Source organism: Centroberyx gerrardi, unplaced genomic scaffold (genome assembly GCF_048128805.1).
Source record: "Centroberyx gerrardi isolate f3 unplaced genomic scaffold, fCenGer3.hap1.cur.20231027 Scaffold_70, whole genome shotgun sequence".
NCBI lineage: Eukaryota > Metazoa > Chordata > Actinopteri > Beryciformes > Berycidae > Centroberyx > Centroberyx gerrardi.
Window position 1 is genome coordinate 1 of NW_027605205.1, and position 52,500 is coordinate 52,500.

General features: G+C 42.9%; 2 protein-coding genes across 2 annotated transcripts in view; both read right to left on the bottom strand.

Moving 5' to 3' along the window:
• Positions 1–5,370: 5,370 nt before the first annotated feature.
• Positions 5,371–43,991, bottom strand: abcb6b (ATP binding cassette subfamily B member 6 (LAN blood group) b). The gene is made up of 19 exons (XM_078282313.1): positions 43,976–43,991; positions 39,711–39,768; positions 39,213–39,352; positions 32,584–32,676; positions 32,096–32,172; positions 31,772–31,887; positions 31,152–31,273; positions 30,821–30,930; positions 30,661–30,726; positions 29,743–29,868; positions 28,827–28,903; positions 27,455–27,518; positions 26,306–26,391; positions 26,064–26,121; positions 22,777–22,881; positions 13,679–13,853; positions 13,399–13,511; positions 12,617–12,711; positions 5,371–5,443 (listed from the first exon to the last, which is right to left on the bottom strand). Exons 1-19 carry the CDS (start codon positions 43,989–43,991, stop codon positions 5,371–5,373), a joined length of 1,770 nt encoding a protein of 589 aa, XP_078138439.1.
• An 8,263-nt stretch (positions 43,992–52,254) lies between these two features.
• Positions 52,255–52,500, bottom strand: part of LOC139915452 (kalirin) — a 102,681-nt gene continuing 102,435 nt past the window's right edge. Inside the window, 1 exon segment of the mRNA XM_078282312.1 lies at positions 52,255–52,500. This exon segment is cut by the window's right edge and continues 312 nt beyond it. Coding sequence (XP_078138438.1) covers positions 52,255–52,500 — 246 coding nt within the window.

A 52,500-nucleotide genomic window follows, 5' to 3' on the forward strand; every position in this document is an offset into this window, starting at 1 on the left:
GAGAGAGAGGTGAGTCTGTAATGGAGAAGACAGAGTAACAGAGAGAGAGAGAGAGGGAGAGAGAGAGGTGACTGTAATGGAGAAGAAAGAGTAACAGAAAGAGAGAGAGAGACAGAGGAGGGGAGAGAGAGAGAGAGAGAGAGAGAGGTGAGTCTGTAATGAGAAGACAGAGTAACAGAGAGAGAGTACTAGAAAGAGCAAGAGAGACAGGATCGAATGGAGAGAGAAAGAGAGAGAAGAAGAGGTCAATCCAGAAGAAGAGACAGGCAGAGAGACTAGCAGAACAGAGAGAACAGATATATATAGAGAGAGAGAGACAGGTAGACAGAGGAAGATGGATGGAGGAAAGGGGGGAAGAAAGTGGAGAGAGAGTTAGAGAGAGAGAGAATGAGAGAAAGGAAAAAGAAAGTAGAAAATGGGAAAAAGTTAAGAAGCGATGCAAAGTCCTACAGAGGCTTCAGTTTCCTGTCCAACCTGCAGCAGCTGAGTCTCATGATGAGGAACATGGAGAAGTCTGTTAGTTAATAAAGTGTAAATCTGTAGAACTGTGTGTTAGTTAATAAAGTGTAAATCTGTAGAACTGTGTTAGTTAATAAAGTGTAAATCTGTAGAACTGTGTTAGTTAATAAAGTGTAAATCTGTAGAACTGTGTTAGTTAATAAAGTGTAAATCTGTAGAACTGTGTGTTAGTTAATAAAGTGTAAATCTGTATGAAGCAGCTAGAAGCAGAGAGCAGCTGAGTCAGCTTGTTGTGGTGTGGCTGTAGATCCATTCAGTAACGTTCTCAGTAAAAGTGAATAGTGTGATAAGGTGGATTTGGTTACTGTGACACAGTAAACTGTCTTGTCTTTAGCCCTAGTCTCTACTCCAAAACACTCTGAGTTGTAGCTTGAGAAGAGTCAGCTCAGTTAACCTGAACAAACTGTTAGCTAGCTAACTAGCCGGCAAACACACCGATGTTAATGTGAACATGCTAACACTAGCTGCTGCTAGATACGTTAGCTAGTGTGCTAATCAGATGTGTTAACAACAAGACAGTGATGTTAGCTGACCCGAGGCCTGTACTATGAAGCAAGTTCAACATACCCAGGATATCTTTTGGTTATCTGGCTTCACTAAGACTAACGACCGCAGTCACGCTAAGCGGTCACATGACGCTGGTTATCAACTCGGTGAGTCAACCCAGGATTTACCTATCAGCTATGAGCGCGTTCACATGAAAGAGGCGGGGTTTGTAACAAATAGCCAATCACATGCAACATGGACAGATCCAGATCAGAGAATTCGGATAAGATAAGATGAAACTATTGATCCCTGTGGGGAAATTAGATAGTTGTGCAGCAAAAGTAATATGATTCAGTTGGGAAAAGGACATAGAATATAAGCGCAAAACTATAAAAATAAGTAATAGCCTAAAAATAGGCGAAAATAATAAAATAGGCTAATCAAACAATAAAAGCCATAAACAATAGACCTAATTATAGGATGATATAAGCCCTAATATTTCCTGCTGACATTTTCAACACATGGGTATCGGAAAGAAATGGATAGCTACTAACATTGGGTTCTTCTCTCAAGAAGAACAAATTCTTATAATGAATAACTGTCAGCATTACAAAACATAACCGTGTTTAAGGCTGTAAAAAGATTTTCTATTCATAAAGTCGGCCTCATGTTCTTCGGGGCTGCGGTAATGGAAAATGAATAGCCTACATTGAACCAAACACTGTCGGGAATCCAATTAAATAAAGTCAGCGCAATTAATATATGCAACAGTAACTTTAATCCATTAATAATATGGTCAGTTAAGTAGCCTACCTGCTATATCTCCGATATAATTAGTTATCATGGAAAACAACGTGATTCTACTGGTCTGTAAACACGTCGCCCTGAACAGAACGTCTTACTGTCTGTTCATTCAAAAATAGCCGAACAGGTTTCAGTTTTTTATTGTGATTTTTATTTGTATATTTGTCCATATCGGGATCCTGTAGGAATGGTGACTCCCTGTTTCCAGAGAGCTGATTGGTCAGGAGGCCTTTCATACGTTTTGATCCGATACCCCGAACTGAAGCTGATCCGGAGCAGGTTAGCCGTGCAGCATCAGTTACCATGGTGATCTACCCCGGTTAGAAGTGAACCACCTTCGTGAGACTGAAAAGCCAGGGTGAAACCTGAAGTTACCTCGCTAACCCCAAATCCTGATCGTAGTACAGGCCTCAGATACTCTGGTTATCAGTGTTCTGTGTTGCCTTGCTCCACTGACAGGGAATTGAACCTCTAACCTCTAAAGAGAAGGAGCATAAAGGATCAGGAAGCCTGGGGACAGGAAGCCTCTCTGTCTGTGTATCATGATACAGGCCGTGATACAGGTGTGTGTGTGTGTGTGTGCGTGTGTGTGTGTGAGTGTGTGTGTGTGTGTGTGTGTGTGTGTGTGTGTATTCTGACACCGGAGGTTAAAAGAGCCTGTCTTGTGTTTACATCACAGTGTCATTCAAGAGATGAATGGTGTTTGGGGTTTCCCCCACATGCCTGCAGGGGCAAACACACTGAAAAGGACACTTCATATGAATACAAGACATGCTGAATGTAGAAATGTAGACTAATATGTTTGTCTATATGTAGAAGTCTGTTGTCCCGCCTGTTTTTGGAGTTCGCCCTTTAGCATGTCTACGAACCAGTAATCCTTTAAAATAACCTTACATTTTCATTAATTTACATTAATTCACCCCTTAATTCATGCAAAATACCCTTTAAATTAATTAAGGGAGTTATTAATGGAGGAAATCCCATTGAAAACTCCTTAAATACCCCTTAATTACTCTCTAATTTAATGTAAAATTCAGGGAAACAGGAACTTTCCCTTAATAACTCATTAATAACCTGTAAACCTGCACAAAAGACATGAAAAATCCCTTAATTTCTAGAGTCTCTGTGAATCAACCCATGAATAAATCCCTTATAAACCCATGATACTAACCTTACTTTTTTAAAGCTGTTATTTTTAATGGATTATTAATGTTTATGTGATGAGAAATTAAGGACATGTCAGGGATAAACTGAAGGGGTTTGGTTTCATAGTGGACAACGAGACACAGCGATGGACAGAAAGACGACGTGACGCCTCGATTCAGTTATCATTATGGGATGGGGGTCACATCTGAGAATAGAAGGTCTGCAGTGTGAACACAGCACCAACATGACCAAGACTCACTCCTGCACATCTATCTGACTTAGTGAATAAAGTGATTCTCAGTCTGGAAACTCGTTAGTGTTTCCCTTTAGAATTAAAATATTTGGAAATGTTTGTTCAGTCTGAGGACGACTCAACAGGACAAAAAGGATGAAGGATATCGCTCCCTGCCTCCTCCTGTGCCTGCCACCGCCTGTATGTGTGTGTGTGTGTGTGTGTGTGTGTGTGTGTGTGTGTGTGTGTGTGTGTGTGTGATCTTTCACCTCAGCGTGGGAGATGTTGTCATTGTGGTTTTAAAAGCCCCTCACCATGTGTGAGAGAGAGGAAGTCTTAATACCACAGCTCCGATATCAAAGGATCGTACGCATCAGCAGTTAAGTGGCAGCTCCACTGTGTGTGTGTGCGTGTGTGTGTGTGTGTGTGTGTGTGTGTCAGACAATTAGCGAGGGAGTGGTCCGTCAGCCTCAGGGTCTGAGGGCTGAACAGGGGTTTCACACACACACACACACACACACACCCTGAGGTTTCGATGTAGAGATAACAAAACTGCACCACTTAGGACACACACACACTCATTCAGGTGTCACACACACACACACACACACACACATACCAGACACTGTGGTCAGTGGATGAAAACGTTTGTTTCCTGCCCAGATGAAATCCTACCTCTCTCTCTCTCTCTGTCTCTTTCTTTCTCTCTCTCTCTCTCTCTCTCTTTCTCTCTCTCTCTCTCTCTCCTGTTTCCAGGGCAAAAACAACACATATGTCTCTATATCTCCCTGTCTGTCAATTCAATTCAATTCAATGCAGGTAAAGCATCAGGCAACATCGAATCCCTCGTACACTGTTGATGTAAAGACGGACTGCGGTTCGCAAAAAAAAAAAATTAAGTGAAGGAAAAAGCCTCATTGTAGGCAACGCTGGTGCAGAAGACACTTGGTAATAAAATGGAGGGACGTAACCTGCTGGTTAAAGCTGGAGGAGTCAGGCTGGCAGTATCACTCTCTGTAGCAGTGATTCTCAACCTTTTTCATATCATGGACCCCTAATTTAGTCCACATCAGAGCCACGGACCCCCACTTCATGAGATTTTGTCTCTCAGACCCAAATCTGAGAATATTTTTATTGTCGGATCTGATTTTGTCCTGAACTCCATGACTGTCTGTGTTGCAGGTAGAGAGACAACAGAGAAACTATGATCAGAACAGTCATTCTTCTATTTTCTCTAACTGTGTTAACTTCTTGTAAATTAAATAATGATGAAGTTTAACAATTCATCAATTTGCTGGGGACCTCCTGGACCCTCCTCAAGGACCCCTGGTGGTCCCCAGACCCCACGTTGAGAACCACCACTCTATAGACTGCTATTGAAATTGAAATTGAAATTGAGCAGTTAGAACAAAAGTCTGCTAACTATCCAGCTGACGTTAGCCAGCACAGGTTAGCTGTGCCAGAGTGCTGCTAGCTAGTTATCATACTAGCTTAAATTGAAAATAATTTTTCGCCAACGTGGCATTTTCAGTATGGGACTCAATGTGGCGTTTAGCCCACAGGAGAGAGGTCATCTGTTAGTCAGAGACGCCCTCTAGAGGTCATCTGTTAGTCAGAGACGCCCTCTAGAGGTCATCTGTTAGTCAGAGACGCCCTCTAGAGGTCATCCGTTAGTCAGAGACGCCCTCTAGAGGTCATCCGTTAGTCTGAGACGCCCTCTAGAGGTCATCCGTTAGTCAGAGACGCCCTCTAGAGGTCATCCGTTAGCCAGAGACGCCCTCTAGAGGTCATCCGTTAGCCAGAGACGCCCTCTAGAGGTCATCCGTTAGTCAGAGACGCCCTCTAGAGGTCATCTGTTAGTCAGAGACGCCCTCTAGAGGTCATCTGACCAAGAGACATCACTAAGCATTACCTGGCTGACTGACTGACATTCATTCAGCTCATGAACCTCCAGCAGACCTTGATGAGCAGAATGGAATCAGTTTCATGCTGCGTATGATGAGCTAACATTGTGAAAAGATGATTGATTTTTGATACAATTTAATAAATGAAGGATGAATCAGTCCAGTTTTAGAGAAGAAGACTTAATATAAAGTTTGTTGCTCTCATTTTACTGGTAACTCCGCCCATCTGTCCCATCTCTCTCTCTCTCTCTCTCTCTCTCTCTCTCGCTCTCTCCTTCCTTACCTTCCTCTCTCTGCTATCTGTCCGTTGTGAACCACCAGGATCTGGTCTGCTCCGACGACGGTGGACAACCTGCAGCATCACAACATAACAACAAGACAGAGATGTTAGCTGACCAGATACTGCTACACTAAATCAATCAGATGATCAGTGATGAAATGATCAGTTCAGTCAGAAACAGACAGAAATTAACCGTCTGTTCAATTCTGTTGAGACGACAGAAACACAGTCAGCTGTTCACAGAGCTGAGGACCTCCAAGATGGCCGCCAGAGGGGCGTTACGTCACCTAGAAGCCCGTACATACAAAGACAACAGCATGCATGGACTGCGCACACACACACACACACACACACACACACACATTGTCCCCTTGATCTTCAAATGAACAATAGAGTTTATTGATCCCCAATCACTCAAACACACGCATGTGTGTGTGTAAGGCGTCTGACCACATTACTAGATGACATTCCAACACGCACACACACACACACGCACACACACACACACACACACACACACACACACACACACACACACATCAAAGCGTCAGTGAGGGCAGCGGAGGATCAAAGTGGTTCGACCTCCCAACGTCTTTACAACGCTGTGGAACGACAGAACGAGGGGAGGAGAGAGAGAGAGATATAGAGATAGTGTGGCCACAGCAGAGGTGAGGAAGAGAGGGATGAAGGTGGAGGAGGGAGAGAGAGAGGGGGAGAGATGGGAGGAAGTCAGAATGGGCTGTAGGATGTTAAATATGTTCAGCTGTCTCATAAAACCAAAATATACAGTCATTCCTCAGTAATCACAAACAGACACACACACACACACACACACACACACACACACACAAGTAATCACATTCTGTCACTCCTGTCACACGCACACATGCTCGCCAACACATGCTCTCTCTCGCTCACACACACTCACACACACACTAATAGATAAAAACACACAACACACAATTCAGTTACTACTACCTAAACACACTGGACACACACCTACACATAGACATGCTGTCTCTCTCTCACACACACACACACACACACAGCTGAGTAGGTAGCCCTGGGTTGAGAACTCTGTTTGAACTCGTCTGAATATTATTAAAGTTAAATATTTATCACTGATGAGTCGGGCCTCTGATTAAAGCCTCGCTCAGCGATCTGAGGCGGATCAGATCAGGACCCAGCGGCGGTCGGAAGAGGATTTATCACACGGTTTTGTTGAATACTCAATTCTGATTGGCCAGTCTGTTATACTTGGAGAGCAGACTGCTGTTTCACATTTAAATTAACTCCCATTGATTTTCCTTCCTGGAAAACTCAGTATCTTGACCTCATGCTGCACCAGGAGGCGTAGATGTAAGTTTCTAACCAATCAAACCATCAGATTGTTCGACAGTCAAATGAAATTGCCTTTCTCTCCCTGACCCATATTCCATTGGTTTAGACTTTTGAATGATCCTTCACTGCGTTATGTCCCGCCCCCAACATCCTGTTTCAACAGGAAATACATCAAATCCAGGAAGTAAAGATGCCGTTTCATGGGGTCTTTAATTGTATCACACAGTCAAAATGTTTGTCGATTTCTGATCATATTTCTTAATTTAACCATTTTCTCCCGTGATGAAACCTGGGAGTCTGGATCGACCCGGTCCGCCCCTCCGTTTGAGATTCGGATGTAAACATTGTTGCCTCGTCAACATTAAAAATGAAGACTTTAAGAATGTTTTTGACGGTAATAAATTAATTCAACATAGTCACTGGGGTCTAACAGCATACTCTCTGTCTGTACTAGTGGCATTATGAACGGAAACAAACCCACGCTGCAAAAAATGCCAAACTGTCCGGTGATGTTCTCTTGTCTAAATAAATTTCACTTGATTCATGCCAATATCTTCTTTTAAGAAATCATCATAAAACAATGAAGAAAATCTGGAAACAAGAAACTTTCTCCAAGACAATTTCACTTTTACCAAGAAATTGTCCTGAAACAAGTTACATTCTCCTGGAAAACAAAAGTCAAACTTGTTGAAACCGGTAAAATTGATGAGTCTGGAGACAAGAGAAGATAACTGAACAAGTCTGTCATCCTGCTTATATTGAAACCTCTGCTGTTCGTCTTTAACCAGTTTAGTCCTTCAGAGATTAAGAATCTCATTTTCAAAGGAGACCCGACCGAGACAGCAGCATCGAGACAAACTGAGAAGATGTAAACAAACAACGTACAACAATGTGCAAAAACAAAATCACGTAAAAGCAAAGAGCGGAGTCAAGTTTCTCCACTTGAACACTCAAAAGGCCGAAGTCCAGCAGCGGAGCAGATCAGGGCCGATCCGCCTCAGACTCCCTGAGCGCGGCTTTAAGTCTTGATAGTGAGCGGCAGTGAAGCCACTACTTCTCCTTTAACGTCAGCAACGCTATCTTTGGACGTCCGCCTTCAATATTTGATAGAAAACCCGGGTCACAGGTAGAAATATCCAGCTCTGGAGACTGAAAACTTCCAAGAATCTTTTTTTTTTTTTCGCTTTCATTCAGGGTTTAAACAGAGGAAACACAGCGAGTCTGTTTACATGCGGACTGTGTTCAGGCTGGCAGGTCAGGTCCTGCTCAGGATAAACTGTTTATATACCGAGCGTCTTGGTATCAGCGGAAGGTAAACACACCTCAACTCAGTTTAACGGCTGTTTCATTGGCAGGACACAGTTTACCACCTCACATGAATCTAATGGACAGAAATAACTAAGTGAGGTGTTTACATGCCAGAGAGATATCAGGACATCCAGCTACCGTGGAAACAAACACTGTCAATCCAATAACCATGACCTGTCCCTTGTTAAGGACATCGGTGTCTGTGTGTGTGTGTGTGTGTGTGTTTTCCTTTTGTTCAAGGGCAGACGGATCAATTCCTGATCTTGAGCCCAGACTCCATATGGTGCTGCTATTGAAAGATTAAGAGACTTATTGAAGGACTGCAGGTCAATACAAGGTTTTATCTGGGAAACAGACTGAGAGAACAACACAAGAAAGACAACAGACAGACAGAGAATACCTAAATAAAATATCTACTAGAGGAATTATCAGACATCTGTATCCTTATAAATACATCTTGCCCCAGTCCAGTTCATTTAATCAGAGGAAGTCCAACATATAGAGACGATTAACAGTCCTTCGAAGACATTAGTCCATCACAACATGGGGTTACAGTAAAAAAAACTAAAAAAATCATGTCAGATTTGGTTCCTGTGGACACGGTCTTAATTTTAGGTTTTTGACTTTTGACAAATTCGAGAACTCCTGTCCCACAGAACTAGAACAGATAGAACGGCCATTCTCATTCAAATCAACGTTCCTGGACGGTCGGAGCGGCGGCCATCTTGCTGTGACCCGTTGGACTAGCTTCTGTATAAAGAGACTCACAGCAAGTCACTGAGCTGAGAGGTTTTACAGCAAGAACCAAAGCAGCTTCTCTGTCTCCTTGCTGCCATGGATTGCTAACATGCTAATGTTGACTAGAAGAGCTAGAGAGAGAAGTACAGTCTGTGATGAAGCTACGTTAGCCTCGTCGCTAACGTTAGCTTCCAGTTGAGTTCTGACAGTTTGCTAACAGACTCATCTGCTCAGTTCTCACAGTGGGACAGACTTTACACCTTAATGTCCAGACTTGTGTTGTCGCCATAGCAACTAACACTTAAAATTACATAATCGCCATTTTATGCTGAACTAGACAAATTACCATGACAAACAGTGGAAGGAGCGATCTATCCAGTCAGGTTCTGTGTGGCCCGGTCCAGGCTGACATGTTGGATGTCATACTGATGCGAAAGCAACAAAAGAACAATGTTAAAGGGTAACTTCGGTATTTTTCAACCTGGACCCTATTTTCCCATCTTTTTGTGTCTAAGTGACTAAAGGGGACAACAGTTTTTGAAGTTGGTCCAGTATTGAGCGAGATCGCTTCAGCCGGCAGCCGCGAAACGAGCTGCAGTGTAATCCGACGGGGCAAATCTCACCGTCAATGTACGTCCACTAAAAGTTCTTGTTTTACTGACAGGCTCAGATTGTTATTATAAGTGTCTGACAACATTATGGAAAGGACCCTACAGAGAAATGAAACGTTTTTCTTTACCTTTCGCTTGATCCGGTCTGTGTGTAACCAAGTCTCGCTCAAGTCTCGCGAGAGTTGAGTTGTTGCAGGAAGTTACACACAGACCGGATCAAGCGAAAGGTAAAGAAAAACAGACAGACACTTATAATAACAATCTGAGCCTGTCAGTGGCAGAAACAAGAACTTTTAGTGGACGTACATTGACGGTGAGATTTGCCCCGTCGGATTACATCGCAGCTCGTTTCACGGCTGCCGGCTGAAGCGATCTCGCTCAATACTGGACCAACTTCAAAAATTGTTGTCCCCTTTAGTCACTTAGACACAAACAGATGGGAAAATAGCGTCCAGGTTGAAAAATACCGAAGTTACCCTTTAAGTCTTGGTTATACTTTCGCCCGGGTTCTTTCGCGGATGGCGCGCACACTTCAACAGGCACAAAGGCATTTATAGGCTACTTGCCGCATTCTCTGTTGCAGTATTCTCCACAAAGACAGGGGGCGGTAGAGAGAAAATACCCTGACACTCGACACTCGTGCAGCTCAAGTTATAAAATCTGGGAGGTGTGTGACCAAGCGAAGCGACCTCGCACGGGTCTGTCGCCAGGTTTGCGACTGCGTCATTTGAACCTCGTGACCTAGCGACTGTGTCAGGTATAAACTAAGCTTTATGATGCCAGTGAAGCTTCAGGAATTTAAATTCAATTGAGAGAGAGAGAGAGCGAGAGAGAGAGAGAGGTGAATCATTGTGTTCAAGGACGACTGATCAATACTTGGTCTTATCTACCATGCCACAGCATTGATAGATGGAGAGACAAAGAGAGAGAGAGAGAGAGAAAAGACCAGACTGATAAACCTGGATGACCCTGCTCTAACACTGTCAGGGTTACGGGTTCGATTCCCTCTGGGACGGTCCGCACTGAACACATAATACAGACGTTCAGATAAACGGACAAAATCTGAACATACTAGCTGGTGTTCTAGTTGATATGATCTAGTAACGTTCCTCATGGAAGCGAAAATATGATTAGTAACTTTCCTCATAAAATATGATCTTGTAATCTCACCAATGGAGTAGAAAATTACGGAGTAATATTCCCCATAAAACAAAAAATATTACGGTAAATATAACGTTATTCATGGGACAGAAAATGCGATCTAGTGACGTTCCCTATGAAGCACATTCAGTGAAGATAGAGAACATAGTGATGGAAACAGGCTGCGTCTTCTCATGTATTTTAATGGGATCATCATCTAAATCTGCATTAGAGCTTCCACCAGATGACAGGTGGACCGACAGTCTCTTCACATAATCAGACATCTGTTTCTTTATTTTCTCCTCTTTTGTCGATCTGTCCGTCTCGCCTTCATCTCATATTCTCCAATCAGCTTTCCCTTCGTTAATCTCTCCATCCCTCTCTTTGTGTCGGCTGTAATCTCATCCTGCTTTTCCTGCCTCTCTTTTTTCTCCTCTCTCATCTCCTTCACTCACATTTGGAGATTTGTTTTTTCAGTTCCTGTATAACATCACTGTTGTAATCCTGTAGTGACAGACAGTAGCCAGCACTAGTTCAGCAGTTCAAGTGTGGAGATCTACACCACCATCAAAGTTGCTTTTTTTTTCCGATGTGTAAATGTATATGTGTATTTGTACTACTTGTACCATTTTCCTCTGTTTAAAGGTCCCATATCACATAAAGCAGGACTCCCTCTCCTCTGTGATGATAAAGGAGTTGGATGTGTATCTAAACATGGTGAAAGTATCAAAACTAAATCCACACAATCCATATTAGAAAAGCGAGCCTCTAAACGAGCCGTTTGGACTTCCGTAACTTTGTGGCGTCACAAAGGTTCGCTCATTATCATTTCTGTAAGAAATAATAGACTAACAAAGTGTTTTTTTCAAAGCGGTCGAGCGGTCGTCATCGTTTATTACCGGAGAGTTTTCCCTACCTGTAGCCGCCGGGCCGCGGCGTCTCACGTTTCACTCTCGAAACGGTTAGCCGATCGGAACGGAGGGTCGTTAATATTAATGAGCCTTAAAGACACGGCGACAGAAACAGCCTGTTCTTGGTAAGGCTCAGAGAGATGCTGGAAAATGAACGTGGAGAAATGGATTGAGAGTGTTTTTGGTTCATGACACCACACACACAGCTTTGAATGGACAGAAAGACACTAAATAAAACTCACAGTGGAGAATATGGACCTTTAACTTTTGCTTTTATGTGAAGCACATTGAGTTTCCCTGTGTAGGAAATATACTATATAAATAAACTAAAAAACTAAACTCAGTTCTTGCCTCCATCACACACAATGTGTCGCACACAGCTGATCAGATTTTGACAAAACTTCTGGGAAATTATTGCATCATTGCTCTGTTGCGGCAATTTCAAAATGACACTGATCGGCCTAAGGGGGGCGCTGTAATGTTTGTTTACTTGTCTGTACGTCTGTCACTCCTGATCTAGAAGGCCGAAACTTCATCAGTTAAAGAGTATTTTCTATGGAGCTGGAGTGTGCGACACTTTTTCTTCTGTTTTCTCCTGTTTTACCAGCAGTGATCAGCACCTCTCTACAAAAAGATTTTTTGGTGTGCGATACCTCTGTACTATACTTGTCTGTACGTAACGCACAATATCTCAGACACCGCTGATTTGATTTTCATGAAACGTAAAGGAATGATGCGTCTCGTTGCTCCGTTCTGCCATTTTAAAAAATACACTGATGACCAAAGAGCTCCAACATTTTTTTGCTTGTTGGACTGGAGTGATGCATCTCACCACTGAGTTCTCACATTTTCAAAATGACACTGGTCAGCCTCTGATCTCACACCACTGCTCTGAGTTTGACAGAACTTGGGGGGAAAGATGCATCTCACTGCTGCATCCAGCATCAAACTGACTCTGATTGGCCCAAGAGGAAACTACAGCTCAAAACAAGGAGACATGTTTGTTCCTGATTGGTCCAGAGGAGAAGACATGTTTACTGTCGCCTTGTTTCTGTGTGTATGAGAGTAAAAAGGTCATTTATCACCTGTGTGCTACCACTGTAGTCTTCCTGTTGGTGCGGGCTGTAGTCAGTACATCTTTATTACTATATATATATATATATATATATATATATATACTGTAGTAGTAACATTACCTGTGTGCGACCACTATAGTGGTCCTGTTGCTACAGACTTTGGCCAGTGAAGCCTGGATGTTCCTCTCAGTCTGGGTGTCCAGGGAGGAGGTGGCCTGGTGGGGGAACACAGCCAGGTGGTTACTGCTGCTGAGTGACACTTCCTGTGTAATAATGCTGAAGCCTCCTGTGGTCGACTAACTGCCTATCGTGATTTTCCATCGACCACAAAGTATTCTGTCTTGTGCAACTAAACAAAGCAATGAATGGAGCTGATATTCTCCTCTCTCTCTATGCAGCGGAAGCTTTTAGACGATTTGCACGTTTTGTTATGTTAGCTGTAGAAACTTCCAGAACAGACTTTGTCTGGATGCAGAACTCCAACATGAAGCAGCTGATCCTCCAGCAGCAGCAGACCGTCTCAGCAGGTTTTCAGCTGTTCAGATTCAGTCTGGATCCACTAAAGTCTGAGTTCAGCCTCATGAGGATCTGAACACATGTTGTCTCTGGAGCTGTGAAGCTGCAGCTAGCTAGCTAGCTACCGGAGCTTGTTCCCTCTGCAGGAGATGGAACATTCCAGCTAGCTAAAAGCATGCTGGGTAGTGTAGTTCAGTAACTAATTTTGTCGTTCATGTAAATAATACTGAATGGATTTTTCTGAAGTTACACCAAGTGAGATGTTTTGATGCTTCCTGCAACATATCTCAAAATCACAGCCACATGCTTTTCAGATTGCTAACGGGGAAAGTCAACCCAAGGGTTTATGGGAATGACGTCAGTGACATCACCCGGAGCGCCCTGACCTCGTCCAGCAGGATGATGCGAGGGTCTTTCAGGATCGTTCGGGCGATCGCCACTCTCTGCTTCTCCCCCCCGCTCAGCTTCAGCCCTCGCTCCCCCACCTCCGTCTCATAACCTGGGAGACAGAACAGCATCATCATCATCATCATCATCATCATCAGGTCTGGGGATTCAAACTGGTGACTTTCCTGACCCGCTTCTCTAACCACTAACCAATGCATCATCATCATCATCATCATCATCATCATCATCATCATCATCATCATCATCATCCTCACACACCCTGAGGCAGCTCCAGTATCTTGGTGTGTATGTCGGCAGCCATGGCGGCCGTCTCCACCTCCTGGTTGCTAGCGGCGACGCAGCCGTAGCGGATGTTGTTGCCGACGGTGTCGTTGAAGAGAACCGTGTCCTGAGGAACCACTCCGATATACGACCTGAGAGACGACTGACGCACCTGAGAGAGAGAGAGAGAGAGAGAGAGAGAGAGAGAGAGGGAGAGAGAGACAGAGAGAGAGAGAGGGAGAGAGAGAGAGAGGGAGAGAGAGAGAGAGAGAGACAGAGAGTTTGTATTGCTTGACTGACGTGAACAGCTGATTTCGGCTGCGATCCCCCAGTTAATTTCCTTCAGTCTGAACAAGAGAGGAAAAGTCGACTTTGTTGTATTTCTGTATTTGGTTCTTTCAGGTTCAAACTGACCAATCACAAGCCAACCAGGACTTGTAAACAAAGGTCACATGACTCAGAAGCAGCTTGTTGATTGGACACAGTCTGAACCATCCTGCAGGTTAGAGACTAGACTTCCTGTAACTTTATCTAACACGATGGACTCGTCTGTCTCTTCTTCTGTGGTGTTCACACCAGTTTAGAACACATGAAGGAACAGCTGAATATGAGCCTCAGTCCAGACTTCAGGACTGAGACTCTCGCTGCTGTTATTTGGTGCCACCAGAGGTCAAAGGTCATTGTTCTTAGCTGGACAAACCAACTGAACTGAAGGAGAAGGAGGAGCAGAACATGAACCTGCTGGGTCTGAGGTTCAGGGCGGCTGCAGGTCTCAGAAAGCCAAACTTAAGACTTGTTAAGTACTTTCTGATGCCTCCTGGAATTCAATTTAAAACCAATTAAAAGACCAAAATAAAATAAAAGGGCCAGAGGCTTCTTCCCAAGGAAGAACAGTTTTATAAAACAACCCTCATCTCCTCTCTCTTGCTCCTCTGTTCCTCACCTATCTCCTCTCTCCCTCTTTGCTCTCATCCTTCCATCTCATTCCCCTTGTCCTACCGCTGTCTGACTCTACCTACTATAGGTTTTAAATGTCCCATCTGGTGTAAACAGGACTCCCTCTCCTCTGTGATGATAAAGGAGTTGGATGTGTATCTAAACATGGTGAAAGTATCAAAACTAAATCCACACAATCCATATTAGAAAAGCGAGCCTCTAAACGAGCCGTTTGGACTTCCGTAACTTTGTGGCGTCACAAAGGTTCGCTCATTATCATTTCTGTAAGAAATAACAGACTAACAAAGTGTTTTTTTCAAAGCGGTCGAGCGGTCGTCGTCGTTTATTACCGGAGAGTTTTCCCTACCTGTAGCCGCCGGGCCGCGGCGTCTCACGTTTCACTCTCGAAACGGTTAGCCGATCGGAACGGAGGGGTCGTTAATATTAATGAGCCTTAAAGACACGGAGACAGAAACGGCCTGTTCTTGGTAAGGCTCAGAGAGATGCTGGAAAATGAACGTGGAGAAATGGATTGAGAGTGTTTTTGGTTCATGACACCACACACACAGCTCTGAATGGACAGAAAGACACAAAATAAAACTCTGGACAGAGAGAATATGGAGCTGCTGATGTGAGTCTATTCTGACAAACTTTGGCTCTCCAGACTGAGGAAGCAGAATATAAATCGCCTTTAGTTAACTTTACTCAACCATAGCTTACTAGTTCTTGTCCAGCTTCACCTCTCCTCCTCCTCCTCCTCCTTCTTGTCTCCTGCCTTTCTCTTCCTTGAGAAATACCTCAGTAAACTCATCTGAAAGACGAAGCGGGGAAATGTCTGTTTTATCTGATTTAGTCCCGGTGAGGAAGAGGGATTTGACGTGTTTGGCGGACGCTGCAGAGTGCGGACCTGCAGGACGGGGTTGTGGTCACTGCATGATTTGAGCCTCGCATGACATTCGGTCTTCTGGAATCACACTCAGATTCCTGGGCAGAAGTCATGAACCAGAAACTTCCTCTCCAGAGAGGACTGATGAGAACTTCTCGTTTTTTATTTGTTTTTTAGTTGAATGGAGGACCAGTCACAGTTAGACTGTCAACACTCCTGTAGAGTTATAGACTGGATTAAAACACACACAATTATACAGTGAACATACTTAAAGATTTACATGCACACAAGATTATACAGCCAACACACACACACACACACACACACATACACATACACAGATGCTTGTACACATACACAAGATGCACAATAAAAAATAACATAAACACTTTTAATTTGACACATGCACTTCCATCCATGCATGCACATACATACACACACTCTTCAACAACACACACACACATGCAAACTTAGCATTGAACACACACACACTCGTCAAAACGGTTTATATACACACATACTCATACTGATGTAAACTTGGCAGTGAATGAACACACACATACACACACTCATCTCCACATGTTCATACACAGTCATACACTTACAAACTTGCCACTGAACACACACACACACACACACACACAGCATCCTCATTCCTGTGGTCTGAAGGAAATGACTTTTAATGATGGTTTCCAGAGTGTGTGATGTCTCTGTGTTCCTACCAGCTCCGCTCACATCACACACTCTGACTGTCCAATACCAAGACAGAAAAATACAATCCATCAAACATGCTGTCTAAAGTGTGCATGCAATTCAAAACCAATACCATCAATAATAAAAGATGCCAGATGCAAATTAAAAACAGAGTTACAGAGAGAATAACAAAGACAAATGGGAACAAGACTAGGTCAAAACCAGTATATGGCTGGACCGTGTCCGTCTCCTCTCTCCGCCGCGCCCACGGCCCGCATCGATCCTCCCGATCCAAGCCCCGGTCGCTCTGGTACCCATCGGTGCCGAAAACGCCGTTCGCCGGACACCCGGTGACGCATCGGCATCGGGACCCCCGCCGAAATCTCGGCCGGATCACCGGGAACAAATCTGCGCCCAGCTATCGGCACCGGCCGGCACCGTGACCCCGGGAAACTCCGGGAAGCGTCGGCCCTCGGCACACCGAAACCTCCATGCTTGTCTGTGTCTCTCTCTCCGCCGACAGAACAGAGGGCTGTCAGGTGGACTGAGCTCGCGCATATGCATCGAAATAAACGCCGATATGATATAATTGTATAGATTCTACTTTAGCTTCAGTTAGCTTCAGTTAGCTTCAGCTTACATGCATGATATTGGTCAGCCTGCTTACTGTGTGGGAGAAACGGGTTCCCGATCTCAGCGGAGAAACAAGATGGCGGAGAAAACGAAACTTACATTTCTGGCTCTGTGATCCTATGATGTGCCGCGTGCCACGGCCGACCAATGGTGTAACTTCATCACTCACTCAGTCAGTCAGTCAGTCAGTCACTCAGTCAGTCACTCAGTCAGTCAGTCAGTCAGTCAGTCACTCAGTCAGTCAGTCACTCAGTCAGTCACTCAGTCAGTCAGTCAGTCAGTCAGTCACTCAGTCAGTCACTCAGTCACTCAGTCAGTCAGTCAGTCAGTCACTCAGTCAGTCACTCAGTCAGTCAGTCAGTCAGTCAGTCACTCAGTCAGTCACTCAGTCACTCAGTCAGTCAGTCAGTCAGTCAGTCAGTCAGTCACTCAGTCAGTCAGTCAGTCACTCAGTCACTCAGTCAGTCACTCAGTCACTCAGTCACTCAGTCAGTCACTCAGTCACTCAGTCACTCAGTCAGTCAGTGAGTGAGTGAGTGACAGACATTCGCGTTTATAGGGCTGGCCCCGCTGGTGCGGTCCAGCCAATAAATGAGTAAAAGTAGATATATTTCTGTTAGTCTGAGAGAGAGAGAGAGACAGGCAGAGAGATAGAGAGAGACAGGCAGAGAGAGAGAGAGGTAGACAGAGAGAGAGGTAGACAGACAGGGAGAGAGAGAGAGAGACAGATGGGCAGAGAGAGAGACAGGCAGAGAGAAATCAGTTTAATGTGAACTTGTCTGTGACCCGGGGCAGCATGCATTATATAGTATAGGATGAATTAAGCCATGCAACATTTATGTAAATGTATGGTGTGTGTGTGTTAGTGTGTGTGTGTGTGTGTGTGTGAGAGAGAGAGAGAGAGAGAGAGAGAGAGAGAGAGAGAGAGAGAGGGGTTGTGTGAGAGAAACAGACAGAAGTAGAAAGAGAAACTTGTTCACCTGAAAGGATCTAACCAGGTCTAACCAGGTCTAACCAGGTCTAACCAGGTCTAACCAGGTCTAACCGGGTCTAACCAGGTCTAACCAGGTCTAACCAGGTCGATTCATAACCAGCATCGTCTCTACTGAAGCACCTTCACAGTGTTTTTCTGATCCACAGGCAGAGTGTTGTGTCTGCTCTGGTCCCGGTACGGCTCTGCTGCAGGACCAGGACCAGGACCGTGCCGCTCTGGTCCCAGTACAGAACCAGGACCATGCTGCTCTGGTCCCGGTACGGCTCTGCTGCAGGACCAGGACCATGCTGCCAGAACCAGGACCATGCTGCTCCCACACTGGACCAGAGACATACAGTACATGCACAAGGCCAACAATCGCACATCTGCCTCTGATGTCACTTTTTCAGGCTTTTTTATCGTGTTTACTTTAACGGACAGCTAATGATTAATATTTACTGAAACAGTCGACAACAGAGAGAGAGAGACTGAGTTATAGCTGTTAGAGAGAGAGATTGGCAGAGATAGATAGATAGATAGATAGATAGATAGATAGATAGATAGATAGATAGATAGATGGATGATAGATCAAAGGCAAATCATCATTGGCAAAGAACAGCTATTCTTCTAATCTCTCTACAAAAATAAATTCAGTTTTTATCTCTCTTGGATCAGTATACTTCACATTTCTTCCGGTCTCACAAGTCTAAATCTTTTCCATGACAGTTTTCCTCTGCAGCCACAACAACCAGTTTCATTTCCTGCAGAGCTCTCTGGCCGGTAATCACTCGCTTTCCATTAATTTGATCTTTATTGTTTATTCCACTTGAGACAAACACAACAGCATCTGTTTCTGATGGAGACGGACTGAGAGATCCAACACCAAATGTTAGAAAGAGAGAGAGAGAGAAAGACAGATGGAGAGAGAAAAGAGAGAAAGAGGGGGGACAAAAACAGACCTTTGACTTTTGATGTTTTTTAATGAAACATCTGAACCAGGACCAGCAGAGGAAAATAAGTTTAAAGCCAAATCCCCTCGCACACGAGAGAGAGAGAGAGAGAGAGAGAGAGAGAGAGAGAGAGAGAGAGAGCAAGAAAGAGAAAGAAACTACGGTTACAAAATTAAATCTCTTAGAATTTAAGATATTTAATGTAAGATATTTCTTAACATAGTGTGTCCAAAACATCAGAACTTCCTCCCTTGTGGATTCACACTTTAACTTACTATCTGTAACTTGTTTTAATTCTGTTGCGAACTCCTTTTGGAACCAAACTCTTCAATTAAAAATCTGCTTAAAAATGACAAAATAAATAAGAATAACCTGACTAACTTCTGAAGCAGCAGGCTGTTACTCAGTGAGTGGACTCAGCTTCACATGTGGAGAACAGAGCGGCAGGCGGCGGGTCACAGAAGAAACACGGACCCCAAATTCTTTAACAACACTTCTGTTAAAAAACAGAATGAACGCTCAACAATCGTTTCCCGGTAAATAAATGTTAAAAAAGCATCAGTCATCATCCATGACTAGCATGAAGCTGTTTAGGCGTGTTAGCATAACGCAGATTGTAGTTTTAGTTCTACAAACTGACAGAGCTGCTCTGGAGGCAGAAATAATCTGATTGGTTGAGTTAAACCTCAGTGGGCGGAGCCAAAGAACCACAGTTTTTCTGTCTGAGTAACATCAGACTGAACAGTGTTGCCAACTTGGCGACTTTGTCACTAGATTTAGTGACTTTTCAGACCCCCTGGCGACTTTATTTCTCAAAAGCGACTAGCGACAAATCTGGCGACTTTCTCTGACCAATGGGAACAGTGTAAATGTGTTGAATCCCAAAGCATTTGGAAATAAATTGGTGCGGCTGATGCTTTGCTCTACTTGCTTGTCTAATCCAGAGAGGTCTGATGATCACAGTGCTTCCAACGCACAGCGCAGCCCCCCTCCCTCCGCTGAGAGTGGGGACTGTAGGGTATTGATATGCAAATTATCGTATGACGTCATCTGGAGACTTCTAGCGACTTTCTGAACAGCCAATAGCTACTTTCCTTGGAAAAGAGTTGGCAACACTGAGACTGAAGCTCAGTGAAAAAGAGGTAAGAGAGGAGGAAGCTAATATTATGAAGCCTAGCGCTCTGCTGCTAACTGAAACAATACAATCTATCATACTAAGTTATCTAGGTTAGCTAGTTAGCTAGCTGACCTTCAAGTTCAAACTAGCCATAATAGCCTATAGCTAGCTAGGTAAGCTAGTTAGCTAGCTGCTGACCTTCAACATCATGATGTCATGAGAGTGAATGAATGGAAAAACCAAAGTTCCTTCTTTGCCGTTCAAGTTTTCCAGTTAGCTAGCTTGCGCTCTGAAAAGCTGTGGTTGATTGGCTCCGCCCACTGAGGTTTAACTCAACCAATCAGATTGTTTCTGCCTCCAAAGCAGAAATATTTGTAGAAATAAAACTACAATCTACTTTTGATATTAGCTATAATTTCACCAACTACAAAAAATCTATCTTAATGATTCATTTAATCTTGTATTAATCTTAAAAGCTTATTTTTCTTTAAACTAATAGAAAAGATCTGGCAGCTGGGTGAGATCATTTCACTCGATTCCAACTCAACTGTTTTTTGAGAGTTTTCTTGACTCACGGGACACGACCCTGCACCGCTGAGTGAGGTTTCCTTATTTGAACACATGCTAAAGATTTTTGCAGCTAGTAAAACCGCATCGGACACAAACTAATCATCTCAGCCTGGTGACTAATTCTCTGTGGATTAAAGGACTTGTTAAGAAAACAGTGTTTCACTGTGTAAAACATGATGCCGACAGTCATCATAACGTCTCAGATGACGGTGACACATTACAAAAGTATTTTAAAGAGTTCAGCATAAAGAGCAGGTGGATTTTAATGGAGTGACAACAGGCAGGATGTGGAACAGATGGGCTCCAGGTTTCCTCTCTGGGAGGAAAGTGAGAGTTTCTGACCCGAATTCCTCTTTCTATTCATCACCAACACTCACCTCTACTAAAGTGACTGAACACCCATTATAAGGATTTATGTGATAAAACCAGTCTTTACTCTCTCCTCTTATAACAGAAGAAATGTGCTTTATCTCTTTCTGACCTGCATTCCTGCTCTGATTCACAAACACTCCACTCTGCTCAGATATGAAGGAGCGATTAAAGGGAATTACCACCAATTTTAACACTTTATTAGATCAAACTAGTCCTCCTTTTGACCTGCATTCTTCTTCTCCATCACAAATAACACACAGCTCTTGTCAGGCATAATAGTAGCTATTAAAGGGTGTTGCCACCTAATTTAAAGCTCCATATTCTCCACTTTCCAGAGTTTTATTTTGTGTCTTTCTGTCCATTCAAAGCTGTCTCTCCGAGCCTTACCAAGAACAGGCCGTTTCTGTCTCCGTGTCTTTAAGGCTCATTAATATTCACGACCCTCCGTTCCGATCGGCTAACCGTTTCGAGAGCGAAACGTGAGACGCCGCGGCCCGGCGGCTACAGGTAGGGAAAACTCTCCGGTAATAAACGATGACGACCGCTCGACCGCTTTGAAAAAAACACTTTGTTAGTCTATTATTTCTTACAGAAATGATAATGAGCGAACCTTTGTGACGCCGCAAAGTTACGGAAGTCCAAACGGCTCGTTTAGAGGCTCGCTTTTCTAATATGGATTGTGTGGATTTAGTTTTGATACTTTCACCATGTTTAGATACACATCCAACTCCTTTATCATCACAGAGGAGAGGGAGTCCTGCTTTACACCAGATGGACCTTTAAAACTCTGTTTTCCCAGCAGGAAACGGTTCCATGAAGGAGACACGACTATAAACAGGCAGCAGAGTCTCAGTGACAGGCAGGGTGTCGTGGTCGCTGCTGGACGGCCGATGAGTTTCACTTCAGTGACGGAGACCGGAGTTCAATTCCCAGCTTGTACCAAGGAAATTTCTACAGTGAGTCGAATTTTAATCTAGCCTATTGTTATGTAACTGTTTACATTTATCCCAGCACAGGATTGTTTAATAATAATAATAATAATAATAATGATTGTGAAATAAGGTTAATGTCATCGGCTCAGTGTGTCCGCTTGGTGTTTTGTCAGGACAGAACCTGTCAGCACCGTCAGGTTCAGTTTCTCCATGCAGCTGGAGATGCAAACTCCTGGTTCACATCTCCAGCTATCCCAACATGCAGTGCGCAGTGACCAACTGCTTCTCATAGACAATGAATGGAGGTGAATTGGTCGCTTGGTGAATCGCTTCCCTGTCAGAGAGCAGAGTGACGGAGCGATTAAAGGGAAACGCCACCCAATGTAACACAACGAGTCCTTCCTCAGGCTCGATAAAGCCTAGACTAAAAATAAACAGTCTGATTCTAATTAAAGACAGGAACGTGTGTGTGTGTGTGTGTGTGTGTGCGTGAATGTGTGTGTGTGTGTGTGTGTGAGTGTGTGTGAGTGTGTGTGTTAATTAAACTGTTATCCTGCAGTGTAATTATAAACCAGAGTCTTCATAATCATCACCAGCCTCTTCATCTGAACAACAACAGGCCTGTTTGTCATAAAACAGGTGTGTGTGTGTGTGTGTGTGTGTGTGTGTGTGTGAGTGTGTGTGTACACCTCGTAAGCAGCTCATGTTGTTTGGTTTTTATAGACTTTTGGTAAATCACAAACACAAAAGAATTACTTGGACAACAACTGCAATAAATGGGCTATCTATGTCCACACAGACACACACACACACACACACACACACACATACACACACATACACACACGCACACACACATCTGGCGTCTGGACTCGTGGCTGCATTATTCACGAACCTTTTACTATGATTTATTCACAGTGTTGACTGGAGCACACACACTCAGCTGTGTGTGTGTGTGTATGTGTGTATGTGTGTGTGTGTGTGTGTGTGTGTGTGTGTGTGTGTGTGTGTATGTGTGTGTGTGTGTGTGCACCTTGCGGATGTCCTGTCCGTCGATGCGGATGCAGCCGCTCTGTGGGTCGTAGAACCTGAACAGCAGACGCAGGATGGAGCTTTTCCCCGAACCAGACGGACCCACCTGCACACACACACACACACACACACACACACACACACACACACACTGCGGTTACACTCTCAGAAGAAAAGAGTCCTTCCCCTCTCCTCTTTACCTTTTTCTCTGACAGTGAACTTAAAGGATCATTCATTTTCAGCCTGGCTTTATGTTCATTGTGTTCAAAATTTCGTCACTTGCTTCACTGTTGGATGTGTTTTAGTCACTTTTTGGATTCAACTGTTGGAGATAACAGCTGGCCCTGTGAGTGTGTGTGTGTGTGTGTGTGTGTGTGTGTGTGTGTGTGTGTGTGTGTGTGTGTGAGTGTGTGTGTGTGTGTGTTGGACAGCAGCGCCCCCTGTAAGGCCAGTGACAGACTCTACATCAGCAACACATGCAGCAACGCAACAGGCAACGCAAGAGACATTTCTTGTGTTCTTGCATAGCAAAATGTGAAGTCCAAAAATTGTAACACGACACGAGGAAAACAAAACAAGACCCAGGCTGAAAATAACCTGAATTATCCTTTAATGTCCTGCAGCTCCGTCCTCACTGTGTGTTCCTGCTGGGAATCAAACCGTCGGCCTCCGGTTCTCTGTGTTCTGTGTTCTGTGTTTTCTGTTTTCTGTGCTGCAGGTCTGAACAGTCTGAACATAGTGAACAGAGTGAACAGACTGAACAGTCTGAACATAGTGAACAGAGTGAACAGACTGAACAGACTGAACATAGTGAACAGACTGAACAGAGTGAACAGACTGAACAGACTGAACAGACTGAACATAGTGAACAGAGTGAACAGACTGAACAGACTGAACATAGTGAACAGAGTGAACAGACTCAACAGTCTGAACATAGTGAACAGAGTGAACAGACTGAACAGACTGAACATAGTGAACAGTCTGAACATAGTGAACAGAGTGAACAGACTGAACAGACTGAACATAGTGAACAGAGTGAACAGACTGAACAGTCTGAACATAGTGAACAGAGTGAACAGACTGAACAGACTGAACATAGTGAACAGACTGAACATAGTGAACAGAGTGAACAGACTGAACAGACTGAAAATAGTGAACAGACTGAACATAGTGAACAGACTGAACATAGTGAACAGACTGAACAGTCTGAATAGACTGAACAGAGTGAACAGTCTGAAGATAGTGAACAGACTGAATAGACTGAACATAGTGAACATAGTGAACAGACTGAATAGACTGAACATAGTGAACAGTCTGAACATAGTGAACAGACTGAACAGAGTGAACAGTCTGAAGATAGTGAACAGAGTGAACAGACTGAACAGACTGAACATAGTGAACAGAGTGAACAGACTGAACAGTCTGAACATAGTGAACAGAGTGAACAGACTGAACAGACTGAACATAGTGAACAGAGTGAACAGACTGAACAGTCTGAACATAGTGAACAGAGTGAACAGACTGAACAGACTGAACATAGTGAACAGAGTGAACAGACTGAACAGACTGAAAATAGTGAACAGACTGAACATAGTGAACAGACTGAACATAGTGAACAGACTGAACAGTCTGAATAGACTGAACAGAGTGAACAGTCTGAAGATAGTGAACAGACTGAATAGACTGAACATAGTAAACAGACTGAATAGACTGAACATAGTGAACAGTCTGAACATAGTGAACAGACTGAATAGACTGAACATAGTGAACAGACTGAATAGACTGAACATAGTGAACAGACTGAACATAGTGAACAGACTGAATAGACTGAACATAGTGAACAGACTGAATAGACTGAACATAGTGAACAGAGTGAACAGTCTGAAGATAGTGAACAGACTGAATAGACTGAACATAGTGAACAGTCTGAACATAGTGAACAGAGTGAACAGAGTGAACAGTCTGAAGATAGTGAACAGACTGAATAGACTGAACATAGTGAACAGTCTGAACAGAGTGAACAGAGTGAACAGTCTGAAGATAGTGAACAGACTGAATAGACTGAACATAGTGAACAGTCTGAACATAGTGAACAGACTGAACAGAGTGAACAGTCTGAAGATAGTGAACAGACTGAATAGACTGAACATAGTGAAGTCTGAAGATAGTGAACAGACTGAATAGACTGAACAGAGTGAACAGACTGAACAGAGTGAACAGTCTGAATAGACTGAACAGAGTGAACAGTCTGAATAGACTGAACATAGTGAACATAGTGAACAGACTGAATAGACTGAACATAGTGAACAGACTGAATAGACTGAACATAGTGAACATAGTGAACAGACTGAATAGACTGAACATAGTGAACAGTCTGAACATAGTGAACAGACTGAACAGAGTGAACAGTCTGAACATAGTGAACAGACTGAATAGACCGAACATAGTGAACATAGTGAACAGACTGAATAGACTGAACATAATGAACAGTCTGAACATAGCGAACAGACTGAACAGAGTGAACAGTCTGAACATAGTGAACAGACTGAATAGACTGAACATAGTGAACAGACTGAACAGAGTGAACAGACTGAACATAGTGAACAGACTGAACATAGTGAACAGACTGAACAGAGTGAACAGACTGAACATAGTGAACAGACTGAACATAGTGAACAGATTGAACAGACTGAACAGAGTGAACAGAGTGAACATAGTGAACAGACTGAACAGAGTGAACAGTCTGAACATAGTGAACAGACTGAACAGAGTGAACAGTCTGAACAGAGTGAACAGACTGAACAGAGTGAACAGTCTGAACAGAGTGAACAGACTGAACAGAGTGAACAGACTGAACAGAGTGAACAGTCTGAACATAGTGAACAGTCTGAACATAGTGAACACTCTGAACATATTGAACAGAGTGAACAGACTGAAGTCTGAACATAGTGAACAGTCTGAACATAGCGAACAGTCTGAAGATAGTGAACAGACTGAATAGACTGAACATAGTGAACAGTCTGAACATAGTGAACACTCTGAACATATTGAACAGAGTGAACAGACTGAAGTCTGAACATAGTGAACAGTCTGAACATAGCGAACAGTCTGAAGATAGTGAACAGACTGAATAGACTGAACATAGTGAACAGTCTGAACATAGCGAACAGAGTGAACAGACTGAACATAGTGAACAGACTGAACATAGTGAACAGACTGAACAGACTGAACATAGTGAACAGTCTGAACATAGCGAACAGAGTGAACAGTCTGAACAGTGAAACGTACCAGAGCGAGCGTCTGTCCCGCCTCCACTGTGAAGGTCACATCTCTGAGAACCTCAGTGCTGCAGACAACAGGCAGACAACAGGCAGTCAGTTGAACAGTCAAATAGCGTTGAAATAATGTGAAATTGGTTAATATTGTTTTTCTGGTGTATTGACTCACAAAAAAAAATCCTAATATGAACACCAATCCTCAGACATGAGGACAGACGGTCATGTTCAGATAAGTTTATTTTGTGTACGAACCCAGAGATGTAACTGAAGCCGACACTGTCAAACTCCACCTGACCTGCAGACAGAACCAAGTCCTGAGCCTCATCCACATCCTGGACCTGGTGGGGGGGGGGGGGGACAGAAGGTGAAATATAAGAATTTTACAGTTTTACAGACGGTAATTGATTTGAATTTTCAACCCATTTATTGATGTTTTATTACATTTTGACAAGTTATTACATTATCAGTTGCTGCAATCCCTCCTTCCCTCGCTTCCTTTCCTCCCTCCTCTCCTCCTCATCTCCCCCCCTCCCTCCCCCTCTCTGACTCCCAGCGCCTGCAGCTTCCCAAGCCAAATAAAAGGAGCGCTGTGTTTTTAAGGTGGACTGATGCCTTTGTCTGTATTCATGTGGCTGTTTACCATATCAAGGGCCTGAGCCTTTTCCCACAGACACACACACATACACACACACTCCGTTAATGTTTCGGTACAAAAATGCACACAAATACACACACACACACACACACACAAAGTCACTCACACACAAACACTCGTTGACCTTCTAATCCATTGACTTTTGACTGTGAGTGAGGAGTTGTTTTTTTTTTATTTCCAAGCAGGAATAAAGAGCCAGGCCTTTTACAGCTGAAGGGTTAATTCAGTTTTTAATTCAGTTTACATGCAAACAGAAACTGAGAGCAGCAGAACATTAAATTCTCAGTCAGTTTTGTCTTTAATCAAGACTGAAGGAGACTGTGTTTTAGTCATTGTGTGGAATGTAAGCGAGTAAATTCACTATCATCTTTTAAATCACTTTGAGCAAGAGAAGAGAAAAGGCTTTTTCCCTACAGAGGAGAACATTCTTCTTCTACTGTCAGACACTTGGCAGCTGGAGGTTCAGTGCCTTGCTCAAGGGCACTTTGACAGAGTTGCTGTCTCGTTCACTTCCCCTGCCTGGATTTTGTCAGCTGGGATTCAAACCTGCAACCCTCCAATCACAGGCTTGATTCTCTAACACACTTCCACGTAATAGTGATAAGTCTAAAGTCAACAAACCATCAGCTAAAGGGATAAAGGGAAGTTTTGCGCTGCTGACTCCATGAAGGCCCAAACTATGTAACAGTAACATGGTAATAATATACATAAAAACTAACAGTATAAACCTGATAAGCTCCACCCACCTCTCTCTGCTCTGTCAGCAGAGTCAACATGTTCTCCATGTCAACAAACGCACTCTGAATCAACCTGAGAGACATAAGGCACAGGTAGTAGTATTATTGGTAGTAGTAACAGTAGTAGTAGTAGTAGTAGTAGTAATAGTACTAGCAGTAATAGTAGCAGTAGTAGAAGTAGCAGTAATAGCAGTAGTAGTATTGGTGTCCTCCAGTGCTCCATGGACTTGTGGAGTTCCCCAGGGGTCACTTTTGGGGCCTATTTTATTCTCTTTATATATGCTTCCCCTGGGCCACATTATTCGCGGCTTTGGCCATATTTCCTACCACTGTTACGCCGACGACACAGTGGTACATATCAGTTAAGCCAAATGACCACAGTTATCTAATTTCACTGCAAGATTGCCTAACTGCTATAAAGGTCTGGATGGCTCACAACTTCCTCCAACTGAACTGATAAAACAGAACTGAACTGATAAAACAGAACTGAACTGATAAAACAGAACTGAACTGATAAAACAGAACTGAACTGATAAAACAGAACTGAACTGATAAAACAGAACTGAACTGATAAAACAGAACTGAACTGATAAAACAGAACTGAACTGATAAATCAGAACTGAACTGATAAAACAGAGGTACTTATCAGACCACAAATCCAGCTCAACCAGTCAGCAGCTTGGTCCTTTAGCCAGCAATGTCAGGTCATCTTCTAGAAAGCTGGGAGTAATTTTCGATTCTCATTTGAAATTTGACAAACATTTCGACTCTTCGCCCGGTTCTTTCCTCCCAAGACATGGAAAGATTTATCCACGTATTTATCTCCACTCGCCTCGACTATTGCAATTCCCTGTTCACATGCCTCAGCCAAACTTCCCTGGCTCGCAGACAGACAGTTCAAGACAGCACATCGTTCTCACATCACTCCTGTATCGGCCTCTCTGCATTGGCTGCCCGTTAAATATCAACTTGATTTGAATATTCTTTTAATTACCTGCAAGTCTCTGCTGGTCTGGCTCCTAGTTATATCAGTGAACTGCACCAAGTGAACACCAGCAAGACCTGTATAGTGTCCTTGTCACTTTATTTTAGTCTCATATAATAATACAAATACTAGTATACAAATATTACTAAATAACTGCCACTGCTACTACTATTACTACGAATAATAATAGTAATGTATAGACTAGTCGAAGCTTCCCTCTCATCATGTTGGTAATGAATGAGTTGTACTTCAGATAGTAGAGTTGTGAACAGTAAACATGTCGTCCCCCACAGATCATGCAGGCAGCCTTTGGGCCAATCAGAAACAAGTAAACAAACACTGTAGCTCCCCCTGTCGGCCAATCAGTGTCATGAACACAGCGATGTGTCGTCTCACCTGTAGTAGGTTCCAAACCAGTTGAGAGGAGTGTACAGCTGGATGATGTAGGTTCCAAACAGAACGTAGTCCCCGACCTGAGAGAACCACCAACACACATACACACTGCTTTAATTACTGGTAACCTAACTCTACTGTACTCTACTGTACTCTACTGTACTCTACTGTACTTTACTGTACTCTACTGTACTCTACTCTTGTACCTGGAAGTGTCCATCAGTAACCAGCTAGCTAGACAAGTTATCTCAATCGACTCTACTGTACTGTACTCTACTGTATTCTACTATACTCTACTGTATTCTACTCTGCTATATTCTAACTGTACTCTACTCTGTTGTACTCTACTGTATCCTGCTCTACTCTACTCGACTGTTTTCTACTTTTCTTCCTACCTGGACGTGTCCCTCAGTCACCAGGTAGGTACAGAGCAGAGATTCAGGTAGTAGTGACTCTACTCTACTGTACTCTACTGTATTCTACTATACTCTACTGTATTCTACTGTACTCTACTGTATTCTACTGTACTCTACTGTATTCTACTATACTCTGCTGTATTCTACTGTACTCTGCTGTATTCTACTATACTCTACTGTATTCTACTGTACTCTACTGTATTCTACTGTACTCTACTGTATTCTACTATACTTTACTCTTCTTCCTACTTGGGAGCTCCCCTCAGTCACCAGGTAGGCAGATGAGTGATCTAACTCTACTGTATTCTACTGTATTCTACTCTTCTACCTGGAAGTGCCCCTCAGTCATCAGGTAGGTACAGAGCAGAGACCCAGATAGTAGTGACTCTACTGTATTCTACTGTACTCTGCTGTATTCTACTATACTCTACTGTATTCTACTGACCTCTGCTGTATTCTACTATACTCTACTGTATTCTACTGTTCTCTACTGTCCTTCCCACCTGGAACTGGCCCTCGGTCACCAGGTGCGCACACAGCAGAGAGCCGGCCAGCAGTCCGGATCCGATGATGAAGTTCTGAGTCTGGTTCAGCAGAGCGAGAGAGGCGCTGCTCTTCCACTCACACTGCTGCAGCACACACACACACACACACACACACACACAGCAGACACACACACACACACATACACACACACACACACACACACACAGCAGACATAAAAATATAGAGATATATACACGTGAGGAGATGGAAAAAATTGTTACCTGTAGCTCAATGTTAATTATTAAATGGTAACACTTTACAATAAGGGTACACTAAGTTAAGGGTTAGTTAATGCTTAATAATGGATAGTTAATGCTTAATAAGGGTTAGTTAATGCTTAATAAGAATTAACTCACCCTTAATTAACAGTTAACTAATGTGTAATTTACTAATTGTGTTCATGTTAACTAAGGTATTAATTTATACATTATTTAATAGTTTATAAAGATGACTATTAAATAATGTATAAATTAATACCTTAGTTAACATGAACACCATTAGTAAATGATTACCAGACACATTAGTTAACTGTTAATTAAGGGTTAGTTAATGCTTATTAAGCATTAACTAACGCTTAATTATTGTACCCTTATTGTAAAGTGTTACCTATTAAACATATAAATGCAGAAAACAGATTATTAGATCTGCTAAAATGTGAACATTTAAAGGGCTCAAAATGTAAAATGTAAAAAGTTAACTTTTTAAGTCAGTTTTATGTTGATGCCACTATTCATTTTGTCAGAGTGGGTGACACTTCAAATTATTTATTATTGCTTATTACATGCAACCTAGCACAATATCAATTAAATATTGATTTGATAGAATTAATGGCTGTATCTCCTTAATCTTTAAAATGTGAATGTTGCAGATCTTACTTGGTATTTCAGAATGGCTTCTTCAAAGCAGCGAACTTCATAATCCTCAGCGTTGTAATATTTCACCTGCGGATGAATCGGACCTGCAGTGAGAAGACTGAAGACTTTTAACTTTAATGACTTCAAGAAACGCTCGGCGACAGGAAGTGATGTCAGCTACCGTCTCAAAGTTGAGCAGCGAGTCGACGGCTCTGGACTTGGTGTTGTTGTCCTGACTGTTCATCTCCCTCCTGTACTTCGTCCTCCACTCTGTGATCAGGACAGTGCAGGCTGCCAGAGAAGAAGAAGAAGAAGAAGAAGAAGAAGAAGAAGGAGGAGAAGAAGTTTACGTGTTATAGATTTGATGGTAAAATATGATGGAACTGTCCTTTAACTTTAGCTTACAATGCATATTTCTGTATTGTCACATCAGGAGATATTTCTGTTTGTTTCTACACACACACACACACACACACACACACACACACACACACACACACACAGCGGCTCACTGATGTAGAGGACCATGCAGGTGAGAACGATGAGTCCAAACCAGACGCTGAAGTAGGAGGCGAAGTAGATGATGGCGATGATGATGTCAGCAACAGTGGGGAAGATACTGAAGAGGATGTAGCTGAGAGAGAGAGAGAGAGAGAGAGAGAGAGGGGGGGGGGGGGGGGGGGGGGGGGGGGGGGGAGAGAGACATTTTCACCTGTTGGTCACATGAAAAGGTTAGCTCTCCTCTTCTCTCCTCCTCTTCCTCCTCCTCCTCTCCTGCTCTCCTCCCCTGTCTTCCTCTCCTCCTCTCCTCTCCTCTCCCTCTCCTCCTCTCCTCCTCCTCTCCTCTCTCCTCCCCTGTCTTCCTCCTCTCCTCCTCCTCCCCTGTCCTCCTCTCCTCCTCTCCTCCTCTGTCCTCCTCCTCTCCTCCTCTCCTCTCCTCTCCTCTCCCTCTCCTCCTCCTCTCCTCTCCCTCTCCTCCTCTCCTCCTCTCCTCCCCTGTCCTCCTCCTCTCCTCCTCTCCTCCCCTGTCTTCCTCTCCTCCTCCTCCTCCCCTGTCCTCCTCTCCTCTCCTCTCCTCTCCCTCTCCTCCTCCTCTCCTCCTCTCCCTCTCCTCCTCTCCTCCTCTCCTCACCTCAGCAGGTTGTTGATAGATGAAGTTCCTCGGTCGATGCTCCTCAGAACGTCTCCAGTTTTTCTCTCCAGGTGCCATCGCAGAGAGAGAGCGTGCAGGTGGGAAAACAAACGCACCTCAAGTGTGGAGGGGAGGGGAGGGGCAGACACAACACCAGTTAACAGTTTCAGTTAATGTTACTGGTTACACACACACACTTATACTGTATGTTGTTACACACACACACACACACACACACACACACACACACACACAAGTGAATATATGTGAAATTTAGGACAAGGAGTGAAAGAAAGAAGAAGAAGAGAAGTTTCCCAGCGGTACCTGAATGCATCTGCTGGTGAACTGCTGCACTCTGGTCCACAGGAACTGACGGAGGTTACTGACGAAACCTGAGGTACCTGGGGGGAGGGGGGGGGGGGGGCGTAGGAGAGAGGGAGGGAGGGGAGGAAGGAGGAGAGGGAAGGAAAGATGGAGGAGAGAAGGAAGAGGAGAAATGGAAAGAGATGAAGAGACGAAGAGAAGAGAGAGACATATAGTATGATAAACACACCACAGAACTTCATGGACACACACAACCTATAACACACACACACACACACACGCACACACACACACACTACCTATACACACATCCTATACACATTCTACAAACACACACATTACACTACTCACATAACCTACTACACTTATACTACATTTCAATATCTACACACACATTCTACTACACAAACTGTACATACATATCCTACCACCACACACACACACACACACACACATTCTACTACCAACACACACACACACTGGCCCACCTGCCCCCCCTCCCTGCAGGAACTTGAGCAGAGTGTAGATGCAGACGGTGGACGTCAGCTCGCTCCAGCTGCTTCCTGCTGACAGCTCGTTCACTGTGGAAACACACACACACACACACACACACACACACACACACACACACACGTTACAGTCTGAACCCTGACCCCTGAACTCTACACTGAAACCTGGACATGCATGTGACTTTCACAGTTAAAATCGTCAACAGCCAATCAGATTTCAGCGTCCTTGTTTCCCTGCTGATGTGATTTAGTTTCATGAACAACAGTTCAGAATGGAGAGTTGATTCCAGCCGTTCAAAGCTTCAGTTATCTACAACTTTTATTTAGGGTTTTTCACAGCACAGGCTTATCTGGGTTATCTTAACCCCGGGCTAACAGTTGGCCCAGGGTTATCTTAACCCCAAGTTAAGAGTTGGCCCAGGGTTATCTTAACCCCAAGTTAACAGTTGGCCCAGGGTTAGCTTAACCCCAAGTTAACAGTTGGCCCAGGGTTATCTTAACCCCAAGTTAACAGTTGGCCCAGGGTTATCTTAACCCCAAGTTAACAGTTGGCCCAGGGTTAGCTTAACCCCAAGTTAACAGTTGGCCCAGGGTTATCTTAGCCCCGGGCTAACAGTTGGCCCAGGGTTATCTTAGCCCCGGGCTAACAGTTGGTCCAGGGTTATCTTAACCCCAAGTTAACAGTTGGCCCAGGGTTATCTTAGCCCCGGGCTAACAGTTGGCCCAGGGTTATCTTAGCCCCAGGCTAACAGTTGGCCCAGGGTTATCTTAGCCCCAAGTTAACAGTTGGCCCAGGGTTAGCTTAACCCCAAGTTAACAGTTGGCCCAGGGTTATCTTAGCCCCAAGTTAACAGTTGGCCCAGGGTTATCTTAGCCCCAAGTTAACAGTTGGCCCAGGGTTATCTTAACCCCAGGTTAACAGTTGGCCCAGGGTTAGCTTAACCCCAAGTTAACAGTTGGCCCAGGGTTATCTTAGCCCCGGGCTAACAGTTGGCCCAGGGTTATCTTAACCCCAAGTTAACAGTTGGCCCAGGGTTAGCTTAGCCCAAGGCTAACAGTTGGCCCAGGGTTACCTTAACCCCAAGTTAAGAGTTGGCCCAGGGTTATCTTAACCCCAAGTTAACAGTTGGCCCAGGGTTAGCTTAACCCCAAGTTAACAGTTGGCCCAGGGTTATCTTAGCCCCGGGCTAACAGTTGGCCCAGGGTTATCTTAGCCCCGGGCTAACAGTTGGCCCAGGGTTATCTTAACCCCAAGTTAACAGTTGGCCCAGGGTTAGCTTAGCCCAAGGCTAACAGTTGGCCCAGGGTTATCTTAGCCCCGGGCTAACAGTTGGCCCAGGGTTATCTTAACCCCAAGTTAACAATTGGCCCAGGGTTAGCTTAGCCCAAGGCTAACAGTTGGCCCAGGGTTATCTTAACCCCAAGTTAACAATTGGCCCAGGGTTAGCTTAGCCCAAGGCTAACAGTTGGCCCAGGGTTATCTTAACCCCAAGTTAACAGTTGGCCCAGGGTTAGCTTAACCCCAAGTTAACAGTTGGCCCAGGGTTATCTTAGCCCCGGGCTAACAGTTGGCCCAGAGTTATCTTAGCCCCAAGTTAACAGTTGGCCCAGGGTTATCTTAGCCCCGGGCTAACAGTTGGCCCAGAGTTATCTTAGCCCCAAGTTAACAGTTGGCCCAGGGTTATCTTAGCCCTGGGCTAACAGTTGGCCCAGGGTTATCTTAGCCCCGGGCTAACAGTTGGCCCAGGGTTATCTTAGCCCCAAGTTAACAGTTGGCCCAGGGTTATCTTAACCCCAAGTTAACAGTTGGCCCAGGGTTACCTTAGCCCTGGGCTAACAGTTGGCCCAGGGTTATCTTAGCCCCAAGTTAACAGTTGGCCCAGGGTTATCTTAACCCCAGGTTAACAGTTGGCCCAGGGTTATCTTAACCCCAAGTTAACAGTTGGCCCAGGGTTATCTTAACCCCAGGTTAACAGTTGGCCCAGGGTTATCTTAACCCCAAGTTAACAGTTGGCCCAGGGTTATCTTAACCCCAAGTTAACAGTTGGCCCAGGGTTAGCTTAGCCCAAGGCTAACAGTCGGCCCAGGGTTATCTTAACCCCAAATTAACAGTTGGCCCAGGGTTATTTTAACCCCGGGCTAACAGTTGGCCCGGGGTTATCTTAGCCCCGGGCTAACAGTTGGCCCAGAGTTATCTTAGCCCCAAGTTAACAGTTGGCCCAGGGTTATCTTAGCCCCGGGCTAACAGTTGGCCCAGAGTTATCTTAGCCCCAAGTTAACAGTTGGCCCAGGGTTATCTTAGCCCCGGGCTAACAGTTGGCCCAGAGTTATCTTAGCCCCAAGTTAACAGTTGGCCCAGGGTTATCTTAGCCCCGGGCTAACAGTTGGCCCAGAGTTATCTTAGCCCCAAGTTAACAGTTGGCCCAGGGTTATCTTAGCCCCGGGCTAACAGTTGGCCCTGGGTTATCTTAACCCCTTTCACACAGACATTTAACTCATGGCTAACTCTTAGCCTAGAGCTAATGATTCACACATCGTTCTTGTTAGCCCAGGACTTACATGTCTCAATATTCTGTGGTAATAAAAACACTTGAGCCCAGGAATGCCTTGCAGCATTTTTTCACAATGTTGTGAAGGAAAAGTTTTTTGATTGGACAACAAACAAGTGACACAAAGTCTTCTAACCATTTTCACACAGCCAACAGATACTCTGGTTTTAAGTAATTATCTGTGGAAAACTCGGGGATAACCTGCTCTGGAGCAGGTCACTCGGGGTTTTCCCTCTTTGGAGTTTCCCTGTGTGTGAAGCCCTTTTGAAAGACGACAGGAATAAACATCTCAGAAAGAAAGCTTGGAGAACATTTGATCCATCGTTGGGTCGATGGGAAAATCTGAAGGTTCTGAGGATCTGAGGTTTTCTCTTTATTTTACATGACCACTGCCTGATTAGCTCTTGCTAGCTAGCTGTTAACTCTTTAAAACAATGCAACGTGATGAAAGACAATGTCAAAGCAGCAAAAATCCACGGTTTGTTGTTCAAACCTCTGGATCTGCAGACTGGAGCTTCTGGTCCCGCCCACAGAGCATCTGGTCCCGCCCACAGAGCATCTGGCCCCGCCCACAGAGCCTCGGGTCCCACCCACACAGCATCTGGTCCCGCCCACAGAGCCTATGCCCCCGCCCACAGAGCCTCTGGTCCCGCCCACAGAGCCTCTGGCCCCGCCCACAGAGCCTATGCCCCCGCCCACAGAGCCTCTGGTCCCGCCCACAGAGCTTCTGGCCCCGCCCACAGAGCCTCTGGACCCACCCACAGTCCATGAGAATAGAGCGACTCATTGACCAAGTTGCTCACAGTGTGAACATGGGGTTAGGGCTGACAGACAATATTCTGAGGCAACGTAGTTGGGCAATTCTTTCTTGTCAGGAAGTGAGAAAAAGTGTCTGAGCAGCCTGACAGCAGGGAATCCTTCAACATGAAAATCACCAAAACGAGTTATGAGGTTTTCTCACCACAGCAGTGATATTCCAGGTGTGAGACTGAGGCTTTATTCAGTCTGAGATATTTTTATAAATCAGATGAAAACATAAACTTAAGATCACGTTCAAGATTAAATCAAGTCCATTTTTTATAACAGAGGCCCCTGATCCTGCTGAACTTCCTGACTCTGGAAACCAACCGAACACCCAGACACACACACACACACACACACACACACACACACACACACACACACACACACACTCCCCTCTCATTCTCATTCACATTCATTACCATTTTGTACAGACGCTGGGAATCGGGATGAGATGAAAAAACAGACGGAGATGAAGGGAGGAGGAGGAGGAGGAGGAGGAGGAGGAGGAGGGGAAGAAAAACACAGAAACTGCAGAGAGAGAGAGACGGTGAGAAAGGAAGAGAGAGAGCGAGGAAGAGAGAGAGAGCAAGATGCAAAGAAAGGAAGAGAGAGAGAGAAAGAAACCAAGAAAGAGGGAAGTGACGATATTTGGAGTTCTTAGAGGTGTGTGTGTGTGTGTGTGTGTGTTTTCAGCGGGGGGGATTTTCAACCCTTTGGCATCGTGTCCAGGCGGGGGGGAGGAGGGGGAGGGAGGGGGGGTTGAAGGGGGAGGAGGGAGGGAGGGGGGGGGGGTCGGACCTGGAGACAAAACCTCCGTTGTAGCGCCGTGTTAACTCCACGAAAGAAGCCGCTAATGCCCGCTAAGCATGACTGGCAGGGGGGGTGACCTCCCGTAAACCCCCCCCCCCCCCCCCCCCCCCCACACACACACACACACACACACACACAGACAGAAACACACACACACACACCCTCTTCCCCCAAAACCCTCGCATGCCTTCTCCGTCACACAAAAGCTCGCTCAGCCTCTCTCTCTCTCTCTCTCTCTGTCTCTCTCTCTGTCTCTCTCTCTCTCTCCGTCTCTCTCTCTCTCCCTCTCTCTCTGTCTCTCTCTCTGTCTCTCTCTCTCTGTCTCTCTCTCTGTCTCTCTCTCTCTCTCCGTCTCTCTCTCTCTCCCTCTCTCTCTCTGTCTCTCTCTCTGTCTCTCTCTCTCTCTCCGTCTCTCTCTCTCTCCCTCTCTCTCTGTCTCTCTCTCTCTGTCTCTCTGTCTCTCTCCCTCTCTCTGTCTCTCTCTCTCTGTCTCTCTCTCTCTCTCTCTGTCTCTCTCTCTCTCTCTCTTTCATGTCGCTCCAAAAGCCAAACGGCGATTTTTTTTTTCTCAAAGGAAAAAGCGTCCAAAAGAGAAACTGGCTGCTGACTTCCTCTGAAGTGGAGGATTCTGGGATGTTGCCTCTGCGGTGAAAGCGTCCCGGCTAAACAACGTACAAAAGAGTTTGGCAAACGGCTCGGCCTCGTCCCGCCGAGCGCCAAAACCTCTCCACTCAGGAGAATGATCTTGGACACACTTTTAAACAGCTGTTGGTGATGTTCTTCACATCTCTGGCTCCATTCAGTGTTTTTCTTCTTGGTGGATAACCGGCCAATCGTAGACGAGGTGACGTCACCTCCAGATATTTCCAGCAGCTACAGTGGAGTTTGATATGAGAAAATGTTTCAGGATGTAAAACCTCAGCGGTAAACGTCAGGTTTTGGTGTCAGTCCCTCAGAATCAAAGAGCGAGGGCTTCTTTCTAGAGCCGCCATTTTGCACCGAGAGACGTTCAACAATCATACAGGGAGAAATCCATCGTAGAAGAGGAGAGAGACCAGTTTCTCCACCACAGGAGCAGGAGAGAGACCAGAATGCACTGCAGCAGAGAGACAGGATGGGTTTGAGTTGACTCTTGCTCTGCTATCATTACTGAGGTTTGGATCACAACATGAGAGGCTGCAAATGACTAGAAGACACTCAGAGAGTGAAAACCTCCACCAACACGCTGTCACACCCAAACATCACTCCCATCACTTCAGTTTTAAGTTGAATTTGTTTCTTGACCCTGCAAACATCCCCTCAGTAGCAGTAGTTAAAACTTTGCTTCAAATTGACAAACAAGCAATAAACTTTTAAAAAGCGCTTGTAACTGTAGCTGAGCTCCCACCAAGCTGCTGCAACATGCAACTAGTCTAATTAACTAGTTTAATTTAATTACATGAAATGACAACTACAAACCAACACTGAGCATACAAGGACAGACTGACAGTAGGACACTAGGAAACTAGGACATAAGGATACAAGGTAGACCACACATTTAAAACATTTGAGCACACCGCCATCTAGAGTCTGAACAGCAAACTGCAGCAGAGTCTGAACTGACAGAAAATACAAACACCAGCAGCTGTTTGACAAAGATTATTCTCTTGGCTTTTTGTTGCTTTTTCTACTGAATCTTGATCACAAGAAAAGATCATGCACTTGCTAAAAACACAAACAAAACATTGTGTTCCATGATGAAATCTGTCTTGTTTTTGTTTTATCATTATTATTATTGTAATCATTATAATGTTAATCTGTCCAAATACCTTTGGCAGACATCTACATTTCCATCATTCATCCATCTCTCTCCTATATGATCTTGGAGTAGACAGGCACCAGCACCTCATCAATCACTAGATCAATAGACACATTTGTTGGAGGACATACAGTATATGCATCTTTTTTGTTTCTCCTGTCTGGCAAGTGGACAACTCTCACATCCAAAAAAAGTTAGTTCAGGTGTGTCAGAGATTCAACAATGAAAGAACTCCTTTTATTTAGGTTACACTTCAGAATAACATTTCAGAATCAGGTCCAGTTCAGTTTGACAGAAACGTTATTCTGAAGTTTAAAGAGTAACTGAACCCCAAGCCCAACTCTGTGTCACGCCTGACATCTAAAGATAAAAAGCATGATACTGAAATGTCCATCTGCTATTGGCTGATCTTTGGTGCCTGGTGATGATGTCACCTCCTGTAGAGTACAACAGGTGGTTGCTCTTTAAAAAAAGGTGTTGCAGAGTGCGTGAGTTCCTTCATCGTTAAACATCTTAAGTTGTGACGAGATAAAACATTTCGCATCAACTCCAGCTCACTCTTGTTTTTCTCCTAGGATATAAATATTGTAATTTTTCACTATTAGTTTGGATATTGATGTGGATGCAGGAGGCTGTCGGTTCCTCACCGATGTTCTTGGAGTAGACGGGCACGAGGACGTTCAGCAGCCGCTCGGCAGCCAGCAGGCCCAGACAGAGCAGCAGGACGGCCTGCAGCGCCGCAGCGCCGCCCGGCCACACGAACGGCAGCAGCAGCCTCACCTTCCTCCTGAGGCCGGTCCAGGAGGAGGGGGCGGAGGGGGGTGAGGGGGGGGGGAGGGGGGTGAGGAGGAGGGGGGTGAGGGGGAGGAGGGGGGGACCTGAGGATGAAGAGGAAACTAATAGTTATTTTCCCCTACAATGAAATCCAGGGAGAGACCTTGGATTTTCCCATCACACAGTCTCTTGGATTTTCATGAAACTTAAAGCTACACTAAGCAATTTTGTGACCACTAGAGGGCGACAGAAACCACAACACATTTGTAAATAAAGCACAGCAAAGCCTCTGGACTACAGAGGCCACAAAAGACAAACCTAGTGAAGGACCGTGCATAAAGACTAAGAAGACTATGAATAGCTAAGCTAACCGTACCTGCTGAGAAGTGTCACCAGTTACCAGTCTCACTCTGACAGATCTTTCTCCTGCTGAAGGTCACATGACCCACAATGACAAGTGAAGAGGCAGGTAGCAAGTTTAATAGTTCAACAAGTTTACTAGTTCAACTAGTTTATCAAGTTCACTACTTTAACAAGTTTACTAGTTTAACAAGTTTACTAGTTTATCAAGGTTACTTGTTTAACAAGTTTACTAGTTTATCAAGTTTACTACTTTAACAAGTTTGCTAGTTCATTAAGTTAACTAGTTTAATAAGTTTACTAATTTATCAAGTTCACAACTTTAATAAGTTTACTAGTTTATCAAGTTTACTAGTTTAACAAGTTTACTAGTTTATCAAGTTCACTACTTTAATAAGTTTACTAGTTTATCAGGTTTACTAGTTTATCAAGTCTACTAGTTCATTAAGTTAACTAGTTTAATAAGTTTACTAGTTTATCAAGTTCACTACTTTAACAAGTTTACTAGTTTAACAAGTTTACTAGTTTATCAAGTTTACTAGTTTAACAAGTTTACTAGTTTATCAAGTTCACTACTTTAACAAGTTTACTAGTTTAACAAGTTTACTAGTTTATCAAGTTTACTAGTTTAACAAGTTTACTAGTTTATCAAGTTCACTACTTTAATAAGTTTACTAGTTTATCAAGTTTACTAGTTTAACAAGTTTACTAGTTTATCAAGTTCACAACTTTAATAAGTTTACTAGTTTATCAAGTTTACTAGTTTATCAAGGTCACTACTTTAATAAGTTTACTAGTTTATCAAGTTTACTAGTTTATCAAGTTCACTACTTTAATAAGTTTACTAGTTTATCAAGTTTACTAGTTTATCAAGTTTACTAGTTTATCAAGTTCACTACTTTAATAAGTTTACTAGTTTATCAAGTTTACTAGTTTATCAAGTTTACTAGTTTAACAAGTTTACTAGTTTATCAAGTTCACTACTTTAACAAGTTTACTAGTTTAACAAGTTTACTAGTTTATCAAGTTTACTAGTTTAACAAGTTTACTAGTTTATCAAGTTCACTACTTTAATAAGTTTACTAGTTTATCAAGTTTACTAGTTTATCAAGTTCACTACTTTAATAAGTTTACTAGTTTATCAAGTTTACTAGTTTAACAAGTTTACTAGTTTATCAAGTTCACTACTTTAATAAGTTTACTAGTTTATCAAGTTTACTAGTTTAACAAGTTTACTAGTTTATCAAGTTCACTACTTTAATAAGTTTACTAGTTTATCAAGTTTACTAGTTTATCAAGTTCACTACTTTAATAAGTTTACTAGTTTATCAAGTTTACTAGTTTAACAAGTTTACTAGTTTATCAAGTTCACTACTTTAATAAGTTTACTAGTTTATCAAGTTTACTAGTTTATCAAGTTCACTACTTTAATAAGTTTACTAGTTTATCAAGTTTACTAGTTTATCAAGTTCACTACTTTAATAAGTTTACTAGTTTATCAAGTTTACTAGTTTATCAAGTTTACTTGTTTAACAAGTTTACTAGTTTATCAAGTTTACTACTTTAACAAGTTTACTAGTTTATCAAGTTTACTAGTTCATTAAGTTAACTAGTTTATCAAGTTAACTAGTTTATCAAGGTTACTTGTTTAACAAGTTTACCGGTTTAACAACTTCACTAGTTTACTAGTTTAAGTAAGTAGTAGTTTAAGTAGTTTAAGTTTATTAGATATCAAGTTTACTAGTTCATTAAGTTAACTAGTTTAACAAGTTTACTAGTTTATCAATTTACTAGTTCATTAAGTTAACTAGTTTAAATTTACTAGTTTATCAAGTTTACTAGTTTATCAAGTTTACTAGTTCATTAAGTTAACTAGTTTAACAAGTTTACTAGTTTATCAAGTCTACTAGTTCATTAAGTTAACTAGTTTAATAAGTTTACTAGTTTATCAAGTTCACTACTTTAACAAGTTTACTAGTTTAACAAGTTTACTAGTTTATCAAGTTTACTAGTTTAACAAGTTTACTAGTTTATCAAGTTCACTACTTTAATAAGTTTACTAGTTTATCAAGTTCACTACTTTAATAAGTTTACTAGTTTATCAAGTTTACTAGTTTATCAAGTTCACTACTTTAATAAGTTTACTAGTTTATCAAGTTTACTAGTTTATCAAGTTTACTTGTTTAACAAGTTTACTAGTTTATCAAGTTTACTACTTTAACAAGTTTACTAGTTTATCAAGTTTACTAGTTCATTAAGTTAACTAGTTTATCAAGTTAACTAGTTTATCAAGGTTACTTGTTTAACAAGTTTACCGGTTTAACAACTTCACTAGTTTACTAGTTTAAGTAAGTAGTAGTTTAAGTAGTTTAAGTTTATTAGATATCAAGTTTACTAGTTCATTAAGTTAACTAGTTTAATAAGTTTACTAGTTTATCAATTTACTAGTTCATTAAGTTAACTAGTTTAAATTTACTAGTTTATCAAGTTTACTAGTTTATCAAGTTTACTAGTTCATTAAGTTAACTAGTTTAATAAGTTTACTAGTTTATCAAGTTCACTACTTTAACAAGTTTACTAGTTTAACAAGTTTACTAGTTTATCAAGTTTACTAGTTTATCAAGTTTACTACTTTAACAAGTTTGCTAGTTCATTAAGTTCACTACTTTAATAAGTTTACTAGTTTATCAAGTTCACTACTTTAATAAGTTTACTAGTTTATCAAGTTTACTAGTTTATCAAGTTCACTACTTTAATAAGTTTACTAGTTTATCAAGTTTACTAGTTTATCAAGTTCACTACTTTAATAAGTTTACTAGTTTATCAAGTTTACTAGTTTATCAAGTTCACTACTTTAATAAGTTTACTAGTTTATCAAGTTTACTAGTTTATCAAGTTCACTACTTTAATAAGTTTACTAGTTTAACAAGTTTACTAGTTTATCAAGTTCACTACTTTAATAAGTTTACTAGTTTAACAAGTTTACTAGTTTATCAAGTTCACTACTTTAATAAGTTTACTAGTTTATCAAGTTTACTAGTTCATCAAGTCTACTAGTTCATTAAGTTAACTAGTTTAATAAGTTTACTAGTTTATCAAGTTTAGTAGTTTATCAAGTTCACTACTTTAACAAGTTTACTAGTTTATCAAGTTTACTAGTTTATCAAGGTTACTTGTTTAACAAGTTTACTAGTTTATCAAGTTTACTACTTTAACAAGTTTACTCGCTCGCTTCATCGATTCCGCCATTATGTGAATTATTTTCAAGGATGGGAGGGGGAAAGCGTCGCTGTTAAACAGCGAGGGAGGAGACAAGCTAGTTTAAAAAAATGAAAAGCTGCTGGTCGGTCCGAGTTTTGACAACAAGCTTTAGAAAAGAGGTGAAAACAACAACACAGCTGGCCCATGTGTGGCTGTTTGTTTATATCGTCTCATGGAAATCTCCACGTAGCACACGTTAGTTTCAGGATTGGTTAAGGTCTGAAATCGCTTATTGCAGGTTTAAAGTCACACTGAAATGAAAATTTACTTTTTTGCCTTCTAAGCTCATTGACACATAAACCTATTTGACAACTTATGCCAAAAAAAAAAAAAGACAAAAAAAATACTTTATTGCATTTTTACCTCAAAATCTCGTTACTTTCACTCTGTGGAGATCTGAAAATCTTTAGTGGTCCATCATCATGTCCCAGGAGGTGTAAATAAAAACCAATAAAACATCACAGATTTTTTAACAGTTTCACCCCTCCCATCCAATCAAACTGCCTTTCTCTCCCTAACTGATCTCCCATTGGAATGACCCCTCCCTGTGTTAAGCCCCGCCCCAACATCCTGCTTCAACAGGAAATACATCACTTTAAGTAAGATTCTCTCAAAATGTTGTTTTGTTGCGACTGTAAGGGACTGAAGCGTCTTATGGCTTCGTTCTGGCATTTTTAAAAACTGTGCTATGATGTTTGTTTACTTGTTTGTTTACTTGTTTGTCAAAGTATTGCGATGTTTCTGACACCTCAGGTCAGATTTTGATGAAACTGGCTGTAATGCATCCCACTGCTGTTTCAGCATTTTAAAACACTCATTTTTAAACACTAAGGGGGGCGATACTACAGGACAAAAGGAGGAGACATACTGGCTCCTGATTGGCCCAGACAGAGACCGCATCATTCATGGGGGGCAACATGTTTACTGCTGCCTTTATATTTCTGTTTAAGTACGACCAGCCATCTGTTAATGTCTGTAATTTTACCTCAGATTACATGACAGGTTTCTGTCTGACCTGCACTCAGAGTCATGTGTGTTTTCTTTGGGATGACACACATTTCTGTTACTTTCCAACACAACATGCAGCTGTTTTGCAGTTTTGTAGATTTTTTTTGTCACTTTAATCAAAGGATCACATGGTCTACTATTGGCTGAGAAAACTCTCTAACCTCCTGGGATTATGGGATTAACTCAAAATTGTATTTCCATCAATTTAAGATCAAGACTGTGTTTCTTAGCTCCTGATAGTTTGGAGATAAAAGATTTTCACCCAACACCGACGATACGTTAACGCCAATACAGTTAAACACAACATATTAACATAGCTTGTGTTGAGGAGTAACAGATGTGTGTTGTCCCAAAGAAGACACACAGATGTGTTAAAATGAGTGTATTACAGGTCAAAACAAGGAGACACACTGGCTCCTGATTGGCCCAGACAGAGACATGCTTATTATGATATTTATATTTATGTTTAAGTCCTACCAGTCATCTGTTAATGTCTGTAATATTATCTCAAATGATACTGCAGGTTTCTGTCTGTTTCCTGACCTACATACTTATACACAGATGAACTGAACAGTTAAATTGAATTGTTATTGCATGTTGCTTTATTATATTATTACTCATCACACTGATATTACTGATTCTGTTAATGTATATTGCTTTTTTAATACAAAGCCAGTGAAGCACGTTTGAACTGAACTGATCTGAGAGAGGAACAGTGATGCAGCATCATAGAAATCAATAACTTACCATGTTTACAGTGACTCCTCTTCCTCCTCCTCCTCCTCTTCCTCTCTTCACATCATCATCTGCCATCTGCCTCCACAGGTCTCAGATGTCCAGGTGTAAAAGTCAGAAACTCTTCCCGTCTCTCAGCTGGATCAGACTGAGTTTAAACTGCCAGGATGTGGAAACCATGTGAAGCCGGTTCAGTGTTCCTCTTCTGAACAGATTGGTGTTAGGGTTAGGGTGAAGTTGGTTTTGAATTCACACACACACACACACACACACACAGGTTTCTGGTTGGCTGAGCTTTGGAAACAGCTGTGGTCAGCCGTTTGCTTTGGCCTGTGAGCCCTGCAGTGTGTGTGTGTGTGTGTGTGTGTGTGTATGTGTGTGTGTGGACTGTAGCTTGAGCTCTGCAGCTTGTGAATGCATGTATGTGTGTGTGTTTTACAGCGATGTCGCTGGTGTATGTGTGCTTGTGAGGTTTGTAGCTTGTGTGTGTGTGTGTGTGTGTTTAAGAATTCTGTAGCTAATGTGTGTTTGCTTGTACAGTGTTTGAGAGCTCTGCTGCTTGTGTGTGTGTGTGTGTGTGTGTGTGTGAGAGAGAGCGAGAGAGAGAGAGAGAGAGAGAGAGAGTGAGACATGGTTATTATTGTAAATTAAAACTAAATCAAAAACTAGACGGCAAAAGTATTTTTGTTAATGAGATTTTTGTTAATGAAACTTTAAAGTTTGTCTTAAATTCTTATTGATTGTATACTGTATATTATATTATATTATATTATAAAGATAATATACAAAAGTCTGTAATGTTGATCTGAGTATTTGGACCAGAACGATGCAATCTGAGAAAAACTGACTCAGAATCAGTAAGATCAGTCTGATCCTCGAGATCAAAAAAGGGGATTAGAAAATCTTTATAATTCTGATCCAGATTTAAAGTTTTGAAGAACCGGTCTGTGTTGATCACATGACTGATCACATGACTGATCACATGACTGATCACATGCCTGCTGCTCATGTGAAGACTCATCATGTGGAATATGGAGCCATGCTCATATTGGTCTTTATTCTCCTTCATATACGTCTGGTATATGAAGGAGAATAGAGACTAATATGAGCAGCTCATAACATTTCATGTGTCATTTTTCAACACACTCCTGTTCTTCCCACTGTTTCTTTTTTATTGTTATTATCGACCTCATCAATATTATTATGTCCAATACTTTGGACTTTAGCTTCTTCTACACACTTTCAACTGGAGATTCAATTCCAACTTTAAAAAGTTTTTTGGGAGCTGTGCAGATGTATTCAGCTTTCTGATGCTCTTTATACTTTTAAATTATTTTACTTTCAGTAGGCTAATAAAAGCAATTAATAGCAATTACTTAATTTTAATTAATTACAACAATAAGTCTTCAAAGATAAGGATTGATCTCAATATTTCTCCAACTCTGTGGTTTCACCTCAGTCTTGTGTAGTTTTTAATGGGACTGCTGAATGGAATCAATCAATCAATCAATCAATCAGTCAAATCAAACAACTAACTACCTGCCTTGTGGGTTTATTTTTATCTGTAAATGAAATGATGCCACTAATATTTTCACGGCAGTGTTACGGTTCTTAATCATCTGAGCCTCAGTCTTCTGTCAATTTACCAAATGAAACAAAGATCTTTTGTCCCCATCCTGTGGTGAATAAGAGTACTGCATCAAACAACCTTCACTAGAATACTAGGAGAGAGAGAGAGAGAGAGAGAGAGAGAGAGAGAGAGACAGACAATTTTTTACAAACAAGCACTTTCTTTATTAGTAAAGAGTAACAAACCAGCAGGCTGTATGGAGTAAGAAGAGGCGGCCTTTACAGAGCGGTGCTGCTTCACACATCATCATGTTCTCTGTGGGCGAAGCGAAGCGAGCACACCGCCAGGATACAGGATGGACGAGCATTCCACAGGGAGGAGCCGCCACGGTGCTGCGCGGCTCACTAAGCCATGACAGATGCATTGTGGGATTGGACTGACACAGGCACAAAACAGTTTCTGAGTCGTAACTCTTTGAAGAAGGAAACTAATCTGCTGCAAGATGTTTGAGTTAGAGCCGATTTTAAGATTTGAAAGCAGGAACCCTAGTTAAACTGTAGACATCTTAGTTCAGCCTGAGATCTTCAGGAAACACCTTCTTTAGTCTCAAGACTAAAAGTGATTGAAGGGTCCTTCTGACTTTCGGAGACCAGTCTAGATTCAAGACTAAAGGTGATTGAAGGGCCTTCTGACTGTCCCTCAGTCTAGACTCAAGACTAAAGGTGATCGACGGGTCTTCTGACTTTCCTAGACCAATCTAGACTCAAAACTAATGGTGACTGGAGGGCCGTCTGACTATCCCTTAGTCTAGAGTTAAGACTAAGAGTGACTAAAGGGCTTTCTGTCTGCCCTACTACAGTCTAGACTCAAGACTGAAAATGCCTTAAGGGCTTTCTGAACTCCCTGCAGTCTAGACCCAATACTAAAAGTGATTGAAGGGCCTTCTGACATTCGGAGACCAGTCTAGACTCAAGACTAAAGGTAACTGAAGGTCCTTCTGACTGTCCCTTAGTCTAGACCCAAGACTGAAGGTGATTCAAGGGTCTTCTGGCTTTCCTGCAGTCTAGACTCAAGACTAAAGGTGCCTGAAGAGCTCTCTTACTGTCCCTCAGTAGACTCAGGATGGATCTTCAATGGATCTTCAATCTTGGCTGCATTTACACCTGGATTTGATGTGTTTTTGCTGAATCTGAATCTAATCCGAACACCTAGGATGCGTGTGAACGCCAGGTGTAAAGGGGTCAAAACGATTAGGAATAGTTCGAAATCAGATTTTGTGGCGTTTAGACATCCATGACAAAATCCAGTCTGTTCCTCAAAGAGTTAAAACCCAGCCTCTGGTCCCGTGCAGGTCGAGTCCGGGTTATGAGAACAATCGAAGCATACTGGAGCATGGAGTAAGCTATACTGGTATTAGACAGATCGAGTATTTACACTACAGCTGCATTATCAAATCTTGACTGTATCACATTCCAATGTCAGTTCACAGGCTGGCAGCAGGGCACCAGTTTGAGTCCAGGAGTTCACAGAGGAAAACATTTTCGGGGAGTAATAGATACATGGAACTGGATCGCAATCATGAAACAGAAGTGAAATATGGAGTCAAAAATAAAAGAAAATCTCACTCCAAAAAGTCGCCGATGACTGGTAGTCTCTACTAGGAAACTCAAAGGAATCTCCATGGGACAGAAAGACAGACTAAAGATAACAAACTTGAGGAAAACACAAATAAATAGAGACATCAATAAAGCTTAAATATTCTCAAAGAGTGGTGCATCGCTGAAGAAATGATGTGTTTTAAGGCTGGGTTTTAAAACACGTGATATCTCACATAGACCCTGAGTGCTCGGCTGAACAAAATAATGCCATAGAACTTTTTCAGTTTAGAATGCAAACCGAGTAAATGTAGTAAATGTAGGACTCAGGCTCATTTAAATATAAAGTATTCTTGTCACATAGGGACCCAAACTGACAAAATGAAGTGTCTTACACTGGGACCTTATTGAAACATACTAGAACTCTTGAGGGGACCCAATGGAAAAAGACCTGGAACCCATTTAGGTCCCCAAACGCTGCTTTCGGGCCGAACAACCTGCTGTTTAGATGTCTTCAATGTTGTTTTTCTTTGTAAACCTGTATATACTGTAGCTTTGTTGGGAACTTCAAGCGTTCTCCATCACGGTCATGTTACCGTCTTGTCGTATCAACACTGCAGAAGTTCACTTACATTTTCTTACACAGAGTAGAGTATGATAGAAAAGATTTTGTAGACGTGAACCAAAGGTAGCGAGAGTTCGGCCATGTTTGGCAACATGGAGGACACTTGCTGCGTTCCATTTAAAGTCGGCAGGCGGAAATTCCAAACTTGTAAGCCAGAGAGCGTACGAACACGGACGCCCGTAAGGTTTTGTTTGTCCAACATAAAACTCTGTTCCCCATGCAACAGCTAATGCTACATCAGCGACATTTAGCAACGTAGCTAGATAGTTAGTATGAACGTTAGCAATTGTAAGTGCAACTTTACTTTTCAAAGTTATGTTTAACCATTTACCACACAGCTGTTTTGATAGATTTAAGGTCATGCAATGCTGAAAATCAAACTTAAGTGTATTTTTAGGATTATAAACATGTTAACAGTAATGCTGTGAAGCGTTTACAGTTTATGCTGCCATGTTGACGTGATGTCAGATAACTGCATCTCGGAAACCTCGGCAGAGTTTCCTGCTTGGACTTCCAACACGAAGAGCCGCCCCGTTGCATTTTTTCTAGTAGGAAGCTGGAATTTCTGACTTCCTCTGGAACGCAGCAATTGTTCCTGTTCACAGCCAACAATTTTTAGTTTGAAAGCGGAGGCAGCAACAAGCGTCACTATATAATAACATGACCAAATTCTCTCCATCAATGATTCTGGTTAGTAATGGCTCAAAATCCCTGCTGAGAAGATGAGAGACGGAGAGAGCAATTCAATGGCACCCGATGGTGCTGCCTGTCCTGTCAGTGAGATCTCATTATAGTCACATTGCCAAACACAAACTACGACACTTAAGGTCTACATGGATGTTGAACTAGCCACCAAAGGGGAAAACAGCTTGTACAGCACAATGGGTCGCTTACATCTGCACCATTCTGCATCCCCAGATGGATGAAAGTAAACGCTTACTATTGAATTACACTAAATCCTTACTTGGGGGACGCAAAATGGCCGCAAGGGAGCGTTGTGAGAGCAAAAGCATCCGGTGAGAGCAGAGGACGGCATGTCAGTGAAGCCAGAACACATTCTACAGGAAACTACATTCAGTAGAAACACAAACCAGGGCGGGAAATTAAACCTTCTGTCCGTCAGCCACAGCGGCCGCTACAACCCACGATTCACCAGACATGTCGGCTATTTTACCTGCCAAATACATTTTTTACAATAGAATAGGACCTCCACATGATAGCCGGCTACCTGCCGGTGGCTGGTAGACAAATTTACCGGCCGCGAACAGAAGCGACCGTTATTAAGTGTTAATGTCCCGCCCTGACACTCACAGCTCTTTCTCTAGAAACAACAACACATATTTCTAACCTGATTTCTAAATCATCCCAGGTGAAAACTGTGGATTTTACAGGCAGGTTTCTCCCTGATTATTCTACTTGTCTACCTAAGGTTTTTTATTAAATGAAAAAGGTAAAATGAACAAGGTATATGTTGTGTCTTTCCTTTCAAAAAAGGATTTCAATGAGCTCCCATGGTGAGTTTTCCGTGTTTTGGAATCCTGTGTGAGGTCCGGTCCTCTTTTGTTTGTTCTTGAAGGTTCTTTTGGATCTTCTTAAAGGAAACTTGGTGAGTTTTTGACCCCCATATCCTCCACTGGTGATGTCATCTGATCTACTTTAGCCCAATCCAGTTTAGCCCTGTTCAGTAGAGTTTAGTTCAGTGCCATCCATTCCTGCTTAGCTAGCCGTATGAATTCCCCCGTTCATTTCGGCTCCATCCACTTCAGTTCAGTTCAGCAAATTTGTATTTAGGATCATCAGCTACCAGCAGTCCAGTACAGCACTGTTCACAATGTAAACTCTCACGGCAGTTCACAGTTGATGGAGTCCGGTGCAGGTTAGTTCAATTCAGCTCCACTGAGTTCAGTTTGGTTCGGTTCAGTTCATCTCACCTTAACCCAGCACGGCCCGGCCCGGCCTGGTCCAGGTCATCAAGGTAAATATGAATCCATTCTTAACTTAAGTGCCTGAATAAATAAACATTCAATAAATTAAAGGTGTACCGTCGCAGAGTTCAGTGCCGTTTAGTCCAGTTACAGTTCAGTTCAGTTCAGTTCAGTCCATCAGTCTGCGCTATGCTACAAGTCTTTCCAGTGGTGATTTAAAGCTGCGCTAGGCAACTTTGTACACTGGCGTCTCCAAATGGCAGCGAGAGGTAACTGGTGGAAAACCTTTTGAACTTCAATCCCAAAGGAAACCAAAGGGACAAGAGAGGAAAAGATCTAATGTTGGGTCCAGCTTTCTCGCTCGCTGCCGTTCAGGAGACTCTTCTGGATCTCCCTCCTTCAGTTTGGATCGGTTTTCCCACCGGAGAGCAAACTGACAGCGGAATTTAATTCTGACAAACAGGGAGAATCTGCAGCGGCCCAGTTAGACGGCTGCAGGTTTACATTAAAATCTGGACTACAGCTGCTTTAAGAGGCAGCTGTAGTCCTCAACTAATCATCAGAGCTTCACCACCACAAACAGCACAATATACATTCTAGACAGATCTACCAAAAACCCATCAAACTGTCCGCCAACATTCAGTCACAGGTTTGATCCCCACAACAGCTGCATGTCCTGTCAGAGCGTCCTGTGGGCAAGGCAGTGAACGTTTTCTAGGTATCTAATCATTACCCCCCCCCCCCGGTCCAGGCTTATTTAATCTAAAACTGATCAGACTGTATTGTTCCTCATGACTCTAATTCAAATCAGACAAGTTGACATCAACCACATCATTAACACATTCTTCACAGTGTTTTACCATTTCTGCTCTCTGGTGTCGGTCTCTGGTTCAGACCTAATGTAAAGCTGACATGGTGTGATTCTGGTTTGGGGTGTTGGGACGCCCTCTGGTGGTCACAGAAGAGAGTTTTGTTTGAAACGGTTCAAACTCCCAAAACCTTACACCGAGTTCTTAGATGTCAAATCAATTAGCTGAACTCGTTCCTAACGGGCCTAAGAATCTGCTTGGGAATTCAAATTTAAGTCAGTTCTGCTGTGACTGTAATTATCTATATCCTCCTCTGTGGGCATCATGTTGTGGCTAGTTGGCTAGCGAGGCCACCAGTTTGCGATATCAATCCCCGGTACGGCCGGTGCCCGATACTGCCGACGTGCCCCTGAGCAAGAGCACCTGACCCTCATCCTGTGTGTACCAACCTGCTGCGGGTCCAGGTAATGGAAACCAGCTAACATGACCTAAATACTGCCATTTATCAGAATGTCATCATATGTCATCTGACCCTGTAAAAATAAACCATACATATATACACTAATATGTATCCGTCATGCCTGCTCACAGTGTTTCCTGTATGGCCGTTTCCTCACATTGAGATAAACTGAATTTCTTTGGGTTGTTGTGGGGCGTCCCGGCTGCCTGCGGGACCTGATCCATTCCTAAAGGTTGAACCTCCCTGAACAAACTGATACAGTCGGCCATGTTGCTGCTAGCTGGCTAGAGGAGATGTTAGTCAGCAGCTTGGATGTCATGCAGCTGAACGATTCAAATACTTGTTTTAGTGATGGGTTTGGTTAAGGGGCTTGTGGTTAGAAAGACCGTCCAGTGACCAGGAGAGAAAGACGCTGAATCTCTACTCTGCTCGCACATCATAAGTCGCTCCAGATAAGAATCGGCTAAATGCTTCAAATGTAAGAGTGAAATGTTGTCATGGCGGCCTTGGTGGTCACAGTCTGATTTTTCTTCCATGTTTAAACGTCTGAAACCCGGATCCTCTTCCTCACAGCGTGTTTCCCATGCTGCTGCTCACCAGCCCTTTGATGTTGGTGACGGGCCGGACGTCGTGCAGCTGTCGTCTCCGGTCGATGAACGTGGCGAGCCGCGCCGTGTCCAGAGGCGTCTTGGAGTACTCCCCGCCGTGCGCGCCGCCGCGCCCCACCCACGGGTGCTGCAGACAGGAGGTGGCGCTCGGCCTCTTCCTGGGGTCCTGCTGGAGCGCCGAGGAGACGAAGTCCCGCGCCGCCTG

What these genes read in the sequence shown, in the direction of transcription:
- abcb6b (XM_078282313.1), bottom strand. An exon ending in TGCTGACAGAGCAGAGAGAG is followed by an intron (nt 26,392 to 27,454) that starts GTGGGTGGAGCT and finishes CCCCCCCACCAG; the next exon opens with GTCCAGGATGTGGATGAGGC. An exon ending in GATACTGGAGCTGCCTCAGG is followed by an intron (nt 13,512 to 13,678) that starts GTGTGTGAGGAT and finishes TCTGTCTCCCAG; the next exon opens with GTTATGAGACGGAGGTGGGG.